The sequence below is a fragment of the Boleophthalmus pectinirostris genome, unplaced genomic scaffold (genome assembly GCF_026225935.1).
Source record: "Boleophthalmus pectinirostris isolate CB_2022bp ecotype Guang Dong unplaced genomic scaffold, ASM2622593v1 HiC_scaffold_23, whole genome shotgun sequence".
Lineage (NCBI taxonomy): Eukaryota > Metazoa > Chordata > Actinopteri > Gobiiformes > Gobiidae > Boleophthalmus > Boleophthalmus pectinirostris.
Genome location: NW_026571207.1, coordinates 13,179,836 through 13,251,924, shown reverse-complemented (window position 1 = coordinate 13,251,924; position 72,089 = coordinate 13,179,836). Strand labels below are relative to the sequence as shown.

At 39.6% G+C, this 72,089-nt stretch overlaps 2 protein-coding genes across 2 annotated transcripts; one reads left to right on the top strand and one right to left on the bottom strand.

Annotated features, from left to right (window-relative positions):
• Positions 1 to 33,710: 33,710 nt before the first annotated feature.
• Positions 33,711 to 41,109, top strand: pcgf1 (polycomb group ring finger 1). Its single transcript, XM_020917664.2, has 9 exons — positions 33,711 to 33,850; positions 34,934 to 35,039; positions 35,662 to 35,814; positions 35,898 to 35,969; positions 37,372 to 37,477; positions 37,562 to 37,604; positions 39,830 to 39,916; positions 40,481 to 40,561; positions 40,931 to 41,109. Exons 1-9 carry the CDS (start codon positions 33,764 to 33,766, stop codon positions 40,979 to 40,981), a joined length of 786 nt encoding a protein of 261 aa, XP_020773323.1. The 5' UTR covers positions 33,711 to 33,763; the 3' UTR covers positions 40,982 to 41,109.
• A 3,621-nt stretch (positions 41,110 to 44,730) lies between these two features.
• lbx2 (ladybird homeobox 2) lies at positions 44,731 to 46,793 on the bottom strand. The gene is made up of 2 exons (XM_020917667.2): positions 46,466 to 46,793; positions 44,731 to 45,561 (listed from the first exon to the last, which is right to left on the bottom strand). The coding sequence occupies exons 1-2, from the start codon at positions 46,791 to 46,793 to the stop codon at positions 45,104 to 45,106; spliced, it is 786 nt and encodes a 261-aa protein (XP_020773326.1). The 3' UTR covers positions 44,731 to 45,103.
• Positions 46,794 to 72,089: the final 25,296 nt, after the last annotated feature.

The window sequence follows — 72,089 nt, the reverse complement described above, 5'->3', positions numbered from 1 at the left end:
AAGTATTCTGATGAAAGTCTGAGCAAAATATTTTGATAAGCCCAATGCTCTGATCTGAATGTAAAGACACCTTGTTGAGCTGCTGTATAGGGGCCTTTACCAGATTGGTGTCACATATTTCTTATAGTTGATCTCTTGTTGACAGTTACATTTATTATTATCTTTACAGGGGGAATTATATGAAGCGTGATTGTAATTATTGTTCAGAAAGAAAGGGCAACTGAGTATGTCAAACCAGAATACTGAAGTGGAAGTTTAAATTGTTGAAACTCACCCCTGCATTTGTGGTGGTGCCATGGAGCTTAAAAGTCACCACCCAACACTTGATACCAGTTTAACTAAACACCACAGGCCCTATAATAATATGTGAAATCTGTTTATGAAATGTTATAAACTGCCTTGTTTTTGCCAAAAAGTTATAAATGTGTGTTTTTTCATGTTTTTTACTGAAAACATCTGCATTATACAATTTCCATTTTTCAGTGCATCAATGGGCAAAATGAATGCTGAATCTACTTCTGCAACCACAGCAGGCTTTGAAGTGGGCAGGACTGTTGATTGAGTTGAGTTTGGGGCGACAGTAGCTCAGCTGAGTGTCTGAGTAAAGCTTACTTCCCAAATGTGGTTTATATATCCAATGTGGAGCATACAGATGCAGCCAAATGAGACCATGTAAAGTTCTCCATAATCCTCCACCTCCATTCAGGTAACTGCATAATAAAAGAATAAAGTTATTTATCAGAACAAGAGCATGTGCTCTCTGGTGATGTCTTTGCTTCTTAGCACCAGTTTTTTGACAGCTGTCTAGCAGTTCTAGGCACAGGCCTACGTCACACCATTGGGTGTTTCTCATAGACCTGTGTAACGCCCACATTGTCCTGGGTCCAGTGTAATGGAAACGCTCCCTGGGTGGGGGTGGCCCCCTCCTAACTGTTCTACACCAAGGCGGCCCCAAGCAAACTGTGCCAGTGCAAATGAGGCTAATATGTGCTTTTTTGGAGCAACTACCATTGGTGTTGGTTGGGCACATGTAAAAATCAGGTGTAAGTCATTGACAAAGTGTTTAAAGGAAGGCACATGTCTTCACATGGGCAGTGTCTGGAGTTTGGGAACAGTGCCCAGTTTTGTGCTACCAGTCAATGCACATTCTAATGATAACGACTGATTTCAGAACTCAGCTGATCAAGTCCATGTTAGTCACATCATGCGTGACTCTTACAGTGATTGTTTGATCTGTTGAGTTTTTAAAGCACTTACACAATCTTTTATCTTCAGCCTATAACACATGTCAGGGATTCTCTCCATGTCTTTCAGATCAGTAAATGTTTCCTTCTCTAGCCCATATGCTCCTAAAGGCTTTAATCTTGTTGGTCAGAGATTAGAAAAGACTGCCAGCTTTATTTCATTGAGTGACCTTATCGCGGGCCTGTTTTCACTGCAGCCTGTGTCTCTGGGCAGGGCAGTACATGATTACAGCAGCATGTGTGGGACCCACCCGCCTCTCCACAGAACACTTGTCAGACATCCCATCTGACACATGCTGAGGAGTCCACTTCCAGCACAAGTGATGTCAACAGGTGTCCATGGACTATGTCTCTGTCAATGAGCACTTTAGAAGATCAGATTGTGGCCAGTTATAATCATATTACCTCATTTCTTATTGACACCACTAGTATATTAGATAGAGTACTGAAGTGTGTACTTAAGTTAAAGCACAGTTACCTGGATAATATAATATGTTCTGAATTGCCAGTACAATTAAAATACCAAAATTGTACTTTAAGAGCCTATATTACGCTATTTCTGATCTACATGTTCTTTTCTCATTAAAGACATACCCGGAATTGTGTGTTGTTTCATTCACAAGTGTTTTCACAACACACAAACCCTGCATATTTAGGCTCTGTTCCACCTAGTGATGTCATGTAGTAATACAGGAAATGCCCCACAGTGTTTTTAAATCCCCATACACCTACACTAGAATAATTTGGATCATTTCAACCCTGGGATTGCCAGCTGTAGCTGTTGTGTTGAGTGTTTTTAGTTTGACAGAAGAACTCTAAATATGCAGGTTTGTGTCTTAACTATGAGTGAATAAACTAAAACACAACTCCAGATATTTTTCAGGAAACATTGTTATAACATAGATCAGAAAATAACGTAATATGGACCCTTTGAACTGGACCCTTTGAAATGGACTGCCAACTATGGCCTCTTCTGCACACCTACCTCATTAGCCAGTAGGTCCAGCCTCTTCCTCATTTGCATCCTGTTCTTATTATCAGAGCTTGAGAGATGCCTTTTTCCATTCTCGACAGGGAAAAGGTGGCTTCACCTCTCCTGGTGGGTGGAGAGTCCCTGCCTCAAGTAGAGGAGTTTAAGTATCTCGAGGTCTTGTTCACGAGTGAGGGAAGGATGGAGCGTGAGATTGACAGGCGGGTCAATGCAGTCGGCAGTGATGCAGTCGCTGTATTGAACTGCTGCGGTGAAGAGGGAGCTGAGCCAAAATCTACATTCCTCCCCTCACCTATGGTCATGAGCTCTGGGTAATGACAGAAAGAACAAGATCGTGGATACAAGAGGCCAAAATGAAATTCCTCCGGAGTATGGCTGGGCGCTCTCTTAGAGATAGGGTGAGGAGATCAGTCACACAAGAGGAGCTCAGAGTAGACCCACTGCTCTTCGAGCTCCTGTCGAGAGGAGCCAGATGAGGTGGCTCGGGCATCTGTTTTGGAGGGCCCGGAAGAAGACCCATGACACACCGGAGGGACTACGTCTCTCAGCTGGCCTGGAAACGCCTTGGGGTCCCCCTGAAAAAGCTGTAAAAAGTGTCCATGGTGCAGGAAGTCTGGGAGTCCCTGCTTTGACTGCTGCCCCCACAACCCGGCCCCAGATAAGTGGAAGAAAATGAATGGATGAATGTTATTAAAAAAACTAAAACAAAAAAGCTACACCCCAGCCCCGCCCCAGAGATTATCAGCATTAAGAAATCTCAAGGGTTTGATTTCATTGCACACAGTATTAGTTGGTTAACAATTCATAAGTTCTACCAATTCTACCACAATTTATCCAATGGTAACTTGATTGATAGCTGCTAAAGAAAGTGCAGTGGAATGCCCATTACTACTACTTTCACACAAGCCAAGCCCCCCTTTGCTAGTGAGTTGAAGATTTTGCAGACAAATCCAATACCCCTGGAATTTGCACTAACTCATGTATAAAAGCACAGGGAGGACCGGTGTCTCAGTGTTTAGAAAAAAATATCTTCCAGTTAGGAGAATGCATTTGTTTTTACTAGAATAAGTGTATTTTTCTAAAAATAATATATTTGCTACACCCCTATACAGCAGCTCTGGCCTAGAAACAACTCTCCTATCAAAAGCATGTTTTTATGAAGTCAAACTGCCCATCTTTTTAGTTTTTTAGTCCTCAAATCACCTAAAAGATACCTCTGTGCTTCTTGTCCAGAACTGATTACGTGATGCACATTTCTGGCAAGTATTGAGGAAAAAATTTGGGAGACAATAACAATAATTTCTGGCCTCATGTGGCAGTAATGAAATAGAAATGATGCCATCTTTGATTCATCTTACATGGATTCTTCATAATAGTTCATTATTGCATACTGGATGAAAGCATATGTCTTCTTTAACTTTATTAGATTTTACTCATTCATGCTTAATTCATTAATCCGTGATTCAAAGTCGTCACTGACCACTCAAAAATTTCCTGTTTGCATTTGTTTAGCTGCATCCATAGACTGTATAAAGAAGTAGACTAAGGGAGTGTGACATAGACTTCGGCTCCAGTCAAATGAAGATCACAATGTAAGCAATTATGGGCTGAATTTGGAGCCAAGTTCCATATTAGGAAATAGACAAAATAGTGAAATAAAACACCAGGATCATGTAGAGTGGGCTAAAACAAACATTTTAAGACCAAAATGATGAGACAGTTACTGACAGAGGGATGACAATTTTTAAATGTAAAGTCATTTGGAAAAAGAGTCGATGAGCCGGAAGCACCCCAATGTTCACATTCTTTTTGGAACGCAGCAGCTAGCAGGTTAGCTATGTCCATTTATATTTGGAAACATAGTAGATGGAGCATTCTATGGTTTCCTCACAGTTAAACCCCCAGACTTCTCCTACTGAGCTTTAAAGCCCATAAACCATCACTAAACTCATTCTATGGTCAAACTGTGTTCACAAGGAAGACATGTCTCTCATAGCATAGCGTTCACAGGGGCATAAAAAAAGCATGGATTTATTAAAATAACTGGATAGGTTTTTACTAGCTTAGAGCTGTCTTGAGTTGCTTTACTGGCCACTCATTTGTAAAAAAAAAAAAAAAATCCCTTTTGCCCAGGAAGGATTTTTCCCATAGAGCACAAAGTAATCACAAACTGCTTGTGTTTGTCTGACAAGGCACCTACAGCTTTCAAAAAGCTCAGATTTTATGATAGAAGAGCACCACTGCACATGTTCATTGGGCAAAGAGCCACCGGAAGTACCTAGCCGGGCTAGACTAATCTGGAGACATCGGCATTGAGCTCACCCCATTGACCTGAATGTTTAGGCTTGGGAAAAGCTTCAGTTGGACTTCACTTATTTATTTAACACAAACAATATTAAAAAAAAAAAAAAAGTTTATTTCATGATTGTTCATTCCCATTGCTGTCATCAGAGGTAGGTCTAACTCTTAAATATCTAATTGGAAACAGAGTTATAAAGTTTATAAAGTTTCAGATGCAGACATTATTTTAAGTTAGAAAATGTGATATACGTATCCCTGGGTGACGAAAAAACATGTTTAAAAGAGAATTAAAATGACAAAAGTGCAAATGTGTTCTTTAAAACATCCAAATAGTCATTCTAATCTGTACCATAAGCCTGTGACTGTGGTCACTGTTTTGGTAGTTCATATGTCGTGTATATCACAGTAAGCAGAGCCAATGTATTGCTACTTGAGCCATAGATTCTCCCATGGGTGCCTCTCCTCTGAAGTTCACTCGCAGTTATTATTCTCGTTCTACATCTGCAAATAAACAAAGTAAGCCTCTCAGTGATGAATGCTAATGCCCTGGGCTTTGTCCGAGATCCTCCGCCTGCTGTTAATTAGCACTCAGGGGGCTGGACATGACGTGATACTGCTCTGATGTCATGGAGCACGGCCACCTCCCAGGGCACGCGCCACACTGCACTCGCAGCTACGAAGATAGAGGAGCTATTCTGAAGCTGAAGTTTTGAGGCTTTAACTAGATAATACAAGAACGAACCTGGAGTTACATTCTATATGTCCTATTTTGAGAGTTTTTTTTCAACTTTCATAAAAAATTGGAAATAGGATCTGATTCTGTGTTACATAGTATGCACCTTCACCAAGTGTTAAATGGAACATATTAAATTATTTTGTGATCTAATGTTGTTGAATCCATTTTGTGTAATGTAGGATCTTTAAATAGAAACTGTTAATCCAACATGTTGCTCTTGTCACAGGAACAATTAGCTGTGCTGCTAATTTTCATGCTTCCTGTTTTTCCAGTAGAGGGCGCCGGACACCAATTCCAAATGCTCAAAAGGGCAGGAACAGAACTGCAAAATGTCTGTAGTATTAAAATAGTTTAACAGAGTGCCAAAGTGCCATTTGAAGAAAAATGTGTACTCTTTGTCCAGCAGTGTTTTCATAAGCCAAATCTATTTTAGTGCAATACAAATGTTATTCCATTCCTTCTAGAGCAAATCCCCTCAACTATATTGCTATTATTGAAACATGTAAAAAAAAGTGTGACACATTTTCAAAATGGAGATATCTGTTTTTGCAAATAAACTCCTCCAGCCAAAATTACACAAAATGTGAAATAAATAGACAGATAGATACCGTATTGATCCCATAGGACATTCAAAGTTCGGCACCATAGAAAAAGTATTAAAAGTTAAAAGTGCACTATGTAACTTTTCTGGTGGGGTCCACAGGTTTTGTCTCCATGATGTTAATGCTTTGGCTTAAATTGTCCGCAGTATGGTATTAAACTAATCTGTGTTGAATTTATTCAACTACAGGTCTTATTTATTGCTCAAAAATATCTCAAAATTCTTACTGGGAGTAGTTGCCTCTCCACAAATCTATTCTGTAATTTGGCTTGCAAGTCTCCATGGAGTTTTGTGTGTATGGCCATATGTGGAATATTCTAGACATATGTTCATGGAAACAAGCAGGTGAGGGGCTCCTCTAGCAGACAAGTTCCACAGTGCACCTTTAAAGTTAGTTACTTAGACTTGCCTCATATAAAAACATTAAAGCTTTTCCACTTCTCTGACCCCACCTTTGAACCGAGGCCATGCCAGAGTGCAGACGAGCTGCTACATATCTGCTCTCTAAAGTATTCTCCACATTTTTGATTCAGGTGTCTGTGGTGACAGGAGCACTCTGGTCTCTGGCACTTTGACTTGAATGTGTGTCAGGAGCAAGCTTGAGCCTGCATTGGGCCCGATCAGAGCACCCGTCGTCCAATCAGGTGAGCAGTGAGCCAGGATGGGTGCAGTGCTGTTATCTTGCGCCAGGATAAAGTTACTGTTTCAGTGCTGATTGACCGGTAGCGAAGTGGAAAAGTGGTAAGCACACTTCGTACACAGTGAGAAGGTCCTGAGTTTGAACCCCAGACTGGGGATTTTTCATCTGTGCAGTGTAAATGTGCAGGTAATCTCTATACTCAACAGTGGTGGAACATAACAAAATAAAAGTAGTAAAGTACTGTACTTAAATATGCTTTTTAGGTATCTGTACTTTACTTAAGCATATTTTAGAGTGACTACTTTTTACTTTTGCTTCACTACATTTGTGAGAAGGTATTTGTACTTTCTACTGTACTACATTTTTAACAGGACTGAAAAGTATTTTTAATCATTGTTTGAGACCTGCTGAAATGGCTGAAGGTTTTTTTTTTTTTTTTTTTTTTAACACATTTGTAGTTTGAGCAAACAAAAATATGCAAGTAAAAAATGCTAGGATCAAAATTTTGTAACTAAACTCAGCACAAATCATTATTAATATCACTACCTTTCAAGCTTTATTGGCAATCCAAAATCTGCACAAAATACTTTTACTTTTTAACTGGCATTTTAACAGTTTACTTAAGTAGATTATTTATTTCATATACTAGTTTAAATTTAGTTGTTGTATTAGTTGTATTTTTTCCCCTCTGGTATCTGTACTTTCATTTTTTCAAGTAACAAAAATTAGTACTTCTTCATCTACCTGCCACATGCACAAAAATATAAACTTATAGTTTCCTGAAAATGAATATGGGATACAATCTGGAGGTAGATGGGTCAAATGCTCTGAATAATTTTACGGGGTAAAAAATATCTCTAAAAGTCTGATGGTATTAGTGACTCAGAATTCACTTAAAGGTTGGTGTATCGCTGGTGTGCCATTGGGCAGTTGCTTTTCACATCTACCGCATGTATTGTTTTCAGGTTAAGTGTGGTGTTTGATTCACATTTCCCATTAGTCAGACAAAATAGAGCAGTCACAGAGAAAGGATTGACACATTTTCAATGTAAGGTCAATTGGAATCAGAGTTGGTGGAGCCAGAAGTGCCCAATAATCACTTCTTCTTTGGTATGCTGCAGCTAGCGGGTAATCTATGTCCATTTATATATATACTGTCTCTGGTTTGATTGGAGGGCCCCCTTTAATGTTTTGTCCCAGACCCTAAAAACCTTGCAATGCCCCTGTTGGTTCTGTTAGGTTTTAAAGGTGGACTGTATTATCAGTTTGTGTTTATACTCCGCACTTCAAAGAGGCATATGGGGACATTTAGCTCAGTGTCTTCTCAAGAAACGTGGGCCGTCTCTGCTCGTCTTTGATGGCTCCGGCAGCAAGAACAAGATCATCACACAACTATGTTAATATTTTCTTTTGCACAATTCAAATATGATATTGATCCAGAACACACACTGCCGAGGTGTTGAGCAGACAAAGTTTTAAGTGTGCAAGGATACTTTCGATGATGAGAGGGTCTGACACACACTTGTCTCTGCGGAAATGTTAGTGCTTTGTCTGGAATGTTCCACAGTATCACATTTCTTTAATCTCCATGGGGACAAGCAAGTCATTCCACTAAGTGAAGTTGCATTGCAGTCTGATCTGTGGAGAGGTGACCCCGCTTGGAGGAAGAAGGCATGCTTTTCAACGTGTAATGAAATATTGTAACATCTCCAAGAACACAAGCAGGTAGCATACCTCCCCCTGAAAAGTTACACAGTGAACCTTTGCTGTAAATGGAAGGAGTTCGAAGGAGTCTTCAGAGGTGTCATTTTTGGCATTGGTAGTGCTATGCTAGGGCCAGTATTATGCTATTTTTTGACTTATGTTATAATCTTGTAGCCAGGCTGGTGCCACTTAGTGCCCCCGCTCAATTTCATTTCTCTCCAGTGATTTGGTCAGGAATCAGAATACACTAGACGGTTCGCAAAAACCCCGGAAGTGCAAGTCCAGGCACCAGCCACATATTCTGTGTTGGCAACGATTCCCACGATCGAGGATTTAAAGCCTGAACAAAGAGAATGTTTGGTGAATTTTATCAAGGGGAAAGATGTTATTGCCCTTCTTCCTATGGGATTTGGGGAAAGCTTAATATCAGTTGGCCCTGTTAGTGGTGCAGTATATACGTCACGACCAAATAGCAGCAATTAGTTAAATAAAGAAAAGTACCTGCCTACCATTGAGCAAATGAATTCTAACACTGTAAGGTCAGACGGTTTCTACAAAGTGAAACCAGCTGATAAATCAGGCTAATAATGTTGTTTCCTCACCAAAAACATAGTCTGAGTTGTATTTTGTTTCATTCACACATTTTAAAGCACACCTCCATATATATTTAGGGTGAGTTCTCTATAGCTGAAAACACTCTACACTACAAGAAGTGCTCCACTGTGTTTTTAAATTCCATACACTTTCACTAGAATCATCTGGATAATTTCAAACCTGGAATTGCCAATCTCTTCTGGTTTAAAAGTACAAGGTAGCTGTAGACGGCAAATGCAGGATTACTTAAACATGTATGAATGAAACAAAACACAACTCCAGGTCTGTTTTTGAGGAGGTAACAACATAAAATGGCTAACGTGGCTTAAAGCTCACAAGAGTCAATTTTGTGTAATATAGGGCCTTTAAACCTAAGCATAAAACATAATAAACTACATGTCTTCAGTAATCTCACTGGACTAGGTGTTTCTCTTATTGATATAACGGTTGATTTAATGCCTCCTACTCTATCCAATTAGTTTGTGCACATTTACATGTGTCTTGGGCGCAGAGACAGCCATACATCATAATGACTGGTGGGAGCTGTTTGGCCTGGAGCAGTTGGGGTGAGTTATAACAGTTTTCAGCTCTGCACAGAGGGCCTCCTGATTTGGGGAAGAATCATGCTGTTACAAGGACAATGCGTCCAACTAAACAAATTCACTTGCAGTTAGAATTATGATCATATACCTTTACATTCAACACTATGGAAATGCGCAGTTGCAAACAAATGAGGAGGAAAATAAGTCAAAAGGATTGTTTAAGTGGATATCAACACACATATCTCTTTAGACTTTCATCTTTTGCATGGACATTACGTTTTCTTATACTTCTTTTACAGGTGACTGATCCTTAACTTAGCCATAATTACACAAATTAACCTCAAAGGGTCCATATTACAATATTTTCTGACCTGTTATAATGTTGTTTCCTCATCACAAACATACCTGGAGTTGTGTTTAGGTCCATTCACAGGTTTAACTCACAAAACCTGCATATTTAGGCCAATTTCTTCTCTTAAACAGAAAACACACTGTTCTACCTTGAGATGTCATGTGGTAATAAAAAGTGCTCCACTGTGTTTTTAAACTCCAAACACCTTAACCTAAATTAACCACTATCTTGTGCATATGACAGGTTTTCACGTTTTTCAAATTATTACTCATATTGTTGTATGGTACCTGTAGTAAATATATATTAATACTTCTACAAGTACCAGTTAATGAAAGAAAACTTGGAAAAAATGCTGAGACCTTGATACAGAAAATTTAATCCAAAATGCAGGAGCAAGTCCGAGCAGGAAGTACATAAATCCATAAACTTTCATCTAGTATAAACCTGTCAAATCACAGCCCATCTGATCCAATGTGGACGCCCTCTACAAGCAAGTTAGAATCTGAATGATTTTCAGTGATTTTGAAGGATTTTATGTGAACATAAATATAGTTGATCTGACACTACACAAATCACTGTTTTTCCTGGTCCACACCAAAAATCTCAAATGTAATATCTGAAGACATAGCAAAAGAAACATTTTATTCTGTCAACTGGACAAAAGCTGTTCAGAGTTTTTTTTAGAGTGAAGACATTTGCAGAAAACTATGAGTGGCGAAACTTCTTCACACTAAAAAACTTTTGTCCAGTTGAATGTCCAGCTCTTCTTACACGACTGAGGGATTACACAGATATTTAAAGTCATGTTTCCCGTTGAGCACAGTCACGACATATGGCTCAATGCATGCACAGTCCGCACTAGAAACACTGAAGTTTGTGATTTTAATACCAACATTTTTTCAACTTCAATAGAATAACCATGAAAGGCCGTTTTAAACCTTAAGGGAGTCGACAGGTGGTCCTCTGTAGCCTGTATTTGTATTAATCAGCCTTTCCATTTATCCCAAGTACGTTAGCCCCGTTCTCAGTGAGGGATGGTGCCTGACCCCACATACCTCTCCCCCTCTCCTCCTCAAAACAGGCTAATCAAAAGGTGCTGTTTGGATGTTCTTTTCACTCACACTGGAAGATAAAGAAGAAGGGACTATTCTGAAGTCTCCGGGTAAATTATCTTGCCTCATACAAACCCAAGTGGTCTTTTTCCTTCTCCAGTTTTTGCTAATAAGGACTTAAGGTGGGTGTAATTGTTGCAGGAAACACAGCACTGATCAGAGGTGCAATTTGAGGGAAAATGAGGTTGTGTGGAATGACCTCATCGGGCTGGTTGGACAGGCCAAGCCCCGGGGCTGGTCTGATTTGTCTCCTTGGGTCAGCAGCAGCACATTTGTAGAGCGCGTGTGTTTGTGTGTCTACAGAGGTCACCATGGGGAAGAGCGCAGCGAGGATGAGTCGAAGTGAGGAACAGAGATGATTGGACCACCTACAGATGATTCAGCTCTGGCCTGATGAGATTCCATTTTCAGCAGACTGGATCGCCTATTTTATCAAACTTCTAACAGCCGGCTTGATTAGAGACCTTTGAATTAAGCAGGAATGTAGCATGATTTAAGTTAGGCCAATTAAGCATGAGCCCACGCTGCTTGTAAAGAGCACTAATCTGGAAAAGACTCACCTGAAGCTAGAAACATGAGAGGCTTCATGAGTAAGCAGAACGTCTTAGAAGTAGGATTTAAACGTTAATACAAGGTAAATGACAAAACCCCTGCTTAAATTTCAGCGACGTTGGATTACTTTAGGGTTATAGACATGACTGGAGGTCTGTTCTCTGTAGTCCCTCTGGATTAGATGATCAGAGAAAAGATATTAGCTCTGTAAATATATGACAAATACTACCAGGAAACTATTTTTTTGTCTTCATAGTGACACTAACTGATCACAAACTGAACTGTATGCAAATCAACTTTAAAGGGGATCTATTTGAATGCCTTAAATGTAAGATCATCGGATGAGCGGTCAGATCTACTGACCCACAGACTGGTGGTGAGATCAATGCTGTCATTGTGTCCTTGGGCAAGACATTTAACCTACCTCGCCCCCAGTGTCTGCGTACAGTGATGTATGAATGTGTGTGAGAATATGTGATTGGTTCCTTGATGTAAGTGCTTTGAGTACCTTGAAGGTGAAAAAGCCCTATATAAAAATGTGACCATTTACCATTAATCTCCATCGAGACAATGTGACACCATGAGGCCACATGACAGTTCAGAGCTGTGGAGAGGCCACTTACAGTAAGAATGCTTGTTCCCCTTGCGTGCAGTGGTGTGTGAGTCGCGATGCCTAGAAGATGCGTGCTGTTCTAAAGCCGCCCGCTATGTTTCACTAATGGTACATTTTTAATTGTATTGTACATGTAGGTTGATTTTTATGGTTAATAGGCTCTTAATAGGAACAGTTCTATCCGAATGTGAAAGTGAAATGAACTGTAATGGGATATAAACTGCTTAAACTAAAGGAAACAACCTTAGCATTATTTATGAATAAACAAAGCGTAAATCCAAATGTAAGTCTCTGTTAAGTCATTTGAAACAAACTTGTGCTGCCTGTTAATTGCGGGGACATTTTCTTTTTGCCTTAAATTGGGGATGTGGTTGTTCAAATTAAAATATTTAGTCTATATCACATGCGCCCTCATCTGGTAAGAATTAATACAGCTGGGGAGCAGGTAAAATTAATATTATTAGAATACCAAAAATATATATTGTATGACGAGTTCTTAGGTCTAATCACTTATTGAAATGATCAGATTTAGCATTTGTGAAGTCACCTTTTAGGTATTTCAGGGCAAAGTACAATGTAATCAATACATAAAACTGGCCCTTGTCCCCCAGCTGGCAATACGACATTGTCACATTCTCAAATCTGACAACTAACAATATCATTTTATGAGTAAACAGCACTTCTTAGGATCTGACTTACTGCAGAACCTTTCGGACAAAGCATTAAACATCACCATGGAGACAAAACAAAGTTACACAGTCCACCTTTAAATACAATACACTAATTACAACATGGTCAAATGTTTTACGTTTTATTGCACAATCCTACACAATGAGCTTGTGAAGTGCAATGTCTGTCAAAGCTCCTGCATACCTAGTGCAGACAGGAGACCAGCACAGACTAAAGGTACGCCCACACTGTCTCCATTCTGCTTTGTCATCGTTTGATCGTGCTTTATAACTGTAGCAAAAACACACTTTAATATCAAATAAAAGCTAAAGGAGACACAGATGATACGATAGAGTGATCAAAGCCCCTGCCCACGCCAGCATGTTGTCATCAGACTGTCGTGTAAAGCCAACAGTGACGGGGATCTCTGTGGAAGGCCAATATTGAATTTCATACGGATAGATAAGAGATGAAAATAATGTGACTCAATCTTATGCCTCATCATTTGCTTTGAGAATTGATAAAATAATAAAAGATTCACGCTTGCAGTTCTGAGAATATTAATCATAACACATCAATAGAAAATGAGTGTGAAATTAACCATATCCAATAGTTATTTTATAGTTTTAGCCTATCAAAATGTAATATTAAAGTGCATATGACAGGGTAGACTATACTTTTCATTAAATTATGATCAAATATTAAATTAGTATATTACTCAAAATTGACTCTTGTGAGCTTTAAGCCAGGTTATAATGCTGTTACCTCATTAAAATACATACCTGGAGTTGTGTTTTGTTTCATTCACACACGTCTGAGTAATCCTTTATTATTAGGCTGTCTACATGCAGAGCTCAAAATGTTCTGTTCCACCTAGTGATGTCATGAAGTGGTATTTTTCAAGTTAATAGCTGTTTTCTGTCTTTATTTCACTATAGATTGGCAGTTCCAAGGCTGAAATTACCCAAACAATTCTAGGGAAGGTATATGGAGTTTAAAAACACAGTGGAGCACTTTACAAGACATCACACGGGAACAGAGTGAACAGAAGAACGGCCTAAATATGAAGGGTTTGTGTGAATGAAACAAAATGCAACTTGAGGTATGTTTTTGATGAAGAAAAACATTGGCAATAATTTATAATAACTACACCTTATTAGCCTTAATAAAACATGAACAAAGACATAATTCATAATGAACAAATACTAAATTAAGAGTCATTCAGGCTTAATTAGCACTTAACTTGCACTTAATTAGCCTGTGCTGTATATAGTTACTTCATAGTTATTTCATACTTAGTTAATCATGAACTAATCATTGTTGTGTGTATTTGTAAATGCATATTTAAGTACAGATTTCAACATTTATTAATGATTAGTAAGCTATGAAAGAATGATTTACTAATACTGCAATGCAATGATAATCCAGTTATCTATTACCTGTTTTTTGAAAGCTTTTCTAAAGTGAAGGTTATTTTTACTTTAAGCATTTGTTAAGGTTGGTCAGTACACAGTAATCAAAACTGAATTTTCACATAATTTAGGCATGTGATAATGATTAAGAAATGTCTGAATAACACCATTAGTTAATGATTAATTCAACCAGTAGCTAATACTTTTTTGTAAACACTTTTAAATTCAAGACTATAATATAGGCCCTTTAAAATGTAGTTAACATTAATGTATTAAACATTTTATTAAACAATGTTTTCTCTATTTCAACAATTTTGGATAGGTTTATAATTTTACTTCCTGGCTGGACACCAGCAACAGATATGACATGTGTAAAGGTAATTACAGTTCTCTTACCAACCACAAAGTCAGGCAAATACCTTGCACATAAATTGGCCTTGTATTACAGATGGAATTTTTGGTGTTAATGACATTAGTAGAGGTATTCCATTTTAGAACTGCTACTTCCTGTATTTTTGTACTTTTCTTCTCAACTTTTCAACAAACTGTCCCTTAACTAATGTAACAATAATTATACATATGTACCTCGAGTATTAGAAAAAGAAGAAAAGAAAAACAAGCAATTTAACCCCATATCATAAGTTATTGCAAAATGGAGAAACTCACAATATTGTAAATAATTTCACATCATCATTGCTGTTATAATTCATTTCAAAATAACCTGAAAAGTACTTTAGTTCCTTTGGTTTGCTGTTATGCAATACTACTGCAATGAACCAATCCATGTTAGACTACCAGGAGAACCAGGAGATACTGAGAATGATGATGGAACTGCTTTGCTTATCTTCCGGAAGAAAGCTTTGGTGATGGTGGCTATCTACACGCACTGGCTATCTACACACACTGGCTATCTACACACACTGGCTATCTACACACACTGATTGCTGATTCTGAACTGAGATAAGTACATTATTTAACACTGGGCATACTCTCTAAGCACTACTATCAAAAGGACATAGATCTCAATCACAATATTGATCTCAAACAACTCAATAAAAGCAACAACAACACTGACTTCCTGTTGAAAATTGCATCACGAATTTCCATCTATGCCAAAATGGCTACACAACATAATATCACCGATTAAAGGGCTTATATTGCGCTATTTTCCAGTCTATGTTACAATGTAGTTTCCTCATCACAAGCATACCTGGATTTGTGTTTTGTTTTATTCACATTTCCTGAATATTTAGGCTTTTTAGTTCTTCTCTCAAACAGAAAAGACTCTGTTCCAATTTTTGATATCATGTTGGAATACAACAAATGCTCCACTGTGTTTTTTACACTCCACACGCCTTCACTAAAATCATTTGGATGATTTCAGCCCTGAAATTCCCAAATTCTACTGAACTAAAGGTAAGAGGTAACATCACAAGGTGGAACGGAGCATTTTTAATTTTGGAGATTTTTTTTCCAGGTATATTTTTTTTTATTAACATGGCTTAAAGTTCATAAGAATCCATTTTGTATGATACAGGGCCTTTTAAAGTAAAAAAAAAGAACTTTAGGGTGGTACAGAGATATTCCCAGCAATGATGTCTTAATTGCAAGTGAATTAAGACAACATAAATCCAGATGAATCGCTCTAAATACAACTTCGAGTGGATAAATGTGAAATGATAACAACTATATCATAGTCAAAAGCTTTTTAGACGTAAATTTTGCATAATATATCCTCTTTAATAAACATGTCCACCTCGCATCCCCAAACTAAACAAACATACAAGTCTCTCCAGTTAATCTCTGAGTCTACATCACAGAAGAGCCAGAGCCAAGCAACACACATGCATAAGCACACACACACGCACCCCCACACACACACGCACGCACACACACACGCACCCCCACACACACACGCACCCCCACACCCACACGCACACACACACACACACACACACACACACACACGCACGCACACACACACGCACCCCCACACGCACACACACCCCACACCCACACACACACACACACACACACACACACACACGCACACACCCCACACGCACACCCCCCCCCACACACACACACACACACACACACACACACACAAATACATATATATATTTTTGCTATGCTTTACTGTTCATGTGCAGAACAGTGAGGGGGTGAGAGAGGCTCTAGATGCAGATTCTTCTCCAGCTCCTGCTCCAACACAATGCTCATCTCTTCCAGCAGGGAGAACTACTTTTCTGTTCTCCTCTGCTTTTCCTCCAAGACACTGAATCTTTGAACCTGTAGGGAGCACTTTATGTTCAGCTCCTCACTGGTCTTTGAGAGAGCTGTCTTCTCCTCCTCTAGAGCAGTTCTGATTTGTTTTTCCTGCTCTATCACCTGGTGTAGCGTCCAGTTCTTCATGATCAGCAGGGAGCGCCCTTCCTCTGCTCTTGTCAAGAGCTGCTCTAATGTACTATATATCTCTCCATATGCAGGGAGCGCTCTTCCTGTGTTCTAGTCAGGGCGTGGTCCAGTGCGATGCATCTGCCCACCAGCAGGTCTCGCTCTACTTTGAGGTCTTCAGTGGTCCTCAACATGGCAGCCTTCTCTTTCTCTAATTCTGTTCTGCCATGTTTTTCCTCCTCCACTTCCTGCTCTAGAGCAGGGGTTTTTGACCTTTTTGACATTGAGGCCTAAGTCCAGTGCAGAGTGGGCCAGGACCCATTAAATTATAACACTGTATGGCAGGGGTATTCAACTCCAATTTGAGGAGCTCCGGTTAGAGAAAATCTCCTCAAGCAGAGGTCCGGGACATCATGATGTCTAATTTGTGTTATGACTGTGATACAGAAGCAGCCTCGTTTTATTAATGTCTGAATGTATGAACAATACAGTGTCAAATCAACAAAAATACAAGCTCAAAACATTTCAACAAAATGTACTGTTAACACTGAAACACACAGTAGTCCTACATTAGATATAGGGCTGCAGATTAAAATTAATTAGAGAAAATAAATAAAATGGCTAAATTGTGCATCTTAAAACAAAGTGCTTAATTTCGGGGAAAAAAATAGCAGCTTGATTTTCCCTTTTTCTTGAGCTTTCACATCTCTACTTAACAGTCTCAATACATTTTTCAACAGATATCTCAAATCCTCTTTCCTCTGTCTGTGTTCAGAGTCGCCTTGAATGCACACATTTGATTGGCTGCGGAGTGTCACCATGAGTTTGTTTGTTCCTTGGTCCATTAATACAGTGCTGTAAAGTTTAGACTCGTAACTTTAGAGTCTAAACTGAATAGGCCCTATTCAGTTGTAAAATGAACTTATAAAATGAACTGCTTTTAGCCTCGTGTGAGAAATGTCACAGTCGGACTAGATCTAAACTAGAGTCGTGACGCAGTGGGAGCAGCTCTGGGTCAGGCCGGGCTCAGAGGGGTTTGAGCGGGCAGTGATGCGCGGAGCATCTCAGAACAACATATAATAACCAAACTGGATTCGCGCTTCTGTCCGGATGTTTTGCACCACCTCGGCACAGAGGACAGAAGCAGCCCGCGCCCAGCGCGCAGAGGACGGCACGGAACCACTCGCCCCTGTCTGAGTTGAGTACAAAGTGAGCCACATGCTGCTGTTTTATGACGTCATGATGATAACTTGGGATGGGGACGGCTCGCGGTGTTAACGGGGACATCTGTGTCTTTCACAATTACATAGGCACCGTGAAACAGAGGTACAGACACAAACTTGATACAAACCTTTTTCACCATATTACACTCCACTTATTTTTAAGTTAAATAAAAGTTTACATGATCGCGGAATAAATTAATTCGACTTTAAAATCGGAATAAACCACCCACTTAATTCGGATTTAAATTTAATTCCGAATAATCATTAGGAATATAGTGTTTAATTCCGCATTTAAAAGACCATGTAATTTTTATTATTGTATTACTATTTACTATTATTATTTAAGATCTGATTCATTGTTTTGAATAAAGCTTTAATTAAAGCTGTCATGTTAAACGGGACATACTGTTGTGTCCGTCGGTAACAGGAGCTTTAGATCATATTTAAAGTCTGTGTGTATATTAGATCCACACACTCTCTGCGTCATTCTTATGGACTGTATAGCACGCGCCAAGACGCCAGCGTGCTTACGCCAGTGCGCACGTGCGTGCTGTTGTTATTTTTGTTACTACGTGCATCTTTCAAACATTGCAACCTTTGCAAACTTTTCGAGACCAGAAAGTGCGCTCTTAAAACCGCTCTGAACATTTCTACGGACACCATAGTCCGGTTCCTTATTCAAATTTTTTTGACCTTAATGGGAAGTTTTTGGGGATTTGCTAGCCCTATATATTTTTGGAAAGGTTATAGTATATGGAGTCAGAAAATCAATGTTTGCATTTGCCCAGATGTCTTTATGGCGGCCATATTGGATTTTGAAAAAATGTCCGCCAAAAATCTATTTTTGGAATATCTCAGCCTCTGAATAAGTTGAAATGTTGATTTTAACTGCTAAACCCACATTTTCAGGGTCAGGGAATCAAATGGTGCTAGTTACAAACCTGTAGGACTTACCCAAATGAACCCTTAGATGCCTAAGTTGGTCAAAAATGACCCGATTTGGTTGTTTTCTTGCAATTTCATTGTGATATTTGCATGTAATACTCCATGTTCCTCCAAAAACATGTTTTTTTTTTTTTTTTTTTTTTATTATCCTGTTGAAATACTTCAACAATATGGGTAAAACAAACTATAAACATCACATGCAGTTGGTCAGATAACTCAAAGAGTTTAAAAGTAGCTAACATTAAATGTGTATGTTGGATGTCAACACACACATTTAGACACAAAATTATTATGCAACCTTTTTATTAGACATTTTCTATACATCATCATTATCATCATCACTTTCATACAACCATAGACTGTATATATGAGTGGATATGTCTAACGCTGTAGCCACTGTGTGCCAAATAGGAAGTTCTCCAGGAGGCTCTTCCAGCTCCTTCTGACTCTGGCTCTGACATACTTTAGGATCTTGTTGCTCCTCTCTCTGCTGCTGTGAACCTCGACATTTTGTTGTTAAAATGTTTGTATGAACCCGCTCTACATGATCCTAATTTATTTATTTATTTTGGTGGAAGAAGTGGTGGGTGGGTGGAGAGTCCTTGCCTCAAGTGGAGGAGTTCAGGTATCTCGGGGTCTTGTTCAAGAGTGAGGGGAGGATGGAGCATGAGATTGACAGGTGGATCAGTTCAGTGTAGCCAGTGATGCGGTCACTGTATCGGACCGTTGTGATGAAGAGCAAGCTGAGTCGAAAGGCGAAGCTCTCGATTTACCGTTCAGTCTATGTTCACCTTTGGTCATGAGCTCTGGGTAATGACCAAAAGGACGAGATCGTGGATACAAGCGCTCGAAATTAGTTTCCTCTGCAGGGTGTCTGGGCGCTCCCTTAGAGATAGGGTGAGGAGCTCAGTCACACAGGATGAGGTCGGAGTAGAACCGCTGCTCCTCCATGTTGAGAGGAGCCAGATGAGGTGGCTCAGGCATCTGTTCCGGATGCCTCCTGGGCGCCTCCCTGGAGAGGTGTTCTGGGCATGTCCCACAGGGAGGAGGCCCCGGGGACATGCTGGAGGGACTATGTCTCTCGGCTGGCCTGGGAACACCTCGGGGTCCCCCTGCAGGAGTTGGAGGAAGTGTGTGTGAAGAGGGGACTGCTGCCCCCACGACCCGGCCCCGGATAAGCGGAAGAAATGGAATGGAATGGAATAATGTAAAGCCTGGCTCCATATCCACTCCTGTAACCCTGAACATCGTGAGCCTCATTTGAGCAGCGCTGAACACTATGGGTGTATATATATAGTCGGATCATATCACAACATCTTCAGGGCCTTTGCAAATACCCTATGATAGCAAATATAATGAGCAGGACACCCCTATTTGGACGACCCAGGAACCGGAGCTCGGAGCCCATGGCCAGGCCAGAGCTCAGAGCCGGCAGAGCTCGGAACCCATGGAACTCGTAGCCCGGGCGGCCGTGGATCTGTCCATCTTGTTGAACAGTAGCTAATGTTTATTAAACAAATATATGAAATAAATGCATGTGCGATTTGGTTCATTTAGTTTTCTTTAAATAATTCATGTCATGATGGCCAGAAATTGGTCCTAGTGAAGGCCCAGGGTCCAGGTCCACGGTTCACCACTGCCAAATACAAAGGTGACTGTAGAACTGCACACCAGAAACTAAAGATTTAGCCTGTACCGACATGTGTCAGTGCAGTAGCCAGTGAGAGAATGATGATGATTCCCAAGCCGTGTTGTTGCATAGACTGTATAAAAGAAGTGGACTAAGTGAGTGTGACCCACAGAGTTCAGCGCTGCTCAAATGAAGCTTGAGATGTTCACTGTTACAGGAGCAAATCTGGAGCCAGACACTATATTATGAATAGGATTTTTTTGACGGACAAACTAGCAAAAAAAAAACAACAAAAAACTAATTCAGGATCATGTAGAGCGGGTTCATATAAACATTTTAAGACCAAAATGTCGAGGTTCACAGCAGCAGAGAGGAGCAACAAGATCCTAAAGTAAGTCAGAGCCAGAGTCAGAAGGAGCTGGAAGAGCCTCCTGGAGAACTTCCTATTTGACACATGGTGGCTTCAGGGTTAAATCTGTCCACTCATATATACAGTCTATGGTTGTATGAAAGTGATGATGATAATGATGATGATGTATAGAAAATGTCTAATAAAAAGGTTGCATAATCATATTGTGTCTAAATGTGTATGTTGACATCCAACATACACATTTTATGTTAGCTACTTTTAAACTCTTTGAGTTATCTGACCAACTGCATGTGATGTTTATAGTTTGTTTTACCCATATTGTTCAAGTATTTCAACAGGATAATTTAAAAAAAAAATGTTTTTTTGGAGGAACATGGAGTATTACATGCAAATATTACAATGAAATTGCAAGAAAACAACCAAACCAGGTCATTTTTGACCCACTTATGCATCTAAGGATTAATTTGGGTAGGTCTTATAGCTTTGGAACTAGTACCATTTGATTCCCTGACCCTGAAAATGTGGGTTTAGCAGTTAAAATCAACATTTCAACTTATTCAGAGGCTGAGATATTCCAAAAAAGAGTTTTTTTGGTGGCCATTTTAAAAAAATTCAATATGGCCGCCATAAAGACATCTGGGCAAATGCAAACATTGATTTTCTGACTCCATATACTATAACCTTTCCAAAAAATATATAGGTTAGCAAATCCCCAAAAATTCCCACAAAAGTATATAAGGAACCGGACTACCAGCCTCATCTTTGGGATATTTCTTCACAGAAAGCTTCTGACCGTCCCCTGACTCGAACTCCAGGACTCTCGAGAGGAAAACGCAGAGGTTTGTGATATATTCTCGGTACTTCTGGTTTAGTCCTGGTTTAGTCCTAGTTTAATCCTGATTCAGTTCTGGTTTAGTCCTGATTCAGCTCCTGTTAGTCCTGGTTTGGACCTGGTTTAGACCTGCTTTAGTCCTGCTTTAGTCCTGGTTAAACCTGGTTCATTTCTGGTTTAGACTTTGTTTAGACCTGGTTCAGTTCTGGGTTAGTCCCGGTTTTGTCCCCTTTAGTCTTGGTTTAGTCCTGGTTTAGTCCTGGTTTAGACTTGGTTTAGACCTGGTTCAGTTCTGGTTTAGACCTGGTTCATCTCTGGTTTAGGTCCGGTTTCATTCTGGTTTAGTCCTGGTTCTGTCCTATTTTAGACTTGGTGTAGACCTGTTTTTGTCCTGGTTCAGCTCTAGTTTAGTCCTGGTTTAGTCCTGGTTTAGTCCTGGTTTAGTCCCGGTTTAGTCCATATATGGTGCAAAAGTTGGGCATCTTGGCACAGTTATTTTGGTGAGAGTAAGTGAAAAGTACTGCAGTAGTTGTGTAATGTCTTAAATTTTAAATGCAGTAATATTGTAATGTAACGAATAAATAACACATTACAGTTTTGAAGTAACTTGTGAAGTAACAGTTTTTTTACCCCACTGAAAATTCATAAAAGTAGTGTCATTTATAATACAGTGAGATTCCTGAACATATCAAAATCAGATTTAAACTATTTGGCAGAAATAAATAAATCTTTGCATTTGGTGTTATTTCACAAACCCCCATCACGGAGAAAGAAGATAGAAAGATTCCAGATTAAAGTAGTAACTCTAATGAACAGAGATAAACAAAAGAGAATGTGCTGTCTATTTTTGTCATTCCTAGATATGCATTTTTTTCTATTAGAGTCAAATCGAAAAATGTTTTAATAAGACTCTAAATCAGTTAATAACAACAGTCATATCTTCATAAGAGAATATAGTTGAGCCTGAGAACATGAAGCACCAAACCAGAAGTCCTCTTCTGTGGAACCCACGTTAATAGTCACTTTTTTGATTCAAGATGTCAGCTCAGAACCATGGATGAATCCTCTTTCTATCTTTAAGTGGTGTGTCCTGTTAGTTCTGGTGTCTGACACAAATGTTTCTTCCCACAGGTCTGTGTGAGCCAAGACCCAATAGTGCTCCTGGCCCCCAGACCCCTACATCTCCAGATCTCCACATCTCCAGACCTCTACAGACCTCCACATCTCCAGACCTCCACATCTCCAGACCTCCACATCTCCAGACCTCCACATCTCCAGACCTCCACATCTCCAGATCTCCACATCTCCAGACCTCCACATCTCCAGATCTCCAGCACAGGACATCACATCTCACTCTAAGTCACAAACAGACACTAACACACTAACACACATTAACAGACACTAGCACACACACCCACAAACTCACGCACGCACAAATTCACACAAGCACACACTAACACCAGCGCACTCACACATCGATTCACACACAAACACACTCACAAAAGCACAAAAACAAACACACACCTTAAATACACACAAACACAGAATAAATAGAGAAAATGCCTCCCGCGCCTGCTGCTGCTCCGCCGCTCCCTGCCGCGCCCGCCGCTCCTGCCGCGTCGCCGCTGCTCCTACCGCATCTCCGCCCTCTGCTCGTCCCACGCCTCCGCCCACTGCTCCTGCCGCGGCTCCCGCCCGCCGCTTCTGCCGCGCCCGCCGCTCCGGCCACACCACCGCCGCTGCTGCCGTGCCCACGCCCGCTTCTCCTGTCATGTCTCCGCCCGCCGCTCCTGCCGCGCCCACTGCTTCTGCCGCGCCCACACCTGCCACTTCTGCTGCATCTCCGCCCTCTGCTCCTCCCAAGCCTCCGCCCGCTGCTCCTGCCACGCCCCTGCCTGCCGCTCTTCTTGTTTCTGTTGCTTCAGCTTGCAGATCTTTCTTTTCTTGGGTTTTGTCTTTTCTGAAGCACTAGTCCTTCCTTCTCCCTCTACTTTCTCTCTCTCTCTCGCTTCTCCTTTTCTTTCTTTCCTGCTTCTCTTTCTCCCTCCCTCTTCTGTCTCTCCCCCTCACACTGTCTTTTGCTCCCTTTCTCTTATCTCTCTCTTCCTCTCTCTCTCTTTCTCTCTCCTTCTTTCTTTTTCTCTCTCCCTCTCTCTAATCCTCTCTCTCTATCTCCCTCCCTCTCTCTCTTTCTCTCTCCCCCCCTCTGTCTAACCCGCTCTCCCTCTTTCTCTCTCTCCCTTTCTCCCTCTCTCTAACCCTCTCTCTCCCTCTCTCTCGCCCTTTCTCCTCCTCTCTCCCTCTCTTCTACTCTCTCTCTCTCTCTCTCTCTCTCTCTCTCTCTCTCTCTCTCTCTCTCTCTCTCTCTCTCCTCTCTCTCTCTCTCTCTCTCTCTCTCTCTCTCTCTCTCCTCTCTTTCTCTCTCTCTCCCACTCTCTCTTCTTCTTTCTCTCTTCCCCCCTCCCTCTCTCTGTCTTCTTTCTCTCTCCCTCTCTCTAACGCTCTGTCTCTCTCTAACCCTCTCTCTCTCTCTCTCTCTCTCTCTCTCTCTCTCTGTTTCTCTCACTTTCTTTCTTTCTTTTTTTCGTTTTCCTCCTGTCGTGTCCTGTCCTGTCGTCTCCTTTTTCCTCCCCCCCTTGAGTCGTCACCTTACCGTGGTGAAGGGGTTTTGGAGCCTGAATGATCCCAGGAGCTGTGCTGGGGGACGGCTCACACCAAGAACGGCTCTTCTCTCCCTCTCACCTTTCTGCTTTTGCTCCCTCTCTCTTCTCTCTCTCCCTCTCTCTATCTGTCTCTTCTATCTCTCCCTCTTGCTCTTGATTCAATACTAGGGGGATATTCCATCTCCTCCTCCTCTCCTGTTCTCCTCCTCTCCTCCTCCTCTCCTGTTCTCCTCCTCTCTCCTCCTCCTCTCCTCCTCTCCTGTTCTCCTCCTCTCCTCTCCTGTTCTCCTCCTCTCTCTCCTGTTCTCCTCCTCCTCTCTGCTCTCCTCCTCTCCTCTCCTCTCCTCCTCTCCTCCTCTCCTCCTCTCCTCTCCTGTTCTCCTCCTCTCCTGCTCTCCTCCTCCTCTCCGGTTCTCCTCCTTCTCTCCTGTTCTCCTCCTCTCTCGGACGTGTGGATCTTCAGTTCCGCTGTGTGTAAACGTGAACCTGTAACAGAACTTTTCTCATGTACCGAACAAGAAACGACAAAATCCAGGTGGACGTGTTTGCAGTTTGACAGAGAGCGAGAGACGAGGGGATCAAGAGAAAGAGACCCCCTGTTGAAGACCTCTGCCAGAAATAAAATCTTCAACTGGACTTGGTGATTTTCATTCTTTATTCATTTAAACCAGGTCTAAACCAGGAATAAACCAGGACTAAACCAAGTCTAATTCAGGACTAAATCAGGTCTAAACCAGGTTTAAACCAGGACTGAAACAGGACAAAAAAAAGGACTAAACCACGATTAAACCAGGACTGAACCAGGACTAAAACAGGACAAAACAGGACTAAAACAGGACTTAACCAGGAGGACTAAACCAGGACTGAACCAGGACTAATCCAGGACTAAACCAGGACTGAACCAGGACTAATCCAGGACTAAACCAGGACTGAACCAGGACTAAAACAGGACTAAAACAAGACTGAACCAGGACTGAACCAGGACTAATCCAGGACTGAAACAGGACCAGCACTAGAGCAGAGGTGGCCAAAGTGGGAGCCAGTTGTCCACATGTGGTCCTTCACGGGCTGTTGCAGTAGTCCAGGCAGAAGGTAAGGAAATGAGTGGATAGGTGTTTGAGCGACGAGTCCAGGAGAGATGGATGGAGGCGGGAGATGTTGTCACTGGTTTGATGTGGCATTCAAAGGAGAGGGTTGAGTCTAGGATGATGTCCTGGTTTTGGACTGTTGGGGATTGGTGGAGGTCATTACCATCAATGGTGAGCATCAGGTCTCCAACTTTCTGGAGCAGTAGTCTAGTGGCCACAACCATGAGTTCTGTCTTGTTACTGTTGTACTTGAAGAAGTGATAACCAGGTCTGAAGATCGGTGAGGCATTTGGAGAGAGACTGAGGAGTGGTGGACATGTGAAGTTGTGTTTCGTCGCAGATGAACTATTAGGTTTTGGCCCACCAAGGAAAAAAATTACAAAGTCTTACAATTAATATTTTCTCCTGTTCCCCAAGTCCAGTTTGTCCCATTAGAACTGTTCTTAATAAATATTGAAATATTTAGTAAGGTAAATAATGATTAAATTATTTATTAGTGAATAATTAAATAAAATGTAGTAATATGTATTATAAACTGGGGGAGATCTATACCACACAGAGTAGACATCTTACTCATCAAAAGTCAACAACAGCACTAGCAGCCATAATTGATGCCATAATTGATGGCACTGGCCCTTTTCATACAGTAAATTCATGTCAAACACTGGTAGAGCTAAACAAGCAGATTAGAAAAGATTTGCAGCACGATGGGATTATTGGGACAGCTTTGATCTCGCACCACTCAGATTTAAATTTTGAGTAATTAGTCTAAAAGTAAACATACAAGATAAATTATGGGGTTTACCAACTTCCCAGTTTAGAGCAATTAGGATCTGGGATTTGTTAACCAAAGTTTGATTCATAGAATCACATGGGTTTTCCTCATAGTTTATGAACATTAATAGCCCCAATCAGTAATATAGTTGATATACTAGAATTGCCAAAAAACAAAACAAAACAAAAAAAAACTACCAGGTGTGATGATGGACTATTCCAAGTCCATCAAGGAACAGGCCATGAGGCCCTTATCGTTTATAGTGGTGATGGACACACTGACAGCTGTTTAAGTTTGTTTTTACACAAAATTATCACTTTTTCTTCTTTTCAGAAGCTCCCTATTTTTGTTTGTGGTCCAAAGAGTGAATGAATTTCCTGCATTTGACCCATTGCTCATTAGCTCAACAGCTACTGCCACACAGTGTTAGGGGACTCATCTCCAGATCCTCAGCTTGATTTGGCTGATGTGGCACCGATCCGCCAGTCAATCTCACGCTTCATCCTCCCCTCACTCGAAAACAAGACCTCTGAAATACTTGAACTCCTCCACTTGACACAGGGACTCTTCACCCACTATTAAATAATTGTTTACCCAAATAGCCAACCTATATGACAGGGCAAATCAGTATTTCTTGGTTAATAAACCTTTTTTCTTCACTACTTTTAACTAAAGTCGGACTTACACTGTGATTTTGTATGATTGTATAGAACCATGGTAAGATACACTAATCATAGATTTTAAACCTCCTGTACAATGAGTGATGCATTGCAAGGAGTCACAATTTTAAAACTGTTCTATGACTACATTTTGTGACAAAATTGGCCAAAAATGGCATAGTGTAAGGCCAGCTTTAGCCCCTCATTTTGTGACTCAGAACAACTGGCAGGATAAGACTCCAGCCTTTGCTCTAGGAAACAATCCGGGCAGGCCATCCCATCGCAGCAGTTGCACGCTACGGGAAGAGATGGAGCAGATAGATGAAAGAGCGCCTGCATGTGTAGCTGGAAGAGACCATGATGAGACCCGGGCTGGCTCTCCAAAACAATCTCATTATTGACACAGTAAGTGCAGACGATAAGGGCCTCCTCATCAGAGTTCTTCACGGGAGGCCAAAAGGGAATAATGCAATGAAGAGCTTGAGCAGAATTAGTCTTGGCCATCAGAAGATTGCTACGGGGGGTGCACACAAGGCTCACTGCAAATGTATTCTTCTATGCCAGCTTGGACACAGGAGAGCCCGGATGATCAGCATATATCTGGTGCAGAAACGCCTCGGGCCACCTTACTTTGAGAACGCAGATTTCAGTGAGCAGTGTAAGGTTTATACAGGTGATGGTTAAAATTTAGAATACATATTTTGACTTGTCGATGATAATAAAGATTTAAATATGTAATAGCACGTTAAAGGGATGGTACCAGATGTTAAATTTTTTTCCATGTAGCCTAATAAAGTTAATTTGTCTTTGTCCAGCATTGTAAAAGCAGCTCCCGTCAAACTGTGAGCACAGTGTGCTAACTGCATTTTTTTATCCTTTGTGAAGCAGGAAGTGTGCTGTTAGCATACTTTGGCCTCTGAAAATTGTGCAAAGCACTTCTAAAGTTATCATGGTAAATATTTAGGATCCCAGGAAAGAAGTTTGGGTCACAACAAACCATTTTATTTATTTTTTTTCACATTTGTAAAACTAAATAAAAATTTACTTAATATCAGGTACAGAATGTACGTGGATTGTGATTACAGCACTGGAAGTGTAGAATATAAATACAATGTATTTACCAAACATCTATTACTCGACACATATTATACAATACCTTATGGCAGTTTTTCAAAGTAATTTTTCATGCATTCATTTTTAAAGCTGAGTAATATATAGTCAAGCTGTCTTTAACATTTTATAAACTTCTAGAGCCCTTTTGTCATTGGAAACTCAACCAAGTGGTATCTGAATTATTTTTTCAATAGTAAAAATGCTACGCTGAAAGTTCTGCTACAGCTTGCAAATAGTTAGGAGTGACAGTTGATTTACAATGCATTACGTTTTTCATTTTTGGAGTGCCAGAATGCCCCAGTAGTTTTGAAAAATCCGCACTACTTTCTTTTGGCAATGATAACACTGGTTGGAAATCAGCCAGTCACTTGATACAATTTATGGATGTCAATGTTTCATTCTGTAAGAAGGAACTATGTCGATAGAAATCTACTTAAGCCAATGAAGCAATTAATACTCAACATTACATCACTGCACTGTCTCACTTTGAAACTTGGTTCAGTATGTTTTTGCCTTGTAATTTTCTTTTTTGGTTGTCATAATTTGATTTGACATATTAAAGGATTACTGTGGAACTCAACAGTGACCACCCACTCTAGTCCCAGAACAAAATTTTCCATTATTTTTTCCCACAGACTTTAAAAAAATTTCCAATATTAAGAGTTCAAAGACATCATGGATACTGTCCAGATATGTGGTAACTAATATCCATAACACGGTTGTTTAAGTCCAAAAAGCAAATTTAAAATGAAATATTATTTAAAAAGCTTTAATAACTTTTATAAAGTTTCAGAAACAGATTTTAAATAAAATTATATGTCTTGTGCTCATCAGTCACTAACCGATCAGGCTTTCAAACCAAATATTTTGGAAAGTCTATGGAAAAATGAATGAGAAATTTACTTCCGGAACTGGGGGTGGGCAGACACTGTGGAGCTCCAGGTTATTGTCAAAAATCTTGAATGCAAGCAGGTGAAGAGCCAAAGCAAACTAAACTCTTAAGTACTATTGTCTTTCTATAAATCATGGTAGTACTTTTATTGCCTGACAGCAAACAGAAAATGCAGAATTAACCCTGACACAGAGCAGAGGGAGCTGTAGTGGCACTCTCCTCGCCTGCATCCCCCTCTTTGGGATTAGGCCAATTTTTCCTTTCTGCTGAGTTTGTTATCCTGTTACCCTTATTCTCTTAAATGGCCATGAAGATAAGATGGCTGTGAGATACATGAGCGTGCGCCACAGCTCTTAGAGGATGAGCTCAGACTGTGTGCGTGTGTGTGTGTGTCTGTGTGTGTGCTTGTGTTTGTTTGTGAATGAATGGACCACAGGATGTCGCCGCCACATCACGTGAGAGATAATACATCACGGAAGTTTATTGACGTTTATCATGACAAAGGGCTGCAGCAATGTTATGCAACATCATGTAGAACATAAATAACATGATGTACTTCAAACTGATTAGGACTGCAACAAATCACCATCACTTATCACACATCTGAGATTGTCTGTTATCATTTGGATACTCGCACAGTGGCAAGCCCTCTACATAAAGCACACATGCTTGCATAGGCTTGTACACTTAAGTCAGCTTCAAGAAAATATAGGCTATCAACTGGTAATTTGGACAAGAAATACAACTGCTAAATATCCTATAATGCACAGGGCTGTAATTCTAACTCAGATGCACAATAATAAAAGTGTAATTACTTAACCTGATTAAAAATGGCTCTGCTAGAATGATCATTAACCTCTTAATGGTTAAGTAAATAACACCTAACTCACTACCAGTGTGTCCTCTATGACAAATGGAATTCATATATGCCCATGATATTGATTTATCTGTGTACATAACATCCCCTGACTGCTGGCAGGGTTTTGTCAATGAGACAGATTCCAGTATATAAGGGGCTCCATGATGCAGAGAGTAGGGCCTGTGCCAGCGGGGGCCTAAGGGCTTGCCCTACATCAGTCATTATGCCCTCGCCCATCAGCACAGGCAGTGCCTCTCTGGAGTCAGGCCAAGAGGGCTCTCATCATTAGCTTGCCACTTGGCGGCCAATTGCTGGAGCAAAGTAGACAAAAGGCACAGTCCACCCTCCATGCTCTGATTGCTGAGAGACAGAGGGGCAGAGAGAGTGAGAAAGAGGGGAGCAGTGTGGTGGGCCTCCCTTTGGCACGGCTCGGCACAGATTCCCACTGCAGGACGTTAGCTTTTGGCACAACATGTCCAGGACAGAGGTAACTGGGGTCTCCATCAGCTCACTGAGCGTCACTTTGGTTCATATACTAGCCTATAGTTAGACCAATTCATTTGTGCATGATTTAATCCGATAACAACTGAACTGAGTATAGAACTGTAAATCTGGCATATTGTTTATTAAAAGGAAAACAGCAAGAATTGGCAGTGCAGTTGACAATATCAAAGTAGAGCTCTCTCTTGTCAAGACTAAGTAGAGAAAATACACTTTAAATCACTGATAATATGCTGCCTTTGTTGTTCTGACAGATATTTGATCTACATGCAATAATTCTAATAAAAGTGAATGACAGTTGAAATAACTGGCACATTTACAGCGGTTTGTCCAAATAGAAGATCTTTTGTGTGTGCTAGTGACACGAGGAGCTCAGGCTGAATGAAGCACCGGGCTGGGCCTTGATCTGGGTCTGCGCCGGGTGCTTTCCTCACCACGCTGTGATCCTGCTGGGCCTCTCAGCCCTCAGGTTATTTGGATATTGTGTGGAGTCAAAGTTCTGTCAATCAGATAAGCAGTGACCGAGCAGAGCCGGCAGATAAGACGCTACATGGCAGGAGGAAATGGGAGACAGCGGGGGATGCAAGAAGGCCCAAGTAGGGACTTAAATCATAATCACGGTAAAAAAAAAAAAAAAAAAAAAAAGTGTTTTTGAGAGTTTATATATATATATATATATATATATATATATATATATATATATATATATATATATATATATATATATATATATATATATATATATATATATATATATATATATATATATACATATAAAACACAATTGTCAAAATGAAATGCTAATTATCAGAACCTTCTGTGCTACCTGCTTTGCTTGGAGTGTTCCACAGTATGGCTTAAGATCCCTTATCTCCAAGGGAACAGGCAGGTGACGGCTCCAAGTCAAGTTGCATGTCAGATCTGTGGAAAGGTGATCCTGCTCACAATAAGAATGCATGTTTTTCAGTGTAAGCAAGTAAGTAAACTTTATTTTAACAGAGCTTTTCACAGATAAAAATCACAAAGTGCTTTACAGAGAGCAGGCACACCAAAAAACAACAAGTAAAATCAGGCAATAGGACTCAAGTCAACAGAAAACCTTTCTAAACAGGAGTGTCTTCAGCTGATTTTTTCCCCTTCCCACTCTCTTGGGGTGGGTCAGTCAGACCCAAAAATGTATTTTCAAATAAATTCTTGCCAGGCGAGAAAATAATTTTTTGGGTCTGCTTGACCAGCCCCAAGAGACTGGGAAGGAAAAAAAATGTCTTCAGGTCAATGTGACCCCGAGGAGAGTGTTGAGAGTTAAAAGAAACTACAGAGTCGGCCACATGAAGAGAACGAGGCAGAGCATTCCATCATTTTGGAGCCACAGCCTGAAAGGACAGGTCTCCCAGGTCTTAAACCTGGTTTCCAGGTAAAGCAATAACATAAAGAAAAACAGGTGCCAGAACATTAATGCGGTTAGAGCAGTGGTTCCCCTAAAGGTCAGAGGATCGCTTACAGACCAAGTTCTGACATTGTGTCTTTAGGCAAAACCCTTCACTCAACTTACCTATTATGAATGTGGTGTGTGTGTTGGGGGTGGTCAGTCGGCTGATGGCACAAATTGGCATCTTTGCTTTCCATCAGTCTGCCCCGGGCAGCTGTGACTATTGTAGTAGCCTACCACCAATAAATAATACACTGTGAAGTGCTTTGAGTATGCTGTAAAGCTTTATATAAATCCAATGCATTATCATTATGAGTCAACTAAACCGATTAATTGTTGCAGACCTGATGTAGTGTTTATTTTCAGACATATCGCTCCTCTGTATAGGTCTATGTTTTGTGTTGCTGTCTGCTAACTGAAGTGGCAGGGGTAGCACACAGTTGGCAGTCATTTGTTACACTGGAAAATGACAAAAGACTGAATGAAGGTCCGGGCTTTGTTGGGGACGACAGCTTTTGGGTGGTCCGCAGGTTGGACGCCTCTGGAGGGATCAGCAGACCTCCAAAGGCAACACAGCACAGAGACTGCTTGACAAGTGTGGCCCTGTCCAATACATACAGAATAAATGATTGCTATTTTGGATTTATTGTTGTGTAATTTAAAGTAATGTTAGGAAAGATAAACTGGTTAAACCAAAGTCTGAGTCTGCACCGCAAATGTATCAAAGGTTGGAAACCACAAGAGATTGGATTGCATTAAAACACACACTTAAAACCATAAAACATCAACTTTAAAACAAGCAATTGATTTAAATGGCCCTATAATTATGCCCACACTTTCATGGACAACACTTTGGAGGGTTGGGTGCATAGTCCATGTGACATTCTTAACTTTTTCAGGAGAGGCAAAAAACAAAGGTTCAGGTTTTGAAATGACATACTTACTTAAACAAATTTCAGGGAATATGTCTCTACACTGTAAACCCGGATAAGTTGAGTCAACTCAAAAATTATGTCGTAACTTATTACCCAATAAAGTTTGAGTTAATGTTTAAAAATCTTTAAGTTTAATTGAATGTAAAAGTTTAATTTTTTGTAAACTCAACAGATTAGAATTTTTTTTAATTTTTTTTTAATTTAGTAGTTGACTCTTTTTTCCACATATATGTGGAAAAAAGAGTCAACTATTTCATTCAACTTTCTCAATCTGGAACCAATTATTAGTAAGTAAGTAAGTAAGGAAGTAAGTAAGTAAGTAAGAAAGTAAATAAATAAATAAATAAATAAATAAATAACTAAATAAAATGTATTTGTTCAGAAAGTCTTCATAGGTCAAGGTTAAGGTTTGTGTTCCACTCGTCAGTTTTCCTTTGGGTTTGACGTGTAGAGACATCAGCTGTGCGTCAAAATGCATCTGATACCTGAATCTATACATATCATTTTCAAAAACAAAACACAAAAAACTTGGAGATGTGTCTTGTAGATTCACAGAGAATAAAACGTTTGGCAGGGTCTTTTGCTTCATGGCTCTTAATTCAATAGCAGAATAATGTCAAAAAAAAAAAAAAAAAAAAAAAAAATGCGTGCTTGCAGTGCCCTCTATTGTCCAAACTTGAGACTGACCTAAACAGGTGGGTTCTTATAAATTAACACACAGATGCTTTATAAGGTCACAGAGAGGCTCTATAGATACTAAAGGCTACCCCAGTCTACTCAATAAGTAGGCCTAATTAAAGAAAATGAAGTAATCAACATGAATTTCTTGACAGATTGACCCCCCCCTTTATTTATTTTTTTTTTTTTTGAGAAATTGTTCTAATAGAACAAACAAACAAACACACACACACACACACACACAACACACACAACATGTCTCAAGAAGCACTTAAAATAGGCCTACAATTTAATTTGTAGGTTTAAATAAAAAAAAAAACAAGTGAAAATGATATAGGCACACAGCAGCACATTTTCACCCTAGGTATTTAATTAAGAGATTAGGCTATAGATTCGCACTTTTACCACAACTACACTGTTGCAGACTTTAGCTGTGCTATTTTTGTAACCAGCACCATCACCAACAAGTTGCATAACACACAAGTCTAGCAAAGGTAATATGAAACCATGTTATAACCTAAGTCATCTTTGCCGTATTAGTGTATTGATCTATTTATATTGGAAGAGTTTATTCGCCTCCGTTTTTTTTTTTTTTTTTTTTTTTTTCCTCGTTATTTACCTAGCGCACATGTTATCAGCGCTTGGCGCGCCCCCTTGGCACGTTGAAAACAGCACGTCCGGTTTACCCGGAAGTAAGCATAATTCCCAAAGATGGCGGAGCAAGGTCCGATGGCCATAGCGATGCGGCTCCGTAACCAGCTCCAGTCCGTGTACAAGCTGGACCCTCTGCGGAACGAGGTGAGTGCTGGAGGTAGCAGGGCAGAGGCTGTGGGACTGGGTGCAGACCCGGGGCTCAAAGAACTGCGCGGGTGGAGAAAAGCGCTCGGTTAACGGCCGCCGTGGGCTCGTCTCCGCGGTGATGGAGAGAGCGATGCTGAGCTGCGCTGAAGCATGCGGAGAGGCGGGCTGCAGCCGTGTTGTTCTTTGCAACAGTGAAGATACTAACACAGATCGACCAAATTTAACATATTTCACCACACCTCACCCTATATTGACGCTTAGATTTGTTTTTTGGCTACATTTGAGGCTTGTGTATTTGAAGCAGCGAGTTTGTCAACTCGCGATGTCCGTGGAGCGAAGCGCTGCGCTCGCTGCTTTCTTTCTTTCTCTGGGGAGTCGTGTGGTGCAGAGAAGTGCGTATCTGGACCATTGGGTCTGCACTTCTATACGGCTGTTTTGCAGAAGTTTGTCTACAATAAACTCTGCATGCTTACGGAGTACACTTGCTGACCATCCGAAACTTCTTATCTTGCATGTAGCCTTTAAAATGCACGTACCCCTGGACTCATTAAGGCGCTGAATGGACGAGCGATAGCCTCGTTACATCCGTGTTTACTCTGGTCTCATCCGTGACACTTGTGCACTCGCACTGAAATAATTACACGTTTGTAACACTTTTTTTAAGGCTGTACCACTGCACCTGTGTCCCGTCCCGGGACGTGTGTCTGCTCAGAGGTCACCCACAGGTCCACGGTGATCACAATGTCTTATTTTGGTTTCACTAGATTATTTTCGCTAATAGTTTTTGCGATCAGTCTATTCTTGTGCAAAGGTCAAAGGTCAACAGCAGGTGCACACAGGTGCAGGGAGACTCACATATGACCTCTGAATATTAAGAAAACTATCCATAGGTCAGAAATGCGTACAGTAGGCCTATTTGGCATATTGTTTTACATTCCTTATCAGAGTGGTCATATCAGCACGTTGTTTGTTAATAAGACATCTTATGTTCTTTAAATGACATGTGAAACAGAACTCTGAAAATACTGAAAATAAGTTATCACTGTATCTATAGACCATGCATGTATCTTTTGCTTTCAGGAGGAAGTCAATCTGAAGATAAAGGACCTAAATGAACACATTGTTTGCTACCTTTGTGCTGGCTATTTCATTGATGCCACTACTATTACAGAGTGTTTGCACACATGTAAGTACAGAGAGAGAAAAATACTAGCCAAATGATACTTTGAAGTGACATCACGCTGGGGGCGCTGTACATGTATCTCTAATAATGAAATGTTTAACGGTCACCATGGTGACATAATGTACACCAGTAAATACTGTAAAAAAAGAAACAAAAAAACAAAAGTTTTAAGATTCTCTGAAAACTTGGAAAAAAATATATATATATACATATACATACACACACATATATAGATTTTAATAACACATTTTCAAGAGCCTGTGATCAATACGAGCGTTCATCATCCTGTTTAGTTTGATTTTCAGCAAAGAGACTAACTGAAAAACTGTTGGCTAATGCTAGGTAGCTTGTGACTGCAATGTTTTGTGACAGGGACTTGTTTAACAGTATAAACCAGCTCACATGTTGTAGTTTCAATAAAATCAATTCATTTTAAGCAAATTGCATAAAAAAAAAAAAAAAAGATTATAGTCTATATTTAGTAACAGAGCTTCAGATGGAACAGTGCATACAGTTAGCTTCATGCCCCCAGGGAACGTTGATGCCAACAACATCTGCAAAGTATCCATATTCATGCATATTACTGATCATCCAATGTCAAACAACTGTTCCTCTTTGTTTCTAGTCTGTAAAAGTTGTATTGTCAAATATCTTCAAACAAGTAAATATTGCCCCATGTGCAACATCAAGATCCACGAAACACAGCCTTTACTCAACCTCAAACTGGACCGAGTTATGCAAGATATAGTCTACAAACTGGTGCCTGGACTTCAAGAGAGTACGTCCCACACTGAAACAACTATCTGACCTAAGCCTATAATTGTTTGAGACCTAACAAGATGTCTGTTCAATTCTTAACAGGTGAAGATAAAAGAATAAAGGAGTTTTATCAGTCACGGGGCTTAGAACGAGTCATCCAACCTGCTGGGGACGGTAAGTCACTATTCTCTAATTACAAATGATAACTGTAGTATTCATATGTTGTCTTCTGTAGCCTTAAAGTTGCTTCTCTACAGTTTTTACTAACGCAGGAACTCAGTGTTTTAAGACCCGTCCCTACCGAAATAAAAATAACAAAGTTGGACCCCCATGATAAAATAAATAAAAATATAGAAAAACACAAATGAAAAGGCAGAATTTTTTTATTTCATGGTGTCGAAATTTACTGGTCATGGCAGGCGCTAAAGTGCAGATAGAAAGAAAAGTGTGCAAGCATTACAAACCAAAATGAGACTACAAGGAAAAAAAGTATCCATATATAATATCATAATCATAATATCATGTCACATGTCATTTGGAGAGACTTCTGCCTCTTCTTGAGTGGGTATACCCTACTGTATGAATGTGTGTGTGACTGTTTCTGAAAAAAATACTATTTCAGATTTTCACATTCATTCACGTCGTGCTATATTTACTGGAGTTCTCAATTCACGATTTTTTTCTTGGAAACATTCACAAATCTCAAAACATGATAAACCTGAGTGCTGTAGTAGAGTGTGTGATGGGTTCTCTCTGTGTTTCCTCCTTGGACTCTGGTTTTCTTACCCGTTAAACATGTACACACGGTACATTTGCACGGAGAGCTCTTAAATAGATATTCTTAATTTCAGAGGTTTGCTCACCACCAGTTTATGTTCATGTAGAAATTACTGCTTTGCCAGTAAAGATCCACAGTAGGCCAATTAACAAATCTATTTCCATGGAGAAAAGCAGGTGTGGCCACCAGGTTATGGGTCAGGTCTGTGGAGAGGCAAGCTCACCGTAAGAATAATGCCTTAAATGCATAATGCCTTTTAGCGATTATAGGCAAGGTAAGGCAAGTTTATTTGTATAACACAATTTGTATGCCAAGTAATTCATAGTGCTTTACAGAATAAGAAATACAGTAAAATCACAATAAAAACTAATCAAAACAAATAATCATCATGAAATTAAAACGAGAGAGAGACATTAAATTAGAGAGAAGAGTGCAGAATGAAAAATGAAAACCTTTTAGTCATGCACAGCTGAACAGAACCGTTTTGAGCCTGGATTTAAACATAGTCAAAGTAAAGGCCTGTCTCACATCTTCAGGAAGACTGTTCCAGGTTTTAGCTGCATGAATCTGAAACATTGACTTCCTGTGTTCCTGTAATTGAATAAATTCAAGATAGGCAAGTTAAATGCAATACTGTGGAAGCAAGAGCATCTTCATGGAGACAGTCAAGTAGCGGACCCCCACACAAGAAGTTACTTAGAGCACCTTTCAGTAATTCTGAAATGTATGACAATATTTGTTACTGTAATCTAAAGCAGACTCTATGAAGCTGTAATGTTTGTGTGCCTCTGTCTGTAGATTCTATCCCAGATGCCACAGGTTTGCCGTACACGAGCTTCGACCACTCCAAAGCCCATTTCTACAGATATGATGAGCAGGTCTCACTGTGTTTAGAAAGACTCAAGTAAGTATTCTGATGGATGGTGCCCAGATGTTGTCTATCAAATATGCATCATACTATACACGTAAAACACTTTTATCTTCACAGTTCATCACTCGCTGGAAAAGATAAGACGAAACTTACTCTCCAGGTACGCATCAATACTAACTGCACTTTTACACTGTTAACTCTGAAATATTGAGCTGGCTGCTTTTGCCAGAAATGTGTCGCCGGGGAGGTATTTTCCACTTTACAAGCTCTTTTCTGCCCTTGACTGCTAAGCAAATACATGGCACAGTGACATGTACTGCAGCCAGAGCACAAGCCAGCTGAAGCCTCATTCCCACAACAGACAGGGATAAGTGGAACATGTGCACCATTCAGGCATATAATCACTCCACACTAAAGTACTGTTTTCTCAAAAATGTGAAGTGAAAAACACACAGGTTACTCTAAAAGCACTTTACTGAATTACAACAAGTAATAACCCTTGTTTACTGTTACCACTGGTTTAGTTTCCTTACATGGGTAACAAGATACTGGCTTGTATAACTGCAGTGTAATGAGTAGTCTGGCTCAAAACATCTGCTGGGTTTACATTTGACCAGGAGCTTTAGATTCCTTTTGTGAACATAAATCCATAACGTTGTTGATGTGAGAGCTGTCTCTGCAGTCACTTTTCTTTGTCCATGACTAAATGTGAGTAATGCGACCGTCACAATTGTGGGCCTAAGTACAGGATTACATAATACATCTGACTCCTGCGCTGAAAGGCCCTGGTCTGCCAGCAGAGGGCACTGTTCGTCAACAAATGTTTTTTTTTGCCTCAAGATTTATTTAGACTGAGGGACACATCTGTGCTGTTGATATTAATGGGTGAACTGCTGGATAGTCAATCAAGTTGTAGTAAATGTGTTTAAATAAATAAATAAAAAAGGCCTATATTACGCTTTTCTAATCCATGTTATAATGTTTAATCTCATCAAGAACATACCTGGGCTTGTATTTTGGCTTTTTCACTGTTTAACACACAATTCTGCATATTTAGGCCGGGTTCTTCTCTTCTTTTAATGATTTAATGATTTCAGCCCTGGAATTTCCTATCTCTACTGAACTAGAGGTAAAAAGTAGCTGTTCACTTGAGAACTACCACCACATGACACCACAAGTATTTTGAGCTTTGGAGATGTACGGAGACTAATAAATACTCAAACATGTGTGAGTGAAACAAAATACAAATCCAGGTATGTTTTTGAGGGGGTAATGGCATTCTAACATGACTAAAAGCTCACAAGAGTCGATTTTGTGCAATATAGGACCTTTAAACATGACAATGATATTGAAAAGTGTATTACTTCCAAGGTATAACGTTTGTTTCTGTCTAAATAATAGGACTCATTGTGTGTTTAGGGAAAGCTTGTAGTGTTCTGTGTTAACTTAGTAGGTATATTTTCTTAAGGCAAAAAAGATTTCATACTCCCAGATTGTTGTGATCATATTTGTGCATATGCAATGTCTTCATTTAAACATAAGGAACACAGATCTCAACCCATCTGGCAAAGGTGACAAGAGTTATAGTCCATGAATCAGTAACTTGTTTAACTCAAGTTCTAAACCTGCATATTTACTTGAATTGCGGCCTTGATATTTTTTGCTTGTGTAACATAGATTTGGCATTCCGCTTGGGCCTATAAAGACATAGTCTCCACGCCGTACGGAGGAGGAAACATAAAATGATTTGGAGCTGTGTAATGCGTCAGTGGGGACTGAAACCATGCAGTGGTAGCTGTGGTTTGTGTCCTTGTAAATCCATGTGTAACAGGAGAGAAACACGCCCCCTCTGAACTTCCACTGATTTTAGGGGAGCTTTAGACCAACAGGTGGGATACGGTAGCAGCAATATTAAGTGGTTTTCAGATTCTACAGTGTGATGTCATGTTGCCAGATGGGGGTCCAAGAGATCTATTTCCCTGTTGCATTGTAGTTTTATTAAATTATTAATTCACAAATATTCAACCTGATTATTTCTGCATCTTAACAATATTCATTTTAGTTGCACCCCATCTGTATTAAATATTATTGGCCTATAGAACGATATGTTGTCATCTGAAACCTAGTAATTTTGGCGCTATGCTGAATGCTGGCTGTTGAATCAGTTTTTCTACATTTACATTCTGCCATTGTGTCCTTGGGCAAGACGTTTAAGCCTTCTCCACACCAATATCAGTATGCAGAAGCTAATTCAACAGCCAGCGAAATTACTGGGGGCTTGTGATTACAATGAGTACTGTGTTATAAATTGGGATAACTCTTTGTACTCTTATCTTATTAAATAAATGTAACCACTTAATAATTTCTTCTGCCTGGTCTTTGCAGCAAAAGTTTGTGCGGTGTTCGGTGCGAGCGGAGGTCAGACACTTACGAAAAGTTCTTGGTCATCGACTAAATGTAGAAAAACACCAGGTGAGTTACTGTCTTCATTCTATTATAGGTGTTATTGGTAAAAGAAAACCCCCTGAAAAACGTGCATTGTTACTGTCACATCTTCACAGATCACTTATATAGCATATGTATGTACAAAAAGTTTGCTCTATAAAAAGACAAACTCTGAGCTTGGGTCAGATCTTTCAGAGATAAGACAAGGCAGTCTGTGATAAGAGGGCAAGTTTGAGGAATTTTGTGGAAGTAAAGTTTTATAAACGAAACCCCTGACTTGGCCTGGTAGCTTGACTTTGGCACCTGCCTGTGTCCATGGAGTTTAATGCCATACTATTTAACATTTCAGACATGGCAATAACATCTATAGAGGCAAACAGGGCAGACCCTACAAAAGAAAGCATATATTTTTCTCCAAATAATGTACCAGCAACTATTTATTTAAATTATTTTTTATAAATTAATATTAGTAGTTGGTCAAAAAGTTAAAAAAGCATGTTTGAATTTATAGATTACTGGAGTAGCTACTAGTAGTTTAACTGTATGAAGAGCTTCTACTGATGTCTGCTTGTGTGGTCTTCTCTGATCCAGGTCCAGATGTTGTTCAATAACGAGTCTCTGCCCGATCATATGACCATGAAGCGGCTATGGCTCTCACACTGGTTTGGCAAGGTACCAGCAAACTCCATACATTCTTTTAGGGACACACAATGTATTGTTATTGTAATTTCAGAATTTCTAGACATGAACTACAACACAAAAGTAACTGGAAATATTAGTTCAAGTAGTAGATGATACAGAAGATTTATGGAACAGCAGCAAAAAGAGAAAAAATAGTGCAGGAGTTGGCTGAATATTTGGTATTTTTTGGTATTTGTATGTAAAAAAGCAGATTAAACCCATGATTTACATGTAGTCAGTTTGTATATAAGTAAATCATATTTTCCTCATGTTGTGCTGCCCTAAATTCTGCATTCATTACAATTTGGCCACATGTAATGAAGAATAACTGCGTTCTAATTGTGCTGTTGTGTGTTGCAGGCCCAGCCGTTAGTTCTTCACTACACCATCAAGGACAAGCGAAACAGATAGGGCCGGCTTTAGTGTGTGCAGTGTACATATTTTGTACAATTAATATTCTATTTTAATAGTGTTTGTGTACATAGACTTATTTTCCTCGTTTTGTATTTTTGAAAATAAATCTGAAAATGTGAAATTAATTTTTGTCTGGATGTCTACTAATATCAGATAATGCATTTGATGGATATAGGGCATTTTTGTACAATCAATTATATACTTTTCTTACTTTTCCTATGATTGTTCTGTAATATGACCCTGCTTTGTCCACTCAGTACAAACAAAAATGGAGAAAGGATTTGTAGCAGTCATCATCAAATGCTGAGTAAAAAATGTACTTGACTGCATACTAACTTCCACTATGGGACCTGAGGGTCAGATTTTTTCCCACAATAGTAAAACATGGTTTATAAAGAATTTGCTAGGCCTTGCATTTTTTAGGGTATCATAACAGTAGTGCAAATTTATGAACACACCCGTGGCCTATATCTGTTAAAGAAGCAGCTTAAGTTTTTTGTTGTCACTACTACTAGAAATACATCAGGTTTATATAGTATATTATACAGCTTTTTTGGACACTCACTTTGGCTTTGCAACAACAGAACACAATGTTGGAAGTCAATCACTACTGCCAACATGTAGGCCTAGATCCAGTTTTGTTCTTCTGGACAAAAAATTAATAGGCCCACAGTAGATACGCTTATTGTCCATATAGCGCGTCTCATGTTCAATGTTGCTTTGATTAATTCTCCTATACGTGGTTGTTGTAAAAGAAACTAAAATAAAAATGTACACTAGGCTCCAAACTAAACTAAGTGTTCCTTTTCAACCAACCAATCTGACCTACTCTGTAATGAAAATCATTATAATTGGCCACAAGAGGGCGCAGTTGTTCTTTCGTAGAGCACAAAACTGATGGTTAGCCCGCGCTCGTCCAGCATCCAGTGTAAGCCTGATACTGGTTTATGTCACGTGAGGCCTTGACCGCGTTACACACAAAAAAAAAAACTATTATTTATACGATTAAGTCTGATTTTTATATTTTGTTACGCAAATTGTGAGACTAGTACCAACAAAATTATACAAAATATGTTGGCCTATTGTTCTTCCACATACGTGCGTGTTGTGTTGCTTGACACATAATTTTTGCAGGCCTACATGCTTATTAATTAAAAACAAACAAATAAATAAATGATAATAATAATAATAATAATTACAATCCAATTTTAGTACTGCATTGTAAACATTTTGGTTAGAATTTTTGTTAGATTTATTTTTTTTTTTTACATTTTAAACAACTGGATTATAACCTGGAATCTGATGTGTGTGTGTGCTTTATGACAAATCAAGTTCCTTTTATCTCTTCAGATCCTCTCTTTATCCCTGTAATATTCCATGTGTGCGACTGTGCTGGTAGAGCCTTTCCCCTGGCAGGATCTCTGGGGATAAAGTGACAGAGCTCCCCTGAAGCGGTGACCTCTGGGCCAGCCCCACTCACTCTCTCATCTGCTTTGTTTACTACTGTGACCTACAGTGTAAAACTGGGATGCATGTGTATGTTTGTGTGCATGTGTTGTAACGTGTAATATCTCCAGTCACAATATTTTTTGTTAACTTTTGCCATTTTGAATTACTAGCATATGTGCCTAAATCCAAAGTTTTGCTGCAACGCTATGCAAAACCCTCAGGGCCTTTTATGGTTCATGTTAACTGCAATACACACTTAACATCCTCCAGTGCAATTAATACTGCAACAGTGGAAAAAAATGCATCTTCCTCATGTACATCAGAAGTTTCCACTTTTATTTTTTCAATGAAGAAAAAAAAGCTGTTTGATTGCAATCTTGCTTTTTACTTTTTGCCTTGATTGTTAATTTCACAGTTGATCAAAAAAGCTTTAAAATTGTAACTTGCAGTGTGTAAATGACTTACTTTACTTTTAACTGCTGGCTTTATTTCCCCCAGAAACTGCTAAATTTGGGGGTCAAAATCACAGTGTTTAAATGCTCATTTCTTACGTCTGCCCATCCAATGCCAGTTTAAATACTGTAAACAGATGGAAACAGGCCATATTTCTTCCTGTGTAACTTGTGTGTCCTGGTTCAAGCTGCTGCTCCAAAGTGGCACAATAAAAAGCCTACTTGACTTTTCAACCCTCTCCTTCCACCCCATTACATCTGTTGTGTCCCAGTCTGCCGCTCCTCTGCCCCCAGAACAGCCCCCGCTCCACACTTTGGTCCAGGCTTTTATGGCCATTTCAACAAAGTTTTCCATACACTGTTTTCTGAGAGGAACGAAAATGTAAAAGATTCTGGTAATGTATAAATGTCTCACTTTGCTGCTGCAGTTGTATAATTTATAATGTTAACAAATAATAGGCCTACATTTCTATTGTTGCCACAGATTATACAAAGATAATCTTGTAAAATTACATGAACAAGAAATAGTAGTACTAAAAAGTATAAGAAAACCTTAAACCTAAGGTAAAACCTAAAAAAAAAAAAAAAAAGTTCCTGAATTGTGGTGGACGCCACAATAATAGCCAACATTTTGAGAGCTTATTAAGAATTTTTGCAAAAGTATTTTCTGCATCTGTCTGAAAGTGTTGGGATGACGGCAATGACAACATTTACACTTGTCATATTGTTTCTGCTGTCAGCTGCATGTCGTTGACAAAAAGAATTTCCCTTTGGGAATGAATGAGTCTTTCTTTTTTTTTTTTTTTTTTTTTTTTTTTTACCTATTTTGCTACTTTAATTATTAAGAAACGTATTTATTATTTTCTATTTATTTATCTTTTGCCCTTTGTTATTATAGCCTGCTTTCTCTTAATTTCCCTTGTGGATCAATTAAGTTTGTGTGGAGCTAATTTAAGCTTGAAATAGCCTATTAAATAAAACAACAAACACAATGTGTTAAAATGTTGTGCTTTTCAAACGTCATCATGACAGCATTATTTCTTGACACCATGTTAGCAGTATAGGCCTGTGTTTACAATAGTCCCGGGTGAGTGGACGCTTACACATTAGCCCAAACACACACGCGCTAAACCCAACAAAACGTCCCCAAATGGTGCTTCCCATTGAGCGTTATTCATAACACCTCGCGGTGGCCCATTTGCTATTCATGGGGACACTTTCTTTGCAAACGCGGCGCGCACGGAGCGGCAGATGCGCGCCATTATTGCCCCGCACTCGCTCCAAGCTGTTTTTACGTGAGGCGAAGGGCGGGCCCGGCTAATCAATCACGTCCACTAGTTGTGTTAAGGACACAAGGAGGAAAACATATGGCACTGGGCCGGCCGCAAGCTTTTCTCAAGCCGGCCGAGACAAGACGCATTGAAAGCGCACTAGAAGAATGAAGAGAAAGCTGCTAATTGAAGTCACGCCACTCCGCGGCTCAAAGCAGGGGTCACGCATTGAAATGAGCCCAAGTTTCACCTCCCACTACACAGGATCACTGGCCTGTCCACTGCCATATGAATACAACAGCCTGGTTAAGTTAAAGCGAGCCATTCTCACATTACACCGCAGATTCTTGTGCGCCTTTTTGCACAATTGTTCTGTCTAATCTCCTTTGTCTCCATCAAAGCTCTTTAGGTCAAGTCGCACGTTTAGCATCACCACAATAAATAATCTATTATTTTAATCACCAATGTCCATTGAATGTGCAGTTTTAGTTTAGGAAAAGTATTGCGTAAAATTAAGCAGTTTGACCAAAGCGTATTGAAATATGATAGAAGCTTTATTTACATAGATGCTGATTAAATAGAATGTTACAATAAAATTATTATAGGGGGCTATGTACAAAACCTAGACACGTGTGCAGTTGTACTAAAAGGGTCTCTGCGCGTGCCACTTTGCGCTAAAAAGTGGCGCGTAACCGTACTTGAATTCATCCATACGAAGAAACGTGTATAAACCCTTAGAGGCCGAATGTCATTGTGTCTCTTCAGTTCAAAATGGGCAGGTAACTCCACAGATGAGACCTACGAGTCCAAAGAATAAATTAGAATAACTGAAAAGGGATATCCAAGAGTCTCTACGTATTCTCCTCTGTGACAATATCCGTGCAAAAGTTTGGGAAGAAAATGCCCCCGTTTGACCTTCTCAATAGACACCACGTGGCCAAAGTTTTTCAGTCGTCCACCTCTATCTCCTCGTCGTCCTCCGAGAACTCGTCCGTGGTGTGATCTCTGGAGGAGGAGGGGGACTGCGGGAAGGCGCCGTGTCCCTGGGGAGACGTGGGTGACACGCTCGGAGACGCTGCGCCCTGAGCCTGCTCATCCAGACTCTCCATGGTGACCAGCTTCTGGAGAGTCTGTGGGGTGAGCTTCTTGAGTGACTCCACGTCGGCTTTCATCTCCTCCAGGTCTCGTTTGAGCTTGGCGCGGCGGTTCTGGAACCATGTGATGACCTGTGCGTTGGAGAGGCCCAGCTGCTGCGCTATCTGGTCTCGGTCGGCTGGAGACAGGTACTTCTGGTACAGGAAGCGCTTCTCCAGCTCGTAGATCTGGTGGTTAGTGAAAGCCGTCCGGGACTTTCTCCTCTTCTTTGAGCTCTGTCTTTGGCCGAACGAGTTTACGTGCTCACGTCCTGCAGGAGAGACACAGTCAGTAACACACTCCTGCCTGCACAGTCCAAATACATTAATAATACCTGCTGTTCTATTTACATCTGGCCCTTTGATAACCATCATCTTAGGCAAATATGAAAAATATGAGAAATGCTATCATCTGTAAAGGCAGTATCACATTTTATTTAAGAATGGAAAAAAAAATACACCCATTGTTATTTAAAATTACATAGTGTTTTAATTCAAATTCAAATCAAAGTTTGCAACAATAATAAAAATGTTTAGTCTATAACACAAGAACTGTGGTATTGCTTTTCAATTTTAAAATCCTATGGCTATTAAAACAATTAAACTGATTGATTTTTATTTTTGTTTATGTATTTATTTTTTGCCCGAACCAAATGCCCTTTGGCGAGCTATTCTTGTCTTGTGCTTTACAAATAATAGATCATATTTATGTGAATGGTCTGATGACTCATGCGATAAACTCCAATTAATCAAACTCCATTTAACAGTGTGACTTTTCTTACATCCTCTTTTTTATCATAAGTAAAATAGCCATTACATTTTGGTGATTAAACCCAATTAAACTCATGCGTAGTTTATAGTGAAATTTAAAGCAGTTGTTTTATTTTCTATAACTTTATTTCGGTTCCATGCTGTTTACTTAAACATCATAGCGCACCAGTAACGGTTTGACAACATTACCACTGACTTATCGTATTTTAATATTACTTTTATAGAGTGTTAAGGGGGTATTTCCTCATAAATAGTATCATTTTGCTTATTACATTTACACGCATATTTATTTTAATTCCGAAATAAAACTGCGCCAATTTGTATATTATCGCGCATTATTTCGTAACCAAACGTGAGACGTGTGTATGCATAAATAAAAATCGCATATCAGTTATAAAAATGTACCTTCTGCTGCCTGGATCACGCTCACTTCCAGGCCTTTGAACGTCTTGCTCGCCAGTTCCTCTAGTGCACAGAGCGGGGACGAGGGCGTGCTGATGCCGTTCCTCGGTGCGTTGGGCGCCGTCACTTTCTCGAGGACGCGCGGCGGACAGATACTGGCCACTGACTTTTTGACTGAGGGCTTGTTGAGAATGTCCTCAATGCTGAAAGGCGTCAGCGGCTTGTTGGAGTTAGCCGGCGGGGGCAGCTGATCCAACGGCGCCCTCGCTCTCCGCTCCTCGCCACTGGATTGCAACACAGACCCTGCCTTCATGTCTTTGCTGGAGGTCATCGCAGTCCCCAAACACTCGCAAAAAAGTTCGCCCCCGACGTACCCACAAGCGTCGTAATTCTCCTGCAGACAAGTTTAAACCCCACTCACTGCAACCATGCTTCGAGCAGAGTTTGGGAACAGGCGGTATTCCTTCAGTGTCCCGCGAAGAGCTCCATGTAGCGGTTTAGGAGGTGTCCCACTGTGGAGGGGAGAGTGCTTCCAATGGGGTAAAAGGCTGTCCCGACCAAGCAGCGCGGAGAAGAGGAGCCACCGCTAACGAGTTCCTGTTGATTGGGCGAAGTTCAATTAGAGAAACACTAGACTAGTTGCTGACCCGCTGCTGCGTCTTAAAGGGCCGGAGTCTAGGAACTAATTGGACGTGAGGGAGAGGAGGAGTCTCACGCTTCTGGATGTTTGTGTGCGTGCGTGCGCGTGTCCCTCTGCTGGCGCGTTCCGCTGCAAACAGAAAGCCCAGTTAAACATGCTACAGCCACTAGCGACGAGGAGACTGACTGAGGAAAAACTTTAATGTCCGTCCTGGTCGTGGTAATGCGTAATTACGCACTGAGCGTCAGAGGCGCAGTATGAGGGAATTTGGCTCCAGAACACATGGCAAATGGAATAAGTACAGTGTTCATGCGTGTACCTTATTGCAGCTGATAGATTTATACTTTTATTATTTTCTTTTGGCTCACGCATGTTAGCATGATATCGCTATTATAAAAGGCATAAAATCAGTCACAATTGTTTGAACTGCACATTAAAAATTCTACAGTGTTTTAAATAAATACAATTTACAGTTGTATTTTTCTTGTTTTATTTTCAGGTTCGTACATTTAATATTAAGTTCGCTTTCACCTACTTATATAATTTTCTTCGACAGTGTCCAAGGTAAAATGATCGTTTTGAACTGCTATTTTAGCAACCAGAAAGATTGTTATTTTTAATATTATAGCTCCAGAGCTATTTCTACCTCATGCGCATCTGTTTTTAAATTGAAAATAATCAAATACTAATTCTCAATGATCAAAACATTGTCTGCGCTTCTTAATGTGCTTTACCCAGTACATTTCCCAGCGTTGTCCCTTTTCATGCTTTGTCCTGCAGGTAACACACTTCTGAGCACCAGTGCAGTTGACTTATAGCCACGGCTCTCGGCAAAAACGCAGCACGCGCAGGAGGGAGCTGGAGTCTAAACCTCAAATTAGGATGGAAACGGAGCACGTGCAGGTACGTCAACCTTTTGATGAAAACAAACGTTATTTTGTGTAGTTATTTTTTTAATTGTTGTGCTACCATTAACAGATTCTATTTCTTCGTGGCGCCGTCAGGGGTTTTCAAAGGTAAATTGGAGAGGAAAGAACACAGTTGTCCATCGGATTAGACAAGTTCTGTTTTATAAGAGGTATATATAAAATGCCCTGTGAAATCCAATATGCGTATTATGTTTGATAAACCAGTCTTGTCGTCTTGTGCGCACTTTGGATACGGGAGCAGTGCGCACCGGTGCCAACAGCAGCATATGGTGACACTGGTTTAGGGACAGAGCTCTAAAACAGCAGGACATTCTATTAGGCGCCCTGGAGGTCCAGCCTCGTGCTCGGGGACTGGAGTAGGCTGGGCCCGTTACGCACACGACGTGAGCACAGCAGACCACGGATTTGTGTGCGTAAAGATGAATCAGATTTGAATTTATTGATAATTCTGGCACATTTTACGAACAAAAATAAAATTAGTGTAGTCCATTTGTAGTCCATATGCTTATTTTTTATATGCATACCTTGTAATTGTAATAAAATCACATAAAAGTAATTCAACTTTAAGCAATATCAAATAACTTGGAATATTTTTGACCACAATACCAACTCACTATTTTCCTATTTTGGCTAAAGGCCATTAGCGCGCTCTGCTCTGATCCTATAACGCAGCTCCTCCAATAGCTTTGAGGTCGTAGGTTTTTTCATTCTTTCTCGTGCCTTAATTTAAACGTTAATTAGAACCAGAGCAGCTGACATCATCCATCAGCGCTCCAGACGGCTTTTAATTGGATGATACGCCTCGCCGTTAGCTCCTATCAGCGGCCTGCTCCCCTTCAAAGGCGAAGGGCCCAGCACCGGTAGAGGTTTATTTTTCTGCAGCATTTATAATCAATTAGAGTCTTTTATGCGCCGTCCCTCCTCCCGAAAATCTCAAAGGCCAAACAGCGATAGTGTGAGGCTCCACAAACAGCGAGAGTGCCCTGCAAAGGTCAGCCATTAATCACTACATTAACGCACCGTAGCCAAAGAGAGAGACTGCTCTTGCGGATACCCACTGTCTAATGTTCGCTGGACACTTACACGGCCAAATAACATATTATACTCGGTTGTGTTATTTTTATTTGGTTTATCCAAGTTAATCCGCTCGTCAAAGGGCAGGGATGGATGTAAGATAGTGTAGGCTACACCTTTATATTAAGCAAAAACAAAGGCCTACATCCAAGACCATTTTAGATTTTATTTTAAATATTTATTCATGAATGTAAGCCTATTTATTGTTTGCAACTTTGCATTCATTTTGGGTGCATTAAAAGAAAATTATATAAAAGTAAAACTAACTAAATAAATAAATACATAATATGCACATGATCTAAAATATATATATAAAAACGTATTACCATATTGTTAAAGGCTAAATTTGGCATTTCTTTTACAGAAATTTTGAATAAGTTTAGCCTTCAAATAGCTTATAGGCCCTGACTATAGTTTCTATAATCATAGGCCTCTGTTTACAATGTTTACAATTTACAATTTTGCTGACCACAACAGGCCTATTAATAAACTACATAAATACATTTTGGAAATATAATTATTCTAATGAGAAATAATAATATAGGCATAAATATAAAAACAGAATGCATTTTATTGCATGTTAGTGGACACAATATCAAACAGACATCTAGCGCGATCTTTATACACAAGTGCTTTTATTATATACATATATTTTTTTGCATAAGGACAATATTGAAATGTTGTGTCTGTGCGCACATAGTGCGCAGCATGTCGCCCCGTAAAATGAGTCCTAACAGCTGTGAAAGCCTCCGGGAGCAGTGAGCTCTGCTCTGGAGCTGAATTCGGGCAACCGCGCTGCGTCTGTGACCTATGGGCGCGTGCGCATGGGGCCTGTATGTTTGATTTCTCCACTGGATCAAGGACATAGATGCTTACAGTGAATACGGGAGACCAAATGAGATACAGTTACGTGCGTAAAAGCATTTTTATCCAAAGCTCGCTCAGTGTTAAGCAGCGTACGATTGGAAGATGAGATGAGCTGAAAGGACAATAATGTAACGTGTTTTCACGTGGAAACAACATGCATTAAAATAATAATCAAAATAAGGTAGAAAAAGCTTAAACAGTGTAGATAAACAAATGTGCCCATTAGAACGTCCCATCCCCATGCTCCTTGTTTTTCAGCTGCATCCACCTGCTCCGTGCGCGTGAAGGGTGCGCGCGACTCTATAACGAGCCACATATCCTATTCCTCTCGCGTCACAGCGGCGGTGAGGCAGGTGTCCTCTGCACAGTGTGAAGTGGCTCCATCAGCTCGTGCACGGCCCGCGCGCAGGTGTTCATCCTCACGGCGGCGTCACGCTCTGTTTACGGCCGCTGCGTTATGACGTGATGACTTCTGATTGGCTTCTGTCGTCTATCCAAAGCATTCCTTTACACTGGCACGCTGATTAGTTATGAGTACTTGGAAATGACCTAATATTAGCAGCAGTTATTACGGTCATTCTATAAGTATAATATTATAATATATTTCTCTCAAACTCTAAGACAAAATCAAATAAAATGATGACCCTAAATGAATACCTTATATTATGGCACCTTTTAAAATGTGTAATAAAGTTTAGTGAATATATATATATAATAGATCATAACAGATCTAATACATTTGCTTTGGATTAACATAAAAATGGTTACACTGAAAAATGTCACACAATATGTAAAAGTAGAGTCAACATTTACTCTTTTTTCATTTTATTATTTCTACAACATAGAACTGAACAGACTATTTTTACCTACATTCTGTTAAATAAAGGCTTTACCGCCCAGACAGACCTAATTCTTCAACGTTTTTCACGAGAAAACGAAACAAAAACGCCATGTCTGCACAAACCAAACATCCATCCAGTTGAAAGAATGAATAAAATATAATATAATTACGCAATGCTAACAATCAAATAAACAAAAATAATTACAAATAATTCATTTCACAGACAGTGGAAATACACGAGATTTAGTTGAACCCAAATTGGTTTCTACTAAAGTGATTTCAGAAGGGCTATAAAAATAATGTAACAAACCAGTGATGCAGTGATGCAGTCCTGCCCCCTCCCTCCACAAAGCTGCAGACACTGGTCCTAAAGCTCCCCCAGGGCCCTGACATGATCCGCAGGTTTAAGCAGGATCACAGCCCCACACTCAATGCTCCTTTGTCCACCCCTGATTAGTCTCATTAATGAGTAATTAGTGCAGTGGCTGGAATCGGATACAGGAATCACTATTGTGAATGGCAACGGGCCAGTGTGGAAAAGCATTAATGAAATTACTTAAGTAAAATAACAGAACAGAAGCAGCACAAATATTAGTGAAAAATATACAACCTTATGTGGCCGGTGGACCTTTTCTGTCAGTACTTATAAACATGCATTTGTGGTAGGCTTGATAGGACACAATCTTTACAGTCATGACACCACGTCACTACCGTTTCCATTTCCTCCCAACTATCCAAATTATTTTTCTTTTCTATTTTTAGTTTTTCAGTCTTCTTTTTAAGATAATGGATTGCATATTTAAGAGTTTACATTGCAATTCTGCACATTTTAGTGGCTCAGATTTAACTTAAATTACGCCACTTGACCATCTCTCTATGCAGTTGCAAGCCAATCAAAAACAGGAACCCTAATTCTGAGTCAAAAATAAATAAATCCACTTGCATCTTATATATAATGGACATGATATAATTTGCCCATTGCATGTGTGTAGTGTCCTTGTCAAATAAATATCTACATTAAAATGAAAATAGTCTTTTCTATTGAAGAAGTTGGTGAGGATAGAGACTGGAAACCCATTCTGGAAACCCATGAGGAAAACTGTTTATTTAAAGCCACAGTATGTCATTTTTTAGCCAAAAATTGTAACTAAACTAAAGCCTTTTTCATTTTGATTGCATACATCTTCACTCTGAGCAGACTTGTGCATGGAAATGTTGTACCTTTGGTTTTAATATTACACAGTATGTCATAAACTTCATCTATTTCCATCATGCAGGTAATGTGCCAGCTCCAGAAAGTTACTTACTGTACAACTTTTTCCCCTAATACGTTTACCTTTTTTCTAATATATTTTTTACTTTCTTTGAATACATTACACAAACATTGCTTTTTATTTGGTTTGATAACACTGACTTACTTTGCTTTTCCCCAAACATCAGTGAAGAAGCTGAGAAAAGGACTTGACTGATTTCCATTTTCTACAATCCTCTACTACGCTTTACGCAAAAAATATATGTATAAACAAAAAAAACAAAAAACAAAACTGGACTCGCGGACTCACCCCAGTCCTATTTTCTCATGTCACTGTACATATCTCTGGCAAATGAAGACGAATGCGTTTGTGTGCGCGCACCGAAGTCCAGGGGGGCCTTTCCACAAATTAATCACCTGCAATTCTATCCCCGACCACTTGGGCACTGCGCAGTTCCCCGATCCAGCCCCCGCGATTCTTTACAAGCCTGAACCCGCGCTTAAAACAAGAGAAAATAAATGACTAACTGAAGGCACCTCTCCGGAGACGCAGCGCTTTTTTTTTTTTTTTTTTTTTGCGTGGGGATGGTATGATGTCGCGACCTCTCCGATCACCCCTCTTTCACTTCCCCCGTAGTCACTCTCTCCCACCCTCTCGCGCATCAGGATTTCATTAAACGCTGAGTACCCCCCTACCCCAACCCCTCCAACCTTCTTATATTTTTTTTGCACCGCTCTCTCTCTCTCCTCTCCCCCAAAAACCCAAATGAGGAAATGGCTCGTCTGGTCGCTGACAGAACCCGGGCTCTACCGTAAAGATAAATGACCCAAAGTATTAAAGTTTAACACGTTGACAAAACCCACCTGATCTGCGGGATTAATGCAACAAAAATACACCCAAAAGGAAAAGTGAAAAGGAAAAAAAAGTTGATGGAAGGTCGCAGGAGAGCATAGTCGGGTACTGGGAAGGTCAAAGACTATTTAGGGTAAGTATGGACCAGTGAAGACAAGGTAGGCCATATAAGACAGAGTATTAAAATGTAAAATTGTGCAGTAGTGGTAGACAAGAAGACGAGGTCAAGTAATGATGTGAAAATGCTCAAGAGTTTTTGCTTAAAGATTCATTAATATTGTGGTGTCATCCAGAGAAGAGAAGTTCAGATAGGATTCCAACCACAACAAAGTGACATCATGTGAACCTGAACTGGCCACAACAAAAACAGGCAATAAATTCACATTAGAATGTAAAAATCATTGCATTTTCATTTCTCAAATTACATTTCATTAGGGTAAATGTATCCAGGAACCTTTTACAGCTGTATGCACTTGTATAGATTAGGCCACACAATAAGATATTTCATTTAATACCACTAATGATTTGAATTAAACGTAAATGTAGTTTAAATAGCCACATTAGTCTGTTCTTTTTCTTTTTCTTTTTTTTTTTTTAACATAATTCTCATGGTCAGCACTTGCACAGGGGTGACCTGTCTTAAAGAAATCAGATTTTTCGCATTAAGTGTAACTGTAACATGGTATTTTCAATAATCGGATAACTCCAGAAATCAGATTATGTTCAGATTCGGAGTGCATGTAAACATTGTCTTGATTTTACAAACTCTTTTATGATAGGCTAAAATGTAAGAATTAAACAAAGTGACTTCTTTTATCCAGTTATGATGTACAACATAGAGTTTTCATAATTCCCACGGTGAAGTGATATAAAACTGATTTAATTGTTGCCGGAAAATTTGAACACAAAGTAATAAAGTACTTTACAGTATATTTAAATGACAATACAAACAAATCAAAACGTAAATAATCACCATAAAATTGTCATTAAAAGAGAAGACTGTGCAATTAAAACCTTACAGTCATATACACAGTTAAACAGAACTTTTTTTCTCCACATTTTTAGCATTCTCATTGAGCGTAGTGTAAAGATATAATATATTGGGTTAACATTTACATTTGGAGAATGCAAAATTGAAATTTTATTACAATTATTCCAGTGATTTTAGTATGGAAGAGAGCATGACCCCAAACCAACCCAAATGAGTTCATGCCTCGTCTCTCCTCTCACATTAGAACACAATGTATTTCTTGTTCTGCGATTATATTACTCTCCAACCTTTCCTAATACTTGGACTGCTGACCACGGACCAATCAACTTTATCCAAGATGGATGGAGCGCCTGGTTTCCCACCGCGAGTGCGACCTCATGGAGCGGGCTAAATTATACGCAGCACTTTGACCTTTGACCTGTGCTTTATATATAAGATAACACGGGCTCAATTACCTTGTCCCCCATGGGAGTCCTCAGTAATCATCAAGGCCAGAATAATGAAGCAACATGCGCATCTATACTGCTCTTGGAAATGACCTCACATCCTGATTAGTGCTCAAATAATGGTGTGTCCTTATGCTGGAATACTAGGTTTAATAAATGCCCCAAGATCTGCCAAGCACCTCTGGAGCTATATTTAAAAGTATGAGTTGTTATATTTTGCAATAACAATGGTAGGATTTATTTGGATATTTGAAAAGTATTGGACTTCACCTCTCAGTGACTTGGTATATAAAATGGACAGTGGTTTTAAATAACCCAAAGCAATAACACTTTTGAAAGGTTTGTGTGCAAAATGATTCTATTAAATGAGATATTTATATAAAATAGTTTAAAGTGCCTATGACAGTTTCAACTACTCATTGTTACCAAAACACAGTTATGTTCATTGTATTTAAGATTTTACTAAAAGAAATTGTACTTTCTGTTTGGAAATCACGACATCACGTTAGGGATGTTACCTAGCAACCATGTAGTGCACTGGGCCAAAACTAAACTCATTATTATTTGACAAATACAATTTTAAGAAAACACCTTTACCTTCTTTAAATAATAGTTTAAGTATCAGAAAAATGAGTTTCTTGCTTGTAAATTGTGCTAAACATATGAACAGAATTCTTCCAGTGGGATGTTATCAGTATGGGACTTCCTATAATTTTCAACATATTTTTTAACTTAACTTTTCTTCCCAAATTGCTTCTTGATCAGTGTAAAACTATAATTTATATTCACAGCAGGTATCATATCATCATGTAGTGTTTCCTTATGACCTCTTGTATATAACTGTGACTGTATACTGTATTTATATCACGATATCTGTGTTTTACTTACTTATGTCTCATCAATCTCTTGCTATTTTTTTACTGCTACTTATTTAGAAGCCTTAGTCTATTCCACTAAAATAAGTCAAAATTAAAGACTCATCTAAACCTGTCATATGCACTTAGAAAATATAAAATGTCAATTATATAGAAAAGGTGAAAATTACAACAAGCTGCTGAGTTCTATGTTAAGAAACACACACACAAAATTCCTTATAAAATGTACAAGGACAATAGCCTGATTCATCAGACGGTTTCACTTCATGGAAACCACCTGACTTCGTAGCATTAGGATTTGTTTGCTCGACGGTAGGCAGATACTTTTTTTATTTAACCAGTCACTGCTATTTGGTTGTGACATATGTAATGCTCCAAATCCCTTAGGAAGAAGGGCAATAACTTCTTTCCTCTTGATAAAATTCACCAAACATTCTCTTTGTTCCGGCTTTAAATCGTCACACTCGGGAATCGTTGCCAACACAGAATGTATGGCTTCATCTACATCCATCTCAGCCGCTTTGTTTACTGTTGTGTTGTACCACAAAAGGGACCCAGACAGGCACTTGAGTTTGACGTCATGGCTTCACAACTCTTCACAGATTGGCCGGTGCGTGGTTTACAACTTCTGGGATTCTTGCAAACCATCTAGCGTATTCTGATTCCTGACCTAGTTGCTGGAGAGAAATTAAATTGAGTGGAGGCACTAGGTGGCGCCAGCCTGGCTACAAGGAAAGCATTCTTCTTTAAACATGAACTCAACAAAATATCCAACCAAGAACAAACATACATTTCACCCCGTATTGTCAAACAAAGGAAAACTATAGTCATGTTTTCTAGTCTTGACATCTAGTCTTGATGTAAATAGTGAAACGGGTCAAACACACTTTAATTGGTTAATTAATTAATTCAGTAATCTTGCTTGTCACAGTATTAGCATCTACTGTAGGAGTGCTCTTTTCCTCAAAATGACATTAACCAAAATCCAATGTTTTGTTATTAGTTTAGTTTATTTCGGTCACAGGTATATTCTGACAATATTCCACAAACAGTCATATTGAACATACAGAAGTGCAGGAAAAAGCTTAAAACGTATTAGGGTATGATTAAAAAAAAAAAAAAAAATCAGGTATAAAGATATTAAGATAAAGAATACTAGTCCTAATATTGAACCCTGTGGGACCCCATGTTGGAAATTGTTCAGATTTGAACAGATTTTATTTTATTTTATTTACCAAAATGTAATCAGGCTGTCTTTAAACTAAACATTCTCTGGTCTACTTAAGTGAATTCCTCTGCATCATTCAAAGCAAATTAAATGCTGTTTATTATCATATGTCCAGTTTTCAGTACTCTATCTGTACATTTTCTAGATGTTTAATCAACTGACGTGTGATTAGACCCCCAGAGGAGAGGGGAGAGATGATTGGTTGTAACTCCTGCTGTTATGTTCCTGGTTGGATGACCATTTGAAAGGACACATTACTGTATAGACACTTCACCTTCTTTGTGATTAACGGCTGAAATATGCTTCAAATTACGGTGCTGCTGAAGGCCCTATTAACTCAGCAGGAGAACACAAACACCCCAGACTTTATTAGCACATACATCACGACTCCATTGTTACACACTTTGTGAAATTATTAATGCCCCCACATTAGTGAAATACAAGCCACTAATTGTGTGCGCTAAATCTGAGGGCCGCTGCAGTGCATCCTGGAACATGTTTGAATCCAGCTAGTAAATCCTTATCAAGGCCTTCTGTTTGTAGGGAGGATTTTAATAGACTTTAATTTCTGCTTTTTAAGACTTTTCCACTGATAAAGCTGGATCTGGGTGGTATTCTTTTGTTGTTGTCAATGGAAGCAACCAGCATGTGAAGGTCAAAAAATAAAATAAGAATTCCACTCCAAAATGTTAATGTTGACCTTACAGATGAAGAATTGTACAGCAGAAATTGTACTTTTACTGTGTTTTCTGTGCAAATTCTGGCATACTTCCAATTTTAATCAATATGCACTGCCACTGAAATAAATAAATGCAAAAACAAATTCACATTGTTTTAACCTCTTGACCTTCAGACTCCTGTACTTCAATCCATCCATCCTACTTGTTGGTTGTAATATTATGCTACCTTGAGTACCCTCACTCACACTGCTTATTTTTATTTCAATGTTCAGAAAAGCATAAGATTGTGAGAAGGGAAAAATGTCAGGCAGGCATAAATATAAAGGGAGTGAAAACACTATGCAAGGTCTTGGCCTGCGCAGCGCCCATAACTTAGCGAGCTTCAGTAGTTCATATTAAGACTCACACTCATGAGCGATGAATCCACAGAGAAATCCTCCCGCCCGCTCGGCCTGTCAAAGCCCTTAACTATGTTTTATTTGTCCCTTCCTGGGGTAAAATCACACTTAAGACGTGGTTTAGCTGGGACATGTCTGCCAAAGCGCTTTAGCCTGCAGTGTATTAGGGATTTAGAGGGACTATAGGTGAGCGAGCAGTGGTCAGCCCTGTATGCCTGTGCAAACAGACATTTTATAAGATACCCACGAACTTCCTCCACGAGTTGATTTCCTGTAACAGACCACTTGAATAAATTCTTTGATTTCCTCAGTGTCAAGTGAATTTATGATGGACTTACCATTTTCCATGTTGTAGCTGTCATCGCACACAGTGTAATGTGTGGTGGGTTTAAAATTAGCAGATTATTCTGGCTTTATAAAATAGCAACACAGAGACATAAGGTTTTTGTTACTCATGAGCAGTAAAACCTCAGGCTAGTGCCATTTTTTAAATGTTAGCAACACAGTATGTGAATGCCAGTGCTGGAAAAAACAAACAAGGATATATCACGAAATCTGGAGTGTGTTCAGTGTAGGCCTCCAGCCCATAACGCTGAAACTGAAAGAACAAAATGCTTTGTTTAACCCTCAGGCTTCCCTATGGACATTTTGGTCAATGTAGCCACTTTTTACATTTTTCTTCCAGTATTTTGCTTCAATTGATGTTGCTAATGATATTGTTAAATATATAAAATTTTATGACCAGGACTATTTCTTGTCCAGTTTTTGTTTGTTTGGTTCAATTTGTCATCCCACTTAGGACCCTAAGGACATAAATGTCCACTTACCAAAACATCTACAAAAACAATATAGATCAATATTTTTGTTCATGCTCTTTTAAGTGTAAAGATTTATCCCTACCCCAATCCAGTTGGTCAATTCTTAATTAAGATTTAGGTGAAAAAAGTATATAAAAAGTTGAATGTGTTTGTTTTGTAGGTAAATCATTAGGACACAAAGGACATTATGTCTACGTACAGAGAGCTGTGCACATAATAAAAGACAATTAGGCCATCACCACAGAATAAAGAATTATACAAACTGCATGAAAACACAACATTATTCTACAATCATTTTTATATTATCTATGAATATTGACATATCTCTTCAAGTTGCATGATGGTTTGTATTTTTTTTTGACAAGTATGTGATATATTGTATGTCACATCCTCATGTCAGCAAGAGGTCTGGACACTCCACTGTGAACTTAATGATGTCACATTGAAACATCTCAAACTCCATGTATGCTCCATATCTTTTCTATTTTGTTCCATTCCGAGTGCAGGGACCGTGGCTCAGCCCTGGGTGACCACAGGGCCGTAAGCAGCCACAGATGAAACGATATGGAGATTATCGGGACCAAAAGCCTGCAGCTTGTCAGGGGGATGCAGAGCGTATTGTACATCCACATGTATTGAACACAAAGCTGTCAGCGTGCCTGACAGGCCCATTCATCACAGGCAAAGCCAATCCTGTCACAGCCACAATGCAAGAGCTCCTCCCGCCTCTAAGTGACAACATCCAAATGAACACGCGGACACCCGGCCATGTATTCAAATCATCTCTGCCTCCCACTGAAGCCAATTTCCACAGGCTAATAAACCCAGGAATGATTTTGTCTGAGAGAGAGAGAGAGAGAGAGAGAGAGGGAGCGAGGATGGGCCTTCTATGTCTGACTGATTCTTGAGGCCCTACGGGTGGCAGTGGATGTCTGGATTTGAATGGCATATCATTGCACATAAAGTAAAAATAAATAAAATAAAATAAAAGCTTTTTGAAATGGATTTAACATTTTATATCTAGAAGTAAAGAAAATGTTGTAACATGCACTTCTAAAAACACCAGTCCGTTTTTGGAACACACAAGCTTAGTGGAGATCATAGACTGTATAAAGAAGTGGACTAAGTGAGTGTGACGTCCCCCCATAGTGACAGCCAAATGAAGCTCATTGAGGCTGGCAGTTATAGGGGAAAATATGAAGCCAGAAACTGATTGACAGACAAAAGAGCAAAATTAAAACCCCAGGATCATGTGAAGCGGGTTAATGCGAACATTTCAAGACCAAATGGTGAGTGTGGCAGCAGGAGTGATGAAGAGAAGGGTGACTTTTTGCCAATAAAAGGTGAATTGGAGCTGGACTCAATAGAGCTGGAGGTGCAACCATGCTCAGAGAGAGAGTCCATGGTGATGCAAGCCCGCTCACAGTAATGACACATGTTTTTGGACATTTTTCAGTGCAACAAAAATGAAAAAAAAAAAAAAAGTAAAATTTTTGGTTAAAAAGTTACATTCTGTGGCTTTAATGTCAACACTTGTCTGTGAACCTCAGATAATAGAAAATGTGTAGTTTCTCATCAAGTGATAGCCTCAAACTGTCATTTTTCCTTGATCATTTGTCACTTTTTGTCAGATCTAGTTTACCGTGGATGAATGAGCTGGAAGTGGAGCAGATGGCACTCCTCCTCATCTTTTTAGAGAGATAAATGAAAGTTTCTGGCACACACTAATTGAAATTCTGGCACTGTCAACAACAACATACTTTGTTTTGAACTTGTACAGATGTGTTCTATTCTAATTTTAGAGATGTTAAGTTAAACTATTTTTTTTTCTTCTTGTCGTCTCACTATTTACATGTGAATTTCCACTTATTCCATGAAGCCTCCATTTCTCCAACATCATTTTAACTAAAGCTTTACCAGAGATACAGATTAAAGAGCCAATATATAATACACTATTTTCAGATCTATTTTATGATGTTATTTCCTTGTCAAAAGCATACCTAGAGTTGTGTTTTGTTTCATTCACACAAATTTAACACCCAAACCATGTAATGCTCTGTTCCACCTCACGATGTCATGTGGTAATAGAGGAAGTGGTCCACTGCGTTTTTAAACTTCATACAACCTTCACTAGAATCATTTGAATGATTTCCACCCTGGAATTGCCCATCTCTACTGAACTAAAGGTAAAAGGAGCTGTTAACTTTAAAGCCACCACTTCATGACATCACAAGGTGAAACAGAGCATTTTAAGCTTTGGAGAGGTAGACAAATGAATGAATGACATATTAAACAAAACATAACTCTCATATGTTTGTGATGAGGTAGCAGCATTATAACATTGCGTAAAGGTGAATTATGTAAGTTTGCCTGGAATGTTCCACACTATGGCATTAAGCTTAAGGTCCATGAAGGGGAAACATGTGAAGTTATTAAAATTTGAGGAGGTTTTCAAGTTCTCCAAAGTATTTTAAAGAAATATATAGATAATAAATAGATAGAATAATAGAATACTTTATAATCCCAAAGGAAATTTATTTTTCAGGCAGCAACAATACATAATAATTGTAGCTTCCCAGTGACATGAATGAAGTGGATGTGTACAACAGCCATCATCTTTATTGTCCGAATTGGACACATAAACCACCGTAAGAGCTAAAAACATAAAGTGAATTAACAGTGATCAAAACAAACGAAATCCGAAAGCCTGTCCATAAAGTTATGCCTTTTTCCCCGCCATGTCCGTCAAAATATTTTTAAACAGTACCTGCTATTACTGGAAGTGACAAACTTCACACAGGAAACATTCCAAAATAAAACAATTGTCCTTTACAATAATAATAGCAATTTATATAAATTTATCAATTATAGTAAAGCATTGAATAGCCATACGGCGTCTGGAACAAATGACAAAGGCAGGGAGAACAGCCTGTCCTCAAAAGTGCTCTCCTGTCTGGTGATGGTGCTCTGCAGGGGGTGCTGGGGGTTATCCAGGATGGACAGGAGCTTGTTTAGAGCCCTCTTCTCACCTACAGATGTGAGTGAGTCAAACTCTGTACCCACTACAGAGCCTGTCTTCCTCACCAGCGTATCCAACCGCACGGCATCTTTCTTCTTGGGGCTTCTTCCCCAGCAGACCACAGCGGTGAAGAGGACACTGGAGATGACTGTCTGGTAGAACACCAACAGGAGCTTCTGATAAATATTAAAGGACTTCAGGCTTCTGAGAAAGTAAAATAAAACCACCTGCAGTTGAATAGATGCAAGATGTATAAGTTAAATGTAAAACCAAAGCAAAACTATGTAATTTCTATGAAGGCGGGCAGGTAGTGGACCCTCCACCTGAAAGTTAGTGCACCTTTAAAGCTCACAACAGTGAGTTTATTTCACCTCTTTGTATCTTTCTTATCTCACAGAAACCTAGCCGTGAATCTGTGTGTGTGTGTGTGTGTGGTACCCCAGACCCTCTCTCTATGTACTGTGTGTGTCCTGAGTCAGCAGCGTGCCAGTAATTACCCACAATTCCTGCTTGAGACGGGCCGGTGCTGCTGACAGGAGGAGCATCATTTCCCCTGTGTTCCCGGGACTGCACAGTGCAATAACACCGCTCAACAGGCCTATCAAGCTGATCCCCATCACAATCCACCCCGCCACCGCCAACCGCTAACCCACTTATGCTGTAAACAACCACGGCAAGCTAATAACACAACTCATCGCTTTGCGAGAATGTAATCCAATCAAGCCCTCTCTTAAATGATGTCTTTTGTAACCGTGCGCAATATCGAGACCAAAGCACGGCGACTTCAATATGAACATAATGAGAGTTTGCAATAACAGAATCATAAAGAATGTATGAATTGGAGGTGGTAGAAGCAAGAATGTTGGGCTCACTTTGCGTCATTGTCCGCAGGCCCAGAGAGCTCCGAAAGCTTCTGATTGAAATAGACCGGTCCGCTTCATAACGCCAAGCTCCTTTGACATTTTATTGACATTTAAACACCGGCTTTTGTTTGTCCTGAAGCTGTCAAAGGCGCAGATGATTGACAGGAGCTGAAAGGATCTCGGTGTTCATTGGATAATACCTGCCAATGTTATCGTGGCCTGTAGTGGAGATGCTAGAATATTATAGTTTAAGTGCACTGACACTAATGGATGAGAAGATATGTTGAAGGTTTGTACTGACAATGGAAAATTTGTACAATTCTGTGCAGAATCACTGTCAATAAAGAATACGCAGTATATTTATTTGCACCCAAACCTTACAATTGGAAACCTACTCCCTGTGTACTATCATGTGGGGCTGCTATTACACTTTTTGTTTCACCTCTCACATGTAGAGGGTGTAGCTATAACAAAATCATAAGAACAGTGGCTGGTTTGATATCATTTGCAGGAGTATTGGAAGACTGAATTTTCTCTGTGATGGTTGGTTGGGCAAGAATTTGATCCAAACTTGTGTATGTATTTGCCTTGCCAGACATAACACACTTTGACAAAACTTTACATAGGTGTGTGGGTCTTGGACTGTATCCTGTCTCCCCGATTTGAAGTGGCTGTGATTGACAGGCGAATTAACCAATCAGAGAGCTACATGGTTTGTTCATGTTAAAACAAACATAGTAGTTTACAGAATCAGCTAGCAAAGCCCTTAACTGTATTTATCTCAGGTAAAAGAAATAATATATTTAGTTCTGGATCTTACAGAGGGATGTCTTACGCACTTGAGAACACGTGTTACAAATTAGCGGGGATGATTGGACCATCCCAAGTTAGGACGGTGGTTTCTCACACTCTATGGTCAGATTCTAGACCTTTCTAGATTCAAACTATAGACTGTATAAAAAAAAGTGGACTAAGGGAGTGTGACGTCACCCATAGAGTTCAGCAGCATTCAAATTAAGCTTGCTTTGCTAGAGGTTACAGGGACTAGTCAGGTTCTATATTATGAATAGATTTTTTTTTTGGACAGACAAAATAGCAAAAAAAAAAAAAAAAAAGAGAGAGGGTCTTGTGGGTCAAAATGGCAAGGCTAACAGCCGCATTTACAGAGAGAGGGATGGCAATATTCCAAAGTAAGTCTATGGGAGCCAGGGTCAGTAGGGCTACAGTCTATGATTCAAACAGAATGTAGAGGGAACTGTAACTTATTGGATTCTTTTTAAAGACAATACAATAGAAGATGTGTCCACCTACATTATGGATTGGGATGGGGCACAGGTCTTTGGATCAGAGAACAATAAGTTCAAATACTGGATCAGGAAGACCATCGAAATCTGAAAACAGGGCACAGACAGCATCAACCATGATGTTGGCACCTGGGACACCCTTCTCCAAAGAGCACCGGGCGACAGGAGGTGTCAGTCTGCCAGGTCTATCAGGCTGACCATGCCCACAGGAAGTAACAATATCTGCTAGACACGTCACCACCAACACCCGTGACAGTTCTGAAGACAGCTTGCAGCTGGCAGCCGAAACATGTCAACAAGACAAACACATCCATTGTATTGTCTTTAAAAGAGCCCAAGAAGTCAATGTACAAAAGATGACAAAATTAATGTTTTTGGATTAGTAGAAGGAACTGGCTGGTCAGTCAACCTATTTATACTATATATGTAATATGTGAGTGAGTTCTTGTTGGTGGTGGTAGTCAGAAATTTGGAAGTCAGTGCATCTTTCAATCTGCCCTAGGACAGCTGTTGCTACAAAAGTTGAGGGTAGATTGTGTCGAGAAGACACAGGAGAGGATCCAAAATGCAGGACTGCACTTCAATTGTTTAATGTAACAAAACCAAAAACCAGAAGAAACCAAATCCAAAAATCCAAAAATAGAAACTACAATGGACATGATACCGACAGAGGAGAATACAGGGTATAAATCCACACAGATACAGGTGTAACACACTAGGGCGGGGCAAACAATCAACAGACAGGAAGTAAAACTCAAAACTAGAAGCAGACAAGATAAATGTCAAAATAAAACACCAAGGACACTCAGTCAATCAATAAAATTTGTCTAAGTCAAAGTCTGAGTCATTATATTCAGACCTTGAGTATCTGAAAAGGCGCCTAATAAACAAACATGTATTCATTATCTTTATGTTCACTTTTGTCTTGTGTTGTCTATCGTCTAAAATAGAGCCCTCTATATCTGCCACAGCACGCACTTACAAAGCGTTCAGCTATTGGAGTGAGCTCATTTGGAAGTCAGTACATTTTCCCTGGTGAATACAGCCCCTGGCCTTCCCCCTTGTGCTTTTATTTTTAATTAACCTCTCACAGATAGCGTGTTGTTGCTTCCTGTGTCAGTGGCAGTAAGGTTAATGGTTTCGGCGGTCCAGGGAGACACAGAGGGGGACAGATCAATGCAGCTCAATCCCAGCCTCGTGTTCACTTTCTGGCACAGGACCACAGTGAAAAGGAGCAGCCCTGGACTCACTGCTCCTCTGACAGCCTCTGCATGTTAGTGGACAGGTGGAAAGAAGCACAAACATGGCTCTTTCACAGTGCTGTTTTATAATGAAAGAATGGATTTTTAGAAGAGATTTTAGCCATGTAACCAGATGGTAACAGGTTCGAACCACTGTCTGAAAGAGCGCTGGTGAACCTGAAATGTGGGGTATTGGATTTTATGCCTCAAAATGTTAACTTTGTGGTATTTAAAAGTCCTATATTATGCAAAATTGACTCCAGTCTTCAAATCATCCAAATGATTCTAGTCAATGTGCACGGAGTTTAAAAACACAGAGGGGACTTCCTGTATTATCACATGACATCACAAGGTTCAACAGGAATATTTTCTGTTTGAGAAAAGAACTCGGCCTAAATGTGCAAGAGTTTGTGTGTGCTAAACATGTGAGAATTTAACAAAACACAGTTCCACGTAACACAGCTCCACACAACTCCAGGCTGTAGAAAAAAATAGAGCGATAGGGTCCCTTAAAAACAGTTGTTGATGTTTTTCATTCAGTTTAGCATGTCATTAGAAACTACCAAATCCGTGTTGACAGCTGTGGTTTACCAGCTGCCAATGAGATCACCCCATCCTTTCATAGAGAAAAACGCATACTTGCTGTGTGGTTGAGACTGAAGAAAGTATTTGTGTACTGTAAGTGTACTAGACTTTGTAATCTTTTAATGAACTGAACCAAGCAGCTCTAATTAATTGTGAGTATGTCAATAATGTGCCCAAAGCATAAGGCTGAGTTTACTCATTTACACATTCAAAGAAAGAACATTGACTTTGTGTCAGCGCCCATGTTTATTTTTAAATGATATTGATCTGGAGCTAATAATCACCTCCTGTGGGAGCCAGGCCATTTAAAAGTCACATTGATGAGGACTTTGCCACTGCATTAAGTATATGGAATACAGCCCACAGTTTAATAGGGTGTACTTTGCAAACAGAATGGGAGGTGGTGCTTGTGGAAGAGGCATTAGTGTACCTATTAGTGGTACATATATAGGGCTAGTTTTGTGTATATAATAAATTTATAAATAATAATTATTCATTGCTGGCAGTCTGATACTTTCTGGCATTAGTTGCAACAGTGTCTATTTTATTAAACTTTACAGTGACGTCATGCTGATGGTGTTCTACATGTATCTAATGCTGCATTCTATTGAATGTTGGAAATTGATAATTCCGAGTCAGTTCTCTCGACATCCGTTGTAAATGTGTTCCATTGCAACCATAGACTATACATATGAATGGACATAGCTAACACGTTGGCCACCACGTTCCGAATGAAGTTTGTGTGCTGCTCTTCCGGCTTCTTCTGACGCTGGCCCCCATTGACTTACTTTGGAATACTGCCATCCCTCTCTCTCTAACTGCTGCTGTGGGCCTCGTCATTTTGGTCTTAAAATGTTCATATTAACCTGCTCTACGTGATCCTGTTTTTTTTTTCTCCTTATTTTGTCCATCAAAAAACTCAAACGCTATGGATGACGTCACTCACATAGTCCACTTTTTGATACAATCTATGATTACAACAGTTGGGGAAAATATGGATGGAAGAAAGTTTAATGTAACGTCAGGTATCGCTATTGTGATAGGTTAGAATGGTGCTATATGCCCTTAATGTTATGCTTTGTGCCCAGTGGCAGTGATACAGTTCATGAGAGTTCATGTTAATAAGTTAAAAACAGTAAAAAGGTTGGTAATAAATATTAATAAATATAAATTTAAATAAGCCTTAAAAACAGTTTTTAAAAAAAGAGTTAAAAGTTTATTAAAACATTTATTTTAGTTTATTTTTCAGTACCATCCATCACATCTGTTATCGACTGCTTAGCCTGGGATTCAATGATCTGGTGATTGGTAATGCCTTCGCGCGCCACTTGGGGGATTTCGCGCTCCTTCTCTTCATTGCATTAAACTTGTGCATGAAGGAAGCAGTGAGAAATCACTCAAGTGGTTCTTTTGTTTTCAGGTGAGAGTTATCAAATGTTTTGCGTTTGCTGTATATTGTTCAAGCGATTGTTGACATAAGAGAATGTTATACTAGCTAAGGGTTTCTGTGTTTTTATATTAATAAGACCAGATGTTTTTTTACATTGTGCGCTAGTGTCCGCCATCTTGTGTCCACACAGGCTTATGAGCCACATGTAAAATGTTCATGATTATTATATTTGGATTGCATTAAACTTGTGCATGAAGGAAGCAGTGAGAAATCACTCAAGTGGTTCTTTTGTTTTCAGCACAACGCAACATACCCCTACTACACGGGTACAACACTATCTCCTGCTAATATATAGTCTGCTAGCTAACGTTGGCTGTTGGTGACTCAATTATGGCATTCTGACTATTACATGTTCAGAAGTTCATCCGATTTAGTCTACCCCCGAATTAGCGCAAGCCTGTGTTTCGGAATCCCAATTTGATTGGCCGTTCCATTGCACTTTCTTGAGGTGGAGGTCGGTTTTCCCTGTGTCCCGAACACAATAGAATGCAGGATATATTGGAGAAATGCTCATCAGTTATAATGGTGACACAATGTACACATTACCAAACACAGCCAAAAAAAAGTTTTAAAATATCAGTTTAAACAGTACATTTTCAGGAGCCTTGGAGCAATATGAGTGCTCACAGTAGTACACCAAGGTGTTTGGTTTTCAACAAAAAAAGGTGAGAGTGACTTACTGAAAAACAATTAGCTATTGCTAAATATCTTGTAACTGTAATGTTATTTTAGAGGGACTTGTTTAACAGGACAAATCATCTCACCTGTTGTAGTTCCAATTAAATCAGATCTTTGGGGTCAGATTGTGTTAAAATAAAGATCACATTAAGTCTAACTTGAGTAATAGAGCTTGTAACAGAGCAGTGCCTACAGTTAGCTTTACACCCCCAGGGAATCAGCTGCAAAGTATCAAAACAGTCCAATATATATATATATATATATATATATATATTTTTTTTTTTTCATTTTTTATCATGTGTGGTAATTGTTGGTGATCAATTTTTTTATCAGCTGATTTCTTTAGAGATATAGTTGATTATACCTGCAGTCAATCCAAAAGTTGGCAATTATATCCCACATTTACCACTGCTTACCGTTTTTGTCAGACGTGGTACCAAGTTGTTGTTTTGCAAGTAAGTCTCGAGTCTTGGACTGCAAGTTTGAGTCGAGTCTTGAGTCTCTGGCCCATAAGTCCAAGTCAAGTCCAAGTCATTTGCTTTGAGCTTCAAGTAATTTCAAGACTTTAAACCAAAGTACCAAATATAGCTTTGGTTTTTGCAATTTATATAATTTTTAAAGTAAATTCTTCTTAAAAAGTCTTAGTATTTATATAACAATTGTAGAAATACAAATTTTTCCTTTTTAAATGTTTTGACAAGAGTGCGAATTATTACAGTCAGAACAGAAAGAGTTAAGATTTAAGAGTGCTTAATAACAGTTATTTTGTCAAATAGTCTATGCATCAAATCTTCTCAAGTCACAGAGCTCAAGTATAATTCAAGTCCCAAGTCTTGGTCCTTGGTCCAAGTCTCAAGTCCTAAAAATAGTGACTAAAGTCTGACTCAAGTCCAAGTCACGACTTGCAAGTCCCCACCTCTTGTTTTTGTGTCTTTGGATAAAGCAATTGCCTCACTTTCGTAAGACTACCCCAGGACAGAAGTAGCTCACGACCACCAGTAAGTGCAATAAATCACAGTGAATGTCAGTGTCAACGTGTATTTGTTTGCCTTAAAATCTTCTCCATCCTAATTGTCAAAAATACTACTGAAATAATGATTCCTGAACTGCACATCCTGTTATTGTGACAAGCAGTACTGTGAACTCCTAACCTAAGCATACCAAAGAGCGTATTGAAAAGAGTCAGATGCTAGCAGGGATTTGATCAACGCTCCATATGGATTACATTGCAACCATAAATTTTAGATCTGCCCATAATAACTCAAAGATATCCTTGCAGGGCGTAACATCCCCTTTAAGGTGCGAGCCGCTGTAAAACATGGGAGAAGTGGTCTGATAGAGCGGTTAGCGTCGGGGACAGAGCTGGCCCGCTGACAAGGCTCCCCGCGGAGTCCACCTCAGCACGTCTCCACAGCTATCTCCGAAACACTTACTCTTGTGCTCGCAATAACCTCGTTCGTCTTTCGGCTGCCACCCCCCCTCCTCCCAATCCCCCATTCCATCTCTCTTCTCTCTCCTCCCTTCAGACCTGATGTGGAACAGAGCACAGAGGCGCGATGATGGCTGACACACCTAATCAGAACCGGGACCATCTCCAGCCCCGATCGTGAGCACCTCCGAAACATCAAAACTGGGCACCTGCAGGGTTTCAGCGATGTTAGGGGAGGCATACTGAGCGGTGCCAGGTAAATACGGCTGCATGCTGGGTTATGCTAACCTTTGAATGTCTCTATCTTCAGGGGTAAAAATCTAGTCTTATCCCCCCAACCTCCGACCCCGCCTTCCGCATCAATCACGGCACGCTGGGGGGATGACATCAGCGAGCATTGGCAGAGCTATCTAAGCAGGGACACTGAGGGTTTTCAAGAGGCCAAGAGATAAATAGGAATACAAAAGGTTGCATGCTTCGCTGTGAGAAAAATATGTCATAGCATTGCAAGCTTGTGTTGGAAAGAAGGGGTCAATTTTTATGGGTAAATAGGCACTTCCAAGTCACTTCTTCAGTTCTGACAGGGTTCTGACATTTACTGCCTTTAAATATACAGTATGTCTTAATTATTAGTTATGTCACAGCTTAGAGTAGTTTAATTGTCTTTAGTAACAGATTAGAGACTATAAACAACTAGAGTATGTTAGTTCCAATGAAGTTTGCACCTCCCTTTCGACAGGGTTCTGTAAGGTTATGTTCAGACTGCAGCCTGAAATGACCCAAATCTGATTTTTTCACCCCTTTTTTTTCAAATGTGACCCAGGCTACTTGGATATGTGCTCCTAAAACCAATACATATCCAGACTATTGATGCGACATGCGACTTCAGTCTGAACGGCCTGGTCGCATTCATCCGACCTAAATGTCAGGCTCGGTGTCTAGTCAATGGAGGGAAAGTGAGGTTAGCGAGTTTATTAATATTTGAGGGGATCGCTGTATTCAGGCCAAATTGGAGTGGTCTTATCAGAACCAGGCATTTTTTGAAATGATTGCCAAAGAAATGGCCGAGTGCAGCTACAGGCTGTGAGGCAAATACAAGAAGACTCCAACAAAGACTCAAACAAAGCGGCCGTGGATGTGTAACCTGTCAAAGAACTGGACCATATTTTGGGAGACAAGCCTAGCATTTAGGCGATTCCATAAACACTGAGCATGCTCACTGTGTGTGACGTTGTCATGTCCTCCAACGTGCATGAGTGATACTTTTGGGGTGTTTAAAGTTCGCAGTGGAGATCACATACAAGTCACATGTAATTGGAACTATGAACGACCTTGCAACACAGGAACCACCCGGTTACACATATATATATATATATATATATATATATATATATATATATATATATATATATATATATATATATATATATATATATATATATATATACACAAAATAATCCGTTGAGTATTAAGCCCTATAGTCTGAACATAGCCTAAGTCACTGCCTGAAAATTTCTGCCTTAGTTATTACTTAATTCACACCATAGGGTTGTTCAATTCATTTAAAGGTGCACTGTGTAACTTTTCTGGTGGAGGGTCCGTCACTTCCTTATTTTTATGGCGATGTCATTGCTCTGCCTGGAATGTTCCAGAGTAGGTTTAACAACATACTGTGAAACATTTCAGACAAAGCAAGAGCATTTCAGTGGAGACAAGGATTTCACAGACCCTCCACCAGAAAAGTTACACAAAGTAGCTTTAACTAATAACAGATCCTTCTTACTGTAAACAGTTAGGGTGTGTTAGTTTCAGTGTAGTTGGCTTACCCCTTCAGACAATGACTTACAAAACCCTGTCAGAGCTGAAGAAGCTGCTTGGTGAAACATATTCACTCTTAAAAACTTTTGTCCAATTGCTAGAACTCATTTTTGTTTTACGATTAAACTTACCGAGATAACTGAGGGATTACGTAGACATTGTTTCACCAGTTGTATCCTGCAAAGACTTCTGGGTCATCTACGAAGATAAACTGCAAAGATTTACAAATGCTGTTGATTCATTCGGACCTACAAAGAAGAACAATAAGACCTAGATTTTTAAACACTGCACAAATGAAAGCTAATAGGGAAAAGCACTTTTAAGCTAACGTTAAAGCTCTTGATTTACAGCGGGATAAAACGTAGCTCTGGTGGTTCAGCGCAGACAATGGCAAAAGACCAGGAAGACAGATGCAGAAAGCAGAAAACAAACCTGAGGACATCTTGGCGCTGACAGGTCGAAATGTTAGCATTGTTTGGCTGCCAGTCCGGATCTGTGGCAATAAACGCACAAGCTGAAATGTGCTTAGTCAGATGTAGGCTGTCATCAAAGAAGAAGAATAGAAGAATACAGGCTCTTTTATTATACAGAATTCATATGATCATAAATAGAATACGTTCTTGAGAGAATTACAGAATTACTTGGTGTCAGCTGTTGTCATAACAATGTCATAACAAATCCTAAAGTCTGCACTGGTAGAGATAAAGGAGACATTAAAATATCTTTAATTTGCCTGAATGTAGGATAGTCCCATAAATGTTAACATTATTTAGTATGTTACATTGTTAAAATAGTTGCAGCCTATAGATATGCATACAGTCATTTACCTCCATTAAACTTTACCATGCACAACATGCAGCTTCCTGTTGCACTTTATGATTAAAGGGCCCATATTACTCTGTTCTATGTTATAATGTCCTTTCCTCCTCACAAACATACCTGGAGTGCGGTTTTGTTTAAGTCATACATGTTTAACACACATATCCTGCATATTTTTAGGCGGAGTTTTTGTCTCAAACAGAAACCTCTGTTCCAAGTTGTGATGTCATGTGGTAATACAGGAAGTGCTCCATTGTGTTTTTAAACTCCATACATCCATACAAATTGAACTAAAGGCATTTTGAGCTTTGGCGATGTAGACAGACTAATGGTGAAAGGAGAAATTCAATTTGTCAACTGGACAAAAGTTTATTTGGTCAAATATGTTTGGTAGTTTATCCAAGCTTCTTCTTCTGTTCTGGTCAAAATGCTGGTGGACATTTCCTTATATCTACCTGAAGGGAGAAGCTAACTACAATGAAACTACTCTGAAACTAACACACCTACTTGTTTACAGTTTCTGTTAGTT

Bases quoted from the DNA above. Each gene is read 5' to 3' on its own strand.
- pcgf1 (XM_020917664.2), top strand. From the start codon at position 33,764: ATGGCGGAGCAAGGTCCGATGGCCATAGCGATGCGGCTCCGTAACCAG. The intron at 35,815-35,897 runs GTACGTCCCACA...AATTCTTAACAG, and splicing joins GGTGCCTGGACTTCAAGAGA to GTGAAGATAAAAGAATAAAG. The intron at 37,478-37,561 runs GTAAGTATTCTG...TTATCTTCACAG, and splicing joins CTGTGTTTAGAAAGACTCAA to TTCATCACTCGCTGGAAAAG.
- lbx2 (XM_020917667.2), bottom strand. From the start codon at position 46,793: ATGACCTCCAGCAAAGACATGAAGGCAGGGTCTGTGTTGCAATCCAGT. The intron at 45,562-46,465 runs GTACATTTTTAT...TCTCTCCTGCAG, and splicing joins CGTGATCCAGGCAGCAGAAG to GACGTGAGCACGTAAACTCG.